Below are 60948 nucleotides of genomic sequence, written 5' to 3'. Positions count from 1 at the left end.
GCTGTCCTATTTTCGCATAAATACCCAACGAGGCGCCTCCAAGGAAGGTACAGGTTTCGGCTGTAGTCTGTACGTTAAGTCGGCAGCAAAAGTGTAAAGGACGCGAGCGCTTGGCAGCGAATTTATTCCAGCAGTTTCTAGCAGCGGACGGAGCATGCGCATTTAGTTCCACCTGCAGGCATTTCAGGCGATTGGCGTGTGGTGCAGAGTCGAAATAATTTTCTCCTCCTCACGACCGCGTCTGATAAACTTTTTTCTTTGTCTGCTGTGCATTGCGGTGGCGCTGCAGCGCACAAAACGGTACGGGCGAGGACGTGAACAGCGTCGTCGTTTGCGCTGTCACTCTACCACGAAGACCACTAAGCCAACAGCATTCATTTTTCTACACAGGAACACTTCGCTTACTTTTTTTTTTGCAATTAGATTTTCTCCTTATCATGGCGCATTATTGCTGACGCACAGTTCCAAAGAGAAAAGATGGAAATAGCCGACTCCCGTCTCCTGATCAAGGCCAGCCGGGCACTACTCACCCCCCCCCCCCCGCCATTCACGTTGGCGCTGTGCCTCGGAGGAAATCCCGCCTTTCCCGGCTACCTTCTGTACGCTACTACTTGGCAGCTCACTCGGGACAGACGTCAACGTTTACGCGAGAGAAGAGGTTTGAAGCAGCGCGCGCTAAAGGCGGGTTAGTCCGTCAGTTTCAAAGTGCTCACCCGTGTGAAGCTATACCCCGTGCCTTGTATATAGCGACTGCAGTGCCGTGATCTTACGAGCAGTCTTTGTAGAGACACACTAGCAAGGAACATGAAGACGTCGGTGGTGTTTGTTGTGGCGATCGTGGTTCTCGGTAAGTGCCACGCTACCCTTTAGATGCGTGTGATAGCACGCCATTCCAATCCGCTTCTTTCTTCCGCCCAACGGCTCACTGATGTAGTTTCTGGCCGCAGTCAACTGCTTTCCACGCGAATTTTGATGTGTAGTTTGACGCTAGAATCACTGTTTGCTCTAAAGGTGTTAAAGTTTGCGACTGAATTAGCCGAATATTGGTATTTAGTCTGTCGTCACGTTGACCCTTAGTTTGCAGAGATTTCAAGCTTATTCACAGGTAAATCCACGTGTAAATTAGGCTGGCTCATAAGGCATTCAAAGTGAAGTTTGTTAAGTTTTTGTTGCTTTCAGGGGTTTAAAACTAGGCGTAAAACCGAGGAATAGAGAATATTTTGCCTACCTGAAGTGCTCACTGAGTCACTGCTTAAATTCTCTGCGTCTTATTAAATGAGTGATGATCGTCCTGACTCGTCCTCTTTTTCGTGTAATGATTGTAACTATTGAAGGGTGCTGCATGAATGTGAACAACTCGCCCTTTCTCTATGCAGGGCCATATTTTTGTTGTAATAATTTGGCTGATTAATTCAAAGGGCTTTCAATAATTTCTGTCTCCTGGGCTGCCACTTAGCTTAGAGTTATGAGTTTGAAAGACAAGCTACATTAAAGAACTATTAAAGTGTTCTCTTTCGTATAAATCTTAAACATTATCACTCCAGCCGGAGTAAACTTGTGTCACTGTTGCCCAAGCCTCTACATGTCTTCTAAAAATGGACGAGGAGTTTTTAAAAACAAGAAGTTCAAGAGTAAAAAAAAGTGATTTTGCAATGACGAGAAGAGAAGAGAGGTATATCCCAGTTGGTGGACACACGCCTCTGATGTGAAAAGTGAAGGGATCCTAAAAAAGCACACAATCCAAACTTCGCATGCAGTCTATTTTAATTGCAACGCTTATTAAAAAAGGTGATTGGCTTTGCAGCTTTTTCTTAGGTAAAGCAAAAATGAAAGAAAAAAAGCCAGAAGCATACTACGAATAATTATTTGTTTACTTCATTTTTTTTTCATCAAGCGACCTTCGCTGACCTCGCTAGTGCCATGATCACAACGGACCCGGCGTGCCACAGGATGCGGACAAAAGTGGTGAGTGGCAGCGAAGCAAGCCGCTGAGCTTTTAAGGTCGGCTCGTTTAACATGCTTTAAAGCTTTGTTCGCGTCACTTTGCTGGCGTTAAGAAAATTTTTCGCCCGATTTGTTAACTTCCTGCCTAATAAATTGTTTTCACTACCTGCACTGCTAGGAATCAATGGCCCAAAATATAAGCCATACATACTTCACAGGCGTAATAAGCAGGCGCAGTAACTTCACAAAAAGAAAGTTATAAACGTAAAGTGAAACAATAAGCAGTCAATAACGAAAGCCACCAGAGACCATGTTGAAACGAAACAATGGAGATATTGAGACTAACGCATCAGATGCGATAAGCGCGTGAGCCGTTAGCACCGTTGTTGCCGAAGGAAAAACGTTTCCCAGCCCGCTCGGTCTTCTTGATTGGATAATGAGTCTCCCCGAGTCCAACTATGACAGATGATCTTTTTGATATGATTTATGTGCACAAGCTCCTGAACGTCGGCTAATGACAGTAGAGAGGGAGTGGGTAGTGGTGAAGCCCTGTCTTGTGCATGCACAAGGAAGACATGTTGGGTGAAGTTTCGCCGCATATGATTTATTTGGAATTCCAGTCAGCGCTATAGCACGAGTGGGGCAATGTGCCAACATGGCTTGCAGGCTCAGAGAGGCGGACATTACCGTAACCGCCAATGTAGCAAGAAACTGAATGCGTAATTCCGACTCGACGATATTGCATTGACGGTAAAAAAAAAAAAGATTAGCAAGATAGCAGCCCTTATCATATCCCAGCAGACTATGGCTGCCAACTACTGAGCCATAATTTTCAGACAGCATTTCCGGCCCACGACGGTGAAGTACGAAGAAAACACCCGCGTAATGAGTCTCGGTGTACATTAAAAAGAAATGATAGGCTGTCTAAAGTGTTCTATAACCTCTCGTTACACAGAAAGTTCAAGCACAGAAGCAGTTTTGCCTCTTAAAATTACGCTAATAGCAGAAATGCAGAAAATATCAAACAAGCCACCAGCATGTGCAGTGTACAATGTTCTTTATAACGTTCGAAGTGTCGCACAAGGTTTCTTTCATTGCTCTCCCATAGGACAAGGTTCGCAGACACTGCGTCTACCTCTGCCATCTGCCGGAAGGCAACTTGAGGATGGGACTGGAAGAAGACGGCACGCCGTGTCGGGTAAGTATCATGCATGATCGTCGCCTCACTTGAAAGCCCGAACGCATTCTTGTTACGCTGTATGAAAGTCATGATGTTCTCAGTGCAGGAGAGGTATTTAGAGGGTTTAGGCGTAGTGTGGTTCTCGGCCGCTAATGCAAACCGCTTTCGCCTGCAGCTTTTAAAAATGAAGTAATTGTTATTCTTTTTTTTTCAGTCACTGTTGTACGAAGGCGTGTGCATTCGTGGCAAGTGCCGCATGCCCAGGCCCAAGAAAGGAATCTCTGCCAAAGGCGATGAAGGCGACATCAGCGAACGACCAGAATAGACCCCTGGCAATTACGACGAATAGAATATGAAGCGATTATCGGAGAAGCACGGAATATGTCGCTGCAACGTGACGTTTTTTACGAATACAAGCGCCGTAGAATTTTAATACTCTGGCTTGTGCTCGTGGTTTCTCGAGCAAAGGAGGTCTTGGCTGAAACGTGTACAGCTGCCCGAGTGGAGATTTCTTGATGCAATACAATGAGCGCAACTACCAGAGCGCATTTTTGTGCCAAAAAGCTTAATAAATGATTTTGTCAAAAATAGTTACTTTTTATGGAAGAAAGCTTGCAAGAATAGTGAGCTTAAGTGGAAAATACATGCAATCACCTAGTGGAATAGTTGAAAGTATAACCCATTTTAAAATTTGAGCTGTTTGTTCGGTTAGAGCCTCGTTTTGTTTTGCCAATGAAATGGGTTATGATGTTCTTGCCTGACAATATTCATTGAATAGTTTTATCAATCATAACTTTTATGTAATTCTTTTTTTTTATCGTGAGCGTGGGAATAACAAGTGACTTTTATTTTTACCTCCTGAAAATTGTGAATCGAACAATGTACGCGTCAAAGTCCCGGACATGGAACAGGAGCCAAGGCGGCAGCGTCGTCATTGGTACTTCAGGAAAATTTAGGCTGCAGCAGGAGATAATGTCGGAAGGTTGCGTGCAAGAGGAGGCGCGTTTTTCGTGCATCGTCTCGATTATAGCCTTTAGTGCGTAATTAAGCCCTCATGTTAGTCTAGAAGGTCTAGTCGGCTCTCGAGTAACCTCTTTGTACGCGTGTTGACGCACGCAATAAACATATATTCTGTGACAAGAAGACAATCGCCAGAGGAAGAAACGGCGTTCACCTTGACATATATGAACGCGACTGCAAAAGGAAGCTTCGATCAGTTCTCTCAAGGGGGGAAATCCTGGACCGTTGTGTTGCGTGCGGAGCTCCTAAGCTATTGACGTCATCTTCGGTGAAGCCCGCCTGGTTCGCGCCTTCTTGTCGTCCCAGTGCGTGCTCTTAGAGAGGGCTTTTCGCCGAAGTTCGTATCGATGACTTAGTTGTCTTTCGTGCTATTGTGTGAAATCCAGAACTATAGTTATGATAAGTCTAGGGGAAAAATGAAAATGATTGTTGCCCTTTGAATTTAGCGTTCTCTTTTTCCTGCTTTTGTATTTTTAATTAACTTTTTTAAACATTCGTATGCTGTCGTATCTTCGAAAGTAAAAAACGCTAGGCTGTCTGTGTCAGGTTCCGAACTGGAGAAGAGGTGTGTTCATAGAAAAAGCTCTTCATTGAACAACGCCTGTGACAATCTTGGGGCAATCAAGATTGTGAACAGTAGGGCAGCCAAGTCTAGAAATGCGGCTGTCGTTGCCTGCAGTGCTAGCTTGCGCAGGACCTGTTAACACACATTTACATTTGCGAAACTGACACTCTCACAAAAGCAAGAAAAAAGTCAGTTTCCTTGGAGAGAGGGTGAAAGTTCAGACGTCAGCAGAACAGCACACGCTGGGGTACGATTAAGCCTAATAACCATGTACCTACGAGTGGTGTTAAAGGTTTCCTTTCTTATGTAGTAATTTTGCCTGACGGCAAAATTCCGTCTGGCGTAATTATTCATTCCCGCACTCTAATGTAATGCTTGCTCAATATCGGCCCCTATAGCTCGCAACGCTTACGCCAATTTGACACCTAGACCAAGTTCTAAAGTGAGTGAAACGAACGTAAACAAATACAAAGCAGAGCTGCTCTGATCAACGTCTCCGTGGGCGCAGGCTTATTTGGATAAACACATTTTATTTACAGGAACAAGCAATAACTTTTCTTTTGGTGAATGGTATGGCCGGATGAATATTACAGATGTAATGCTTCAGACAGCGGATCCGTCGAGAAGTGCGTGAGAAATGCCCTCTGCCAACCTTCTTGCACACAATGGCACGCATGCTTTACGAATAGCAGCTGTGAAACATGGTACTAATGTAAAGGAGACTGAGGTGGCGCCTTGAAGGAGTCCTACGGCCATGGCGTGGCAGTTTCTGTGGCGTTCTGCGACAGCTCATGGAGAGACATTTCTCCGAAGATGTTGTCGTTTGGGTCCTCGAGTGGGAGAGGTCCTTCGGTGGTGTCGACGGCTGGGGGCTGGCGGCCCAGCATCCCATCTTCGCTGGCGAGGAAGCCGGAGAAGGAAGTGAACGCCCTGCGGGAAGACTGGGACTCGTGGAACTTGCCGTCTTCCAGGTACAAGTAGACGAGGTCGTTCTGTGCCAGGTACAGCACCGCCCCGCTCGAAGCCCAGCTGAAGCCGTTGTCGCTCGCGTAGGCCGTCACCACGGGCACGCGGTTTCGGCGCATGGAGATGCGGCAGGAATCCCGGCGGGATGCCATGAAGGTGAAGGAGAAGTAGTACAGGCCGGGCTGCGAGCAACTGCGGAATAGGCGAGGAGGGTGACAGGACATTTTAGCATTCATTTAGTGTACCCCGCTTCTATCGCTGACACTGCCTGCCCACACAATTTTTTTAGACATTATATAGACTGTCCATACACTTCTGCCTGTAAAGTCTATAGAATCTCTATAGACAAATCCTTTAGAACAGTCTATAGGGAATACAAATGCTATAGACAATCTATAGATTTATGGCCATACACTTTTAGTAGACTCTTGTCTATAGGCAGTCTACAGACTATGAATATACAAAAAGGAATATCAATAGGAAGGCAGCAGAGCTCATAAGGAGTCGATAGACTGTGTAGAGAACATTTTTATAAGGGTCATAGGCGTCTGTGGAGGCAGGTCAACAATCAATGCATCGTCACCCCGCAAGCTTAACCTGAAGTAAACGCGAGGTTATACAGAGTTATTTATAGTATTAATTGTTCTAAGTGTTATGTGCCTAGGTGCTGTCATTTCCGGGTCGTCTCCGGGCCCAGAAAACCTACTATACTAGCTAGCCTTTGAACAGAAGTGAATTGAAGACAAATCAAGAATAATCAGTGTAGGTATAATGAATGAGGTCGCTTAAGTTACGAAATCAATTTCGATACTATACGAAGCTTCCCACCGGGGACTACAGATGAAGAAAGGTAACTATGAAAGCCGTAGGTTTATGGCTGTTTTCAGCTGTTCCTAACTAAAGAAGGTCACAGCAGATGTCGCTATTCGCCTTCTATGTAAGCACAGGAGAAGGAAACCGAACTGCTTCATTCTCCTTCATGTCACTAAGTGATGGTGTGAGAATGTGCCTATGCTTCTTTCTCATTTAACGCAGAAATGGCTTTAACGGCTCCACTGCAGCATTTTTGTGTAGAGATTTGTGTCAGAAAAATACTGTGCAAGAATTTTTATCCGAATTGGGTGCCTAAGTGGAGTAGGGATGAGCACACCCTGCACGATCCCTGCATTCTCCGCTCGCCTCGCACTTAGAATGGAGCCATCGGCTACATCATAAGCGACTGTGGCAGCCACTGCAGCAGCTCAGCGAGGCAGGCAGGCTATCCCACTGACCGGAATGCACCGAGGTCCTTGGTGACGTCCGCTTGTACATTGGTGGGCACCTGGCTGAAGCGGATGTATTTGCCGTCGGGTTCTCCCTGAGTCATGGTGAAGCCCACTGAGGCGCTGGCTCCCTGCAGCACGAAGGGGACGACCAGCAGGAGAGACAGCAGCAGCCGGCAGGGCGAGGCATCGTGAAGCGAAGACATCTTAATTGGATACCTGCGAAAAAGAAGCATTGTAACGTTTAGAATTCAGGCCGTTTACACTGTTTTCTTTTTTTTTTTGCAGATGTGAAGTAGTTGTGCGCAAAAATTCAAGCCATATTTGTTTTGGAATGAATGATTGGATTTGAGAGCGGTGCGGGACCCGGAAATGTTGAGAAACTTAATGACAGAAATGTGTCAGACGATGTATAAAAATTCATGTGCCTGTTACGATATCTACTCTTTAACACTGCAGTAGCGCTACACATCGACATCGGGGATTTACGCCGGATGACTCCCCCGCTCTCATCGTGCTTCCTTTTGACAGGCGTGGCTCTCCACTTCCAACGTCTTTTTTTTTTCGATTTGGCGGCATTCCGAGGTCAGCCAGTTCGAGGAGGGACACGCGCAGCTATGGACGCCACCGATGCGAATGTCCATCCTAATCTTCACAGAATATCTATTCCAGACGTGACTTGTGCGAAGACAGTAGAGTAGGCTTATTTCCTCATAGTTACCACCGCAACGACAGGAACACAGTAACACCATGACCATATGAATACACGCGCACTCAGCCTTCGAAGCTTACGACAAAGGGAAAACAAAATGAACAGTTTCAAAGTTTCATGCCGTACACTTGTATAGCATCACATATTACTTGTCCTGGTCTCAGAGTATGCCCACGGCGCAGCATAAATCTTTGTGGTTTCGGACAGGGATGCTGAATCCGTACACGGGCTAGGATATGTGCGCGCTGTTACATTTGTTCTGAGATCATGTAAAGTTTAATATAAGAGAGAGGTGCGTCGATGTTTTAAGGCGGAAGCCTTTAATACCTCATCGTTGTAAGCAGTTGTTAGCGACAAAAAATGTCACGTTTTTCAATTGGTCGAAACGGTCATGACGTCACAGTGCGCGAATTTCAAACGGAGCCAATTGTACTTTGGCTAGCAACCATGCAACCAATTAAATGGATCGTATAGTGATGCTCCAATAAGTGGGACTGAGTTTAGTTAACTGCTTAATTACCCAATTAGCCTAATTAACTTTTCTAGTCAGGCCAGGTAAATAAACAAAACCGAGTAGGAAATTGGTCGAGTTCGGAAATCAAACCCCGATCTCCGGAGTCCGAGACGAGCATGCTAACCACTCCGCCATGCCAGCTCGATGGTTTGGAATGAACAAAAGCGCGTCTAGAGAATACCGTGTCTTCGTTCACTCCCATCGTCCTCCCTTCCCGTTACGGCGAGGTTTAGGTGTCCACCGAGATATGAGAGACAGATACATTCCCTTTCCTCACAAACCAATTTACCGACGAGCAAGGCGTAGAACCGAACGGGCGATGGCGTTCTGTGGACTCCCTGGCAGCGTTGCAACAAGCTGTCGCGTTTCACTCTTAGAGGCGAAGCGTAACATCTTAACAACGCATCAGTGACACAAGCACAACACCGCACTTAAGGCTTTAGCCTCACCGCACTTTAGGTCAACAAAGTGCCCCCCTGAATTTTTAGACTGTCATAAGATCTTGGAAGATATCTGGGTGCATGAGTGAAAGTCTTTAGCCAGTGGCATGCAGGAATAATGCAGTATTCTGAGTGGTGGTAACATGTGGGTTTACTTGAAACAGCCCACGAGCTACGAGAGGTGTCCCAGGGAAGGGCTGGGGATTAATTTTGACAACCTGAGGTTCTTTAACTAGCACTGAAATCGCACAGCACACGGGCGCTTTTGCAATAAGACTCCATCGAAATGCAGCCGCCACGGTAGGGAAAATATTCTGCGGAGAATAAATCAACCAGCATTTCTTACAGATTTATCAATTATCATCCGCGCTCTGGTAAAGTGAACGAACCACAGAATACGCGAGGGGTGGTCTAGCTATTTCACGCTGATTTCGGTGCCACGCAAGTCAACAAACTTTTTCTGGGCGGTATGTACCATATAAAATTTAAGAATGCGTTAAAGGAGGTAGAAAAAAAAAACTACACGTTAATGGACGCAAATCGGCAAACCATCGTCAGCACTGAACAAGGAGCTAAATTTTTTGGAGGTTTTTATGACCTCAAGGAATAGAAAGGAGATTATTATAAAATAAATAAAGACAAAATAAACAGAACCTCGATTTCGACTGTGCAGTCGCAAGGAGTTATTTACAAGAAGCGCTTTACAAATTAAAATCCAAAAGAAAATAGTTTTGTAGAAAACTTTCATTATTTCTAAAAGAGAGGAACAACACTGACCTTTTTGAGGAAACCGTGACTTGAACGGAGCTTGGTTTTTGCGAAGGAATGGGCCACACTCGAAGCGAAGGCACTCTGTTGCACTCATGTCGTGCGTTTTCTGCCTTTAAATACAAAATGTTGAGGAAATGGAAGAAAAAAATCTTGGGAATCTATCCCTATATGAAAGCGATATGAAGCTACGCGATAAATTTAAGTCTGATATTACTGACACTGCCTCGTGAGTCGCCCAAATTTTCGACGAAGTAGGAGAATAACTATGATACCTCTTTTTGCCGCTTTTAGGCCACTGATAAACGCTGTGAAACTATCACTACATGGGTACGATATGAAGCTACGCGATAAGTTGAAGTCCGCTATTGGTAACACTGCCTCTGAGTTGCCCTCATTTTAGACGAAGTAGCAGGATAACGGGGATATCTCTGTTTATCGCTTTTACGACTCATAAACGCGGTGAATCTATCCATATCTGAGAGCGACATCAAGCTACGCGATAAATTAGTCTGCAGTTACTGACAAAGCCTTTCAGTCGCGCGGATTCTAGATGAAGTAGAAGGATAACTTCGATATCTCTCTTTAACGCTTTTAGACAACTGATAAACATTTTCAGAGTGATTGCTTTCTGACGTGAAACGGAACTAGCATAGCATGTCAGAACATATTCGCAACCCAACTTATATCTGGAGGCAATCTCTTAACATGTCCGACTCGCATGAGGAATTTTGAACTAAGAGTCATATCAAGGCTAGACTGCTGGTGTTGCTGACAAGTTTTAATTCATCGAGCGCCGTTGCATGAGATTGGCTTCCTTTTGAGGTCACTCGATAAGCGACCCCGTTCGACAGTGGTGCAAAAGCTTCTCGCGACATCACGTCCAAGCAAAAGGCATGGCCGTGGATTCAATGCGTAAAGCGGCGAAAAACGGAAACGCGGAAAGCACAAAGAAACGCCAAGACAGAACCTTCATATGAAGGGAGCCAGCAGTCACCGCAAGCAAGGAAATTACAGCGGAATTGTCTTTTTATTTCTAAATTGGTGGTGTTGTTCAATGGGAAATTACTATTATAATAATTTTATGTATGAGAGATAACTGATGAGAAAGGAGAAGACAAAACATCTTCCTGCCAGAAGCGGGATCCGAACCCGCGACCTCCGTATGTTGCGTGCGATGTGCTACCAACTGAGCACTGAGCTATGGCGTTGGCTGTCCAATCTTCCACCTTCGGTGGTATTTGTGTTGGATGGAAGCTGTCCTTGAGAAAGTGGTAAGTTGGGCGTGTTGGTACATATCTGAAGAGATGGAAGCTCAAAAAAGACGGGGAGGGAGACGAGACGACAAGGAAGGGTGTCACACCTTTGGCAGTGTTTAACTCGAGTTAACTCGGGAACTAAAAAAGATAGGAGAAAACGAAAGGCTTCATCAGATAGAGGAGGAAGAAATGAATCCAGAAGCCACGTTTGATGCCTGTAGATTAATTAGTTAATGAAGTATAGGCAAAAATGTCGAAATTGCATCGAAATAGCGTGGACGTCGACATAGCCAAGGGAACGGTGTGACGTCACATCCACCGGAAGTCGTCACGGCGTAGTGAAAAGTGTCACAGAACGGTGGGAAAAACGTCGGATTTGTGTGAAATTAGATGGAAATATGTATAGTTAAGCGTAATGAACACTTAAGATTACCACTCGCCGCTTTTATCTCGGCCTGCTCCATTTTGTAAAAATGCACATCAATAAAAGAAAGAAAGAAAGAAAGAAAGAAAGAAAAAAAGGAAAGATAGAGAAGAAGAAAGAAAGAAAGAAGTAAAGAAATAAAGAAAGAGGGAAAGAAAGAAAGAAAGAAAGAAAGAAGGAAAGAAAGAAAGGAAGAAAGAAAGAAGGAAAGAAAGGAAGAAAGAAAGAAAGGAAGAAAGAAAGCAAGAAAGAAAGAAAGAAAGAAAGAAATCAAGAAAGAAAGACCCCGAAATATGCATAATTTGGGTATCGATATAGCCACGGGAACGGTGTGACGTCACATCCACCGAAAGTCGTCACGGCATACTGTCTTCGGCTTTCGCCTCTCAACACTTTAGTTGCCAAAGTGTCGTCGCAATTTTCTCATCCTGTTCGAGCCTTTGTGATCGTCAACGCATGCGCTGACCTATTTGCGCACGCGTTGACGATGACCACGGCTCGAACAGAATGTGTATAAGCGTGGAAACATTCACAATAAAAGTTGCTGGAAGTTAAGCGCTGTCCTTGTCGTCTCGTCTCTGACTCTGTCTTTATTGCGCTGCCTTATCTTCACACTGTCCTTGAGAGTGTTCAATAGTGTCACCTTCGTATAAAACGGCGGACATCGAACATACTGCATTACCGCGAGTATTACGCAGAATGTGATCGAACGGTGAGAGCAGCAGCTGTGCGAGATCTCTCTTAATGCTATCTATGGCATCCAGACTGCCAGAACCGAGGTCCTTGTTAAGAGGGGATGGTAGGGTGAATCGATGAAAAAAAACATATCAAATGGGTTACCAAAAAATTCTACACTATGCAATTAGCAAAAAAATGCAGCGCCAGTACGAAGGAGGGCTCCAAACTTTTTAAACATGACACCAAAGGCGCGCTTCCTGGAATCTGAACATGGCAGCTGCGAGAATTGGTTGACATGTTGTCTTCCTTCCTTTCTATTTTCGCACATATGTATTATTTGATGTGAAATATCGATAGATGTGTAAAATAAATTCAGTTTCTGCCTTTTTTATCGGTCTTAACTGCAAAATTTCCTAGTAGACGGGACTTCTATAGAGCATTGAAGCCTGGTCGGTTTTGCTTTGTTGTTCTGATCGTTTTACCAGCGTGTTATCGTTTTTGAAAGTTATTCGTGTTATTCGTACTTAAGACTACGGGGAAGAGGACGAGGGAAAGAAAGTTTCGTTGCAACCAATCGCCTGTGTGATTTTCCTTGACGTTCACCACGAAACCTTGGTAAATCCCCCGGTGTGGGTATGTGTCATGCCTACTGAGGTCAACAACAAAAACTTTGTGAAGAAAGATACTACCGAGGAGCTGGTACGGCGCAGTGGTATATTTCGGAAAATATGCGACAGTGCCACATGTGGCAGTTTAAACGTATATGGAGCTAGAATATCAAGATTTCTATTCCTCTATACAGAGTTATCGTTCGTGGCATCCTAGTGTTTCAAGCTTTGTCGAAGCCAGGCCTTCTCAGCTAGTGCGGCCATGGCAGGACGCAGTACACCAGAAAGTCATTCAACCAGCTGGTGTGGTGCTGCTGTCCCAAAACAACATTTGTTGGGGCTGACAGACTGAAGATTGCCAATTGTGATACTGTGGCTTACTGCAATGATGAAAATAAAGTCACAAATGCTGTTTTTGATAAGAATGGGAATCATACCAAACGTACAGTACGAAATCGCCCTCAAACGGCTTGATAGAGCAGGTTCAGACGGAAGAGCTCGGCGCTCCTCTTAAAAAGAGGACCCTGAAGCAAGCCTCACTGAAACATTGCCGCACTTGTGATGCCGGTGATGAGAAGCCGCAGTGTAAACCGCTCTTTGACAAAGCAACAATTCTGTTCAGGCATAGGGACCAACTTGTGCGGGAACTCATGGAAGCGTTTCATATGCGTATCAGCGGAGATACATGCGTCAGCCAGACTTCCGTCCGCTTCTCTGATAGGGAGTTCCGCTTTTTGGCAACATCACTGGGGTACACAGAGGGTGACATGTGATGTTCTTGATGTCAGATTGGTATGGTTCGTTTCTTTTTTTCCTGTTTATATGTGCATGTGTTTCGGAATAAAGCTTCAGTTGTGAGTTAGCGCTCGTCCTTGTCGTGTCTTTGCTTTGTCCTCGTTTTTTCTGCGCAATTTTTTTCAGTACGCTGAAGCAAGGCTTTGGAAAACACGCCAAGAATACAAGAAATAGCTTTTGCTATCTTGGCACCTTTGGCATCATTGTAGTAAATCTGGAAACATAAGTGTGTTTTTTCTGAAAATTACATTTTCGAGAAGTTTTCTATTTTCATGTGTCTAGGTTAATTACTGTTTTCTGGCTGACCAATTGTGGGCAACAAAATTGAGGTTACAGCTTGGCATTTCCCACAGTTGAATTGAGTGATGTTTGTGCTTAACGTCCAAGGAAAAGTGGGCTATCAGGGACACCGCAGGTGAGGACTGCGGATTAATTTCGACCACCTGGGGCTTATTAACATGCACTAACATCGCATAATACAGCCGGCCAAATCTTTTGCTGGCGTGTGCGGCGGCCGCTTTTTCTGCGTTCCTGCGTTTTGTGAGGAAGCAAACTTGGGAAAAGCTCAATTTTAAGCAGGGGTTTTGTGAGCCTCTGCTTAAGTTTGAAATATTAGCAAGTTTGCGCCGTCATAAGCTCCAGGAGCACGGAAAAGGTGCCCGTCGCGCACGCCAGCTTAAGGCCAGCTGTACATGGGAGCCTTGTGTTTCGTCTCCATGAAAACGCTGCCGGCATTTCCTGGATGAAATCCGTGTCCACGGGCTCAGCAGTCGAGTGTCTAACCACTGTGCCACTACGAGCGGAGGGATTTTCTACACCCGAACTATGTATTCAGAAAAAAACAGCGAAATGTATTTCTTCATGCCCTTGTTAGGTTCTCTTCAAATATCTTAGAATAAGCTTTGAATTCCTCAAGTGTTTCTGAATACGTAGTTCGTATAAATTGGCTACGAAGAATATTAATTCTGGTACTTTGATAGGATGGTCTGATCTTATTTGTAAGTTTGACTTTTCATTGGTTTTAAGAGCACGAATGAAAGAACATTGCCTTTAAGATTGCAATAAATTCACCGGGTAGTACACAGTTCCAACAACACAAGGAAAACAACCATCCATTCATAGATTCATAGTCAATTCATGCATGTCACACTGAACAAGGACGATAACAACATTATCATTTTCCCTTCCCTAAAAATGCTAATTCTTTTGAACTGATCGATAAAGAGGGGCTACTGACGCATGCGTCTTTAGACCAGGCGATGTGCGCTGCTTCGATTATTTCGCGTGTTAATTGGTCACTGTGTTTACTTGAAATTCGTGTGCTAGTGAAGTCAGGGTGGCAAGTTTTGTTTTCACAGTCTCTACAATGAATCCCGAGATGCCCTTTTACTGTGTTATGCACGTTATTATTGTGCTCCTTCAGGCGTTCATTGAGGCATCTCCCCGTCTGACCCACATACAGCTTGCCGCATGACAAGGGAATGGCATACACTACACCTTCTTCACATGACACGAATCGATTTTCATGCTTGATGTCGCAATCTCTGGGAACGAAATCAGTATTAACCATTTTGCACATCTTCCCAAGCTTATCTGGAGCCGAAAATATAACCTTAACTCGTGCTCTATTCGCTATCTTTTTTAGTCTTTGGGAGAAATGATGAATGTAAGGTACAACAGTAATTTTTTTCTTTTTCCTTCCGCGTCTCTGAATATACCTGCTTCCCTTTTCCATTTTTGCTCAAGCTACTGAGAATAGATTCGGACACTGATACTAGTAGCTGCTTGGGATAACCAGCCTTAACGAGCCGATCGGTTTGGCGAAGGAAACTATCTTGCATGGAGTGCATGCAGGATTTGTTAAGCGCGTTGTGATAGCATGACTTCACCACGGCACGTTTCACCAGCTTAGAATGAGATGGCGTAAAAGAGAGCAATGGCTTTCTGCTTCGTGGCTGGTAAGACCAACACATGTGATGGTGCATTAATCTGAGTTTGAGGTCTAAAAATTGGATGACATTGTTTTCTGGCACTTCAGTAGTTAGTATGAGGGGATGAAGGCACTCAACAAAGTTAGCTTTGATCTGCGTAAAGACTGCGTCAAATTCTTCCACATTAGAGTCTATAAGAAAGAGAAAGTCATCTACATATCGAAAACATTGTACAACCTTTGACCCTTTCAATTTTTCTTGAAGCATTCTACCCTTTTGTGCTAAAAACAAGTCAATAAGCACGGGAGCTATGCATGACCCGATGCAAACTCCTCGTTTTTGCAGGTAAAACTCACCATCCCAGGAAATGAAGGTAGAAGTTAAATACACCTGAAGTAGTTCTAAAAAGCCTTCGGCGGATATGCCGTTCTTGTTTTGGAAGTCAATTACTCCTTGCTGGTCAATACATTCTTCTAAGCACGCGAAGAGCTCGTCATGTGGTAGTGAATAACATAGGTCCTTGACGTCAAAAGAGCAGGCCATCAGTCCCTTGTTCTTGTTAGTTTCTAAAAACTGGATTACATCCTGCGAATTTTTTACCTGGAAAGGATCGTCCAACCTGAGTGAATTAAATTCGCTGGACGATCCTTTCCAGGTAAAAAATTCGCAGGATGTAATCCAGTTTGTAGAAACCAACAAGAACAAGGGACTGATGGCCTGCTCTTTTGACGTCAAGGACCTATATTATTCACTACCACATGACGAGCTCTTCGCGTGCTTAGAAGAATGTATTGACCAGCAAGGAGTAATTGAATTCGAAAACAAGAACGGCATATCCGCCGAAGGCTTTTTAGAACTACTTCAGGTGTATTTAACTTCTACCTTCATTTCCTGGGATGGTGAGTTTTACCTGCAAAAACGAGGAGTTTGCATCGGGTCATGCATAGCTCCCGTGCTTATTTACTTGTTGTTAGCACAAAAGGGTAGAATGCTTCAAAAAAATTGAAAGGGTCAAAGGTTGTACAATGTTTTCGATATGTAGATGACTTTCTCGTTCTTATAGACTCTAATGTGGAAGAATTTGACGCAGTCTTTACGCAGATCAAAGCTAACTTTGTTGAGTGCCTTCATCCCCTCATACTAACTACTGAAGTGCCAGAAAACAATGTCATCCAATTTTTAGACCTCAAACTCAGATTAATGCACCATCACATGTGTTGGTCTTACCAGCCACGAAGCAGAAAGCCATTGCTCTCTTTTACGTCATCTCATTCTAAGCTGGTGAAACGTGCCGTGGTGAAGTCATGCTATCACAACGCGCTTAACAAATCCTGCATGCACTCCATGCAAGATAGTTTCCTTCGCCAAACCGATCGGCTCGTTAAGGCTGGTTATCCCAAGCAGCTACTAGTATCAGTGTCCGAATCTATTCTCAGTAGCTTGAGCAAAAATGGAAAAGGGAAGCAGGTAGATTCAGAGACGCGGAAGGAAAAAGAAAAAATTACTGTTGTACCTTACATTCATCATTTCTCCCAAAGACTATAGCGAATAGAGCACGAGTTAAGGTTATATTTTCGGCTCCAGATAAGCTTGGGAAGATGTGCAAAATGGTTAATACTGATTTCGTTCCCAGAGATTGCGACATCAAGCATGAAAATCGATTCGTGTCATGTGAAGAAGGTGTAGTGTATGCCATTCCCTTGTCATGCGGCAAGCTGTATGTGGGTCAGACGGGGAGATGCCTCAATGAACGCCTGAAGGAGCACAATAATAACGTGCATAACACAGTAAAAGGGCATCTCGGGATTCATTGTAGAGACTGTGAAAACAAAACTCGCCACCCTGACTTCACTAGCACACGAATTTTAAGTAAACACAGTGACCAATTAACACGCGAAATAATCGAAGCAGCGCACATCGCCTGGTCTAAAGACGCATGCGTCAGTAGCCCCTCTTTATCGATCAGTTCAAAAGAATTGGGATTTTTAGTGAAGGGAAAATGATAATGTTGTTATCGTCCTTGTTCAGTGTGACATGCATTAATTGACTATGAATCTATGAATGGATGGTTGTTTTCCTTGTGTTGTTGGAACTGTGTATATATGCCTCATTCCAAACAATAAACACTAGTTGAAAGTCAGCGCTCGTGTGTGTCGTGTCTCCCTTCTTGTCCGTGTCTTAGTGCGCGCTGTTCCGGTGAAAATGAGTTACCAACTTGCCCAAGCATCTGTTCTAACGCATTAGGCTTGTTACGTTAACATGTACTTTAATCACTCTTTTGTATTGCCGTGCGCACATTAAGGCTTTTTCTATTTTCGTTTCATGCCCAACATTATTGCACAATAAGTTCCTGGTGCATTCTTTCCTTAATCTAAGTCGTAGTAATGATACGTGTTTAATCAAGTTGATTTAGCCCTCGGTCCCACAGGATGCCGCATGTACTGTGCGGAGAAGGGAGAAGAGTAGAGATACGCTATTAGTCGAAGTGTCTTCCGAAAATGAACCTGCCAGGCACCGGAAAAAATGCAGCAAAAATGATAGTCATCAGAAATCTGAGGAAAGAAGCCGTAAAAGCAGAGAAGGGTGAGGTATAGCGGGCACGATGAGATCAAAAGAGCGAAGACCACCAAGTAGGCGTTGTTCCAAAGGCTGGAAGGAGTGAGATGAGGGCCTTGTCTGGACAAAGGAGCTTGGCTGGGCATCTGGTCACGGTTATCGTGATTCACGGCTTCCATATCGGCGACACTGCTGGCGCTGCGGCCGTCAGCAATATGTATTTCTTTTCTGCCACAAAAGCGTGCAGTATTATTCGCGTGGCATTGACCTTATCGCGACTCTTGGCTTCTTCGATGATAGAGGGCCGGAAATTGGTTGCGTTCGATATAGAGAGACAAAAAAAAAAGAGAGGGAAAAACAAAATCTGAAAGCGGTCAGCGACGTTCGATGCACGCAGATTCAAAACAGAAACCAAGACAGAAAAGTTTGAGGCATGCTTAATTTGTTTATTTTATTATTGCCAGCTACAGAATACACGTGGGAACAGCGACGACGTGAACGAAATGACCCTGTTTGGCGTGTGCTTTGTGTCCAAGGTTTGCTCGGTGTTATTTTTGTGTCTCCTTGAGTCCGCCATCTGTCACGTAGCATCTTCGGTGGATGTGGTGGGTACGCTCACCACGCTACGGAGCTCCAGGGTGCTCGTCACGTGGGAACTACCATCGTGACTCAAGTCAGTGAGCCCCGCGCCACCGCGCATGCGCCTTATGTGGTGATGGTCCAATCGCGCTTTGGTTGCAAGCGTTGGTTCTCGTCACTCCCAACGAGTGCTCAATTGGTCTTTGTTGACGGCCATAGTAGTGACAATCCTGACGTATCAAGGGTATGCGACAACGCTGCAAATACCTTTGCAGCTAAAACTAAAATGCTTGATGGCGGTGCTGTAAAAATGCTAGCCTTCATCACGCACTCTCGCCGCTACGTTAAAAAGCATGCATGGTACTTTTTCGATAGTTATGGCTCATCAGGAACACTGTTTTATCGTTTCCACTGTAAGCAGGAAAGAGCTAATTATGTCCTCGATTATGCAAACTTAGCTTTAAGAACACATTTTGCATTGCTACAAAACTGAGAGTAATGCTTTGCTATGTCAGCGCTCGTTAGTGATCCCAAGTTCAAAAATTCATCCAGAGCTCTTCATACAATACCATGCTACAACATTCCATGCTAGACCAGCTCGGGACGAATTCGATGTTTGTTGACCGGCCTCTAGCGTTTTGAGCAGTCTGCGACAGGGACGCATAAACAGCGGTTCAACTGCTTCCGTTGTCATAGCGAAAAAAGAAAAATGCAAATTAAACTTATTGCCATGGCTTTATGTAACTGCCATGGATATAAGTTTAAGCTTAATATTGCAAGGGATCTGACTTGTGGGAACACCCTGTACTAACTTTCTTTTTTTCATCGGGTGTCCTTCTTGGAAAAATCCCCGGCAAAAAAGACTGCCTTGTGTTTTTCTCCTTTTTTTTTGCCTTTTTGTATTTACGTCCGAGTTAGGCACTCTGAGGCGATCGATCTTTAGTGGAACTTTAGAGCATATGATTTGATGCTTACGGTCTGTGCACGCGGAGAACTGCTCTAGACTGATTCGCATTAAACCGACACGAATTCGGAGATGATAGAGCTTTCTGAAGCAGAAAAAAAATTGCACTCATCTGTTAGTGGCAAGGGACACATTCCCTAAACGGGGGCTGTTTTTGTTAACAGCGGCGCCGACTATGAGGCTTATGTTCCACACAGACGCACAAAATAAGCAACCTAGAAATTACGAGGCCGCATCCTGTCGAACAGGACGGCTTGTATGCTCACTGCATCCTTTTAGTCTGCCACTAAGAGCCGCTGCTACCCACGCGACAAATTGCCTGTTTTACGCCTTCATCATTACCGCAAAAATCGCGTTATAGCTATCTCATGGGTGGTTCGAACAATACTAATTTCTCGTTCGATCAACACTCTATAGGCGGAGGATACGCCACCTGTTTTCCTGCCACGCAAGAGCGACGAAAAAGAAAAGAAGGAAGAGAGAAGAAAAGAGAAAAGCGCTGCACCGCTGTAACCGTGCGGGGATAAGCGTTTATTGGAATTTCGTTAAGGGGAGGTCGCGAGCGCCAACTTTCCTCGTTGATGCGCTTACCTATAGTGGCACGCGCATGACAGGTTGCGACAAATTATGCGTTCGATGGTGACACTCGTTTTTTGCTGCCCTGTTACTTCCTGGAATAGTAAACTCCTCGCGAGCTCAGTGCATCTGGTGAACGCTTTGCACGCAGTGGTCGATTATTTATCGATTTTCCATACTGACTTTTTTTCTGTGGAAGGTATGAGCCTACGGCCAGTGCCCCGTTCTTCGCACGACACTCACGACATGGTTCGTGCTGTGACGTAACACCGGAGATGGCTAAAAAAGGGAAACACTTTGCTCTACATAGCTTCTCTCGCTCCATTGTAAGTTAGTAGCCATGCATGTTTTATAGCGTTAGTTTAGTGTGCATAGAGGATAATGCAATGAAGAAGAAAACCCCAGAGGAGCCAAGAAAGAAAGAAGGATGCCATTTTCAACTTGTTTTCATTTATTGTGCCAGGAGCGACCAAAAAATACACATAAACAGTGCCTTTTTGCTCCAGTCGCCCAGTTGCATGAGCTCCAGAGCGCATTAGCTTATTAGGTGCCCGCCCGGCATCAGCGAGCCTCTTAAGAGGCATTTCAGTCCCCTGTGTGGAGAAACAGGACGGTGTGCAGGGAGTGAACACAAAAAGAAACAACAGCCCTTCTCCTGCCTTCCTCAAACAAAGATAAGATCGGAGAGAGCCGCTAAAGGGAAGCTCGCAACAAAGAAGTGGGGAAGAAGTGAAGAGGGCGAGCGTAGTTTGAGGGAGAGGAGGAAGCAAAGGCAGAGTCATTAAAGAGTGTACAACTAGGAGTTTCCCTGGTATGGATTAGTATCCTTCTACCTGATAACGACTCTCAGCCGCCTTTGCGTCATGAGATAAGGGAAGAGTTTCTTCGGCACGGTAACCTGCCCTGGCAACTAGTGCTGTTATTGTCGCAACAGGAGGGCTCCTTGGCGCATCGATTTTTTTTTATTCTTTGCCAATTACTAGCCTGTCACCTCCGCTCTCTTGTTTGCCTTTCTTACGCCATTTCCACAGCCTATATAGCGATTTCTTTATTGCCGCAGATGTGGCTAACGGAGCGTCCTCTACAATATCACTCTGTGGGTAATGCGAGTAAATACGGCACCGGGTAGACCCTGCCCTACAGTTCCTGCGTGGTGTATGCTTTGTTCGAGTAGTTGTTGTGCAGGGCAGAGCAGTGTTGACGCTGTGGACAGCAACATAAACAGTCTGAGTCCTTCTAACATGATACGCCAGACAGCCATAAAGATGCTGTTGGTTTGGTTTTATGGGGTTTAACTTCCTAAGCGACTCAGGCTTTGAGGGACGCCGTATTGGAGCGCTCCGGATATTTTCGACCACCTGGGGTTCTTCAACGTGCACTGACATCGCACGGCACACGGGCCTCTAGAATTTCGCCTCCATCGAAATGCAACAGCCGCGGCCGGGATGGAACCCGCGTCTTTCGGGTCAGCAGCCGAGCTCAATGAGCCACCGCGGAGGCCTACCTGTTGAGTACTTAGTTTAGTAAAGAGAATAAATGTGTCACTTCAAAAGTACATGACGTTCCCAGTGAGGCTTTTATGCTATCACTTAGTAACAGCGCACAAAACAAAATCCGCACAATAGGAAGAGAGAACGCCGGGCAAGTATTGGTCCTGCGTCCTTCGTGATTCTTTATTTTGAGCGTTGTCATTATTTATTTTTATAACTGACTTTCAACTCGTTCCCTGTGCATTCGGCCGACAACTGCGACTCGCGCAAGTGTAGGGGCATTGAGAAGCACTTGTGAAAAAAACATTTGTCAGATTTCTACACGGCAATGACAGATGCTTGTCGGCAGTAAAGAATTAGAGAAAGATATTATGTGCTCAGTGCACGCAATATGTACTTACGTTTATTCAGAAAACAATCTGTGAACTGCTTTAAACAACCAGTCTCGCCTTAAATACTTGTTCGATTATTGTGAATTTCAGCGACACCTTGGGTTACGTTAAATGCCGATGTTAGTTGGAATGCTTAACCCTGGGTAGGGATGCCTTTTGTTGAGTGCTTGAATAGACAAATGAAATACGTGGCGTCAGTCACTCCTGGGCCCGGATTACGGAACTGTCAAATCAAAAACTCGTCAAAAACTCGTCAAAAACTCGTCAAAAAGCCCCGCCGTAGCCGCGCTCCTATTGGTCGGCCGTGGCCGGCGGCCATGTTGCTTTCTTGCGTCATGGGTGGCTGGCGTTTACGTCACGGACAAGACAGAAGTGGTGACGCTGCACGTCTAATTGTGCAGGCGCATTTTGACGTTTTTTTTTGACAGCTTCGAGGCGGTCAAAATTGGACCATTGAGTTTTTGACAGAAAATGGCGGCGGCAGCGGCGGCGTATGTGGCTGTAAGGCGGCTGCGGCGGCTGCGTCGACGCGAGCAACGGCGAAGGAGGGCGCACGAAGACGCGTTTGACTTGCCGGACGAGCTGTTCCGACGCCTTTTTCGACTGGAGAAGCAGACTGCGCTGTGGCTGTGCGACGAACTCGCCGATGAATTGGGAGGTGTGCGCGCGAGTGCGCTGTCGGTGCAGCGGCGGGTGCTGTGTGCACAGCGGTTATTTGCGACCGGCGGCTTTCATGCAAGCTTCGGCAGCCGACGACACCTCTGTGCCACAGCTACATACAAATAAAACATGCTTATGCTGGCAAAGAACTTTATTTTCCCCTGCAAATCGCACTTCATGGTCGTCTTCCGTTTACCGGTCGAGGAAAAAGAAACAGACGACCACACATCACATACAACGCTTCACGCTTTGACACTTTTGTCATCGATCGTAAAAGCCGAACAACACAGACCTTAACAAGTTGGCTTCGTCGATTTTTCCGCACTTAGATCAACCGCACAGTACCTTGATTTTCGACGCCGCGTAAGGAAACAGTATCAAGGCGTGGAACAGCTGTTTCCGTGCAAAGCGGCTTGTTGACGTTTTACCGCCGTCTGCGCACCCCTGCGGCAGCAAAAGTTACCCAACAGGAAATTTAACAGCCTAACTTCTCGCACCTCTTGTTTTTCTTAATATTTTTTATCTTTAAACATATTTTTTGGCAAAATAAAATAATTATTATTTTTATCGCTGAGCTCTTTTAGCAAAAATTTAGCAGACGGTCCCTCGTCGTGCAGACAATTGCTTCCGGGGCGCCGCTCTGCTGCAATTGGCTAATTCCCCGTTACGTCAATTTTGCGTCAAGCGTCGACGTCACATCGTTTCGTCATTGTGACGTCACTGTCAATAACTTTTGACAGATTTTTGACAAAGTTCCGTAATACGGGCCCTGGTCCTGCGTCACACACGGTCGCTTATCCATCTATCCATCCACATAAGGCGGACGTTCGGCCTCACAGACGCAGCTGTGGAGACGAAATTGGGGTGGGTGGACGAGGACGAGAACTTCTGGCAATGTCACGGGTGTCGTCAGTGCGTTCGGACCACCCAATATTATAATTCTGGCCAGTCAGCGTGGCGTGATCTTACGACGTAACTTGTGACGTCACATATACTGAGGAATTAGCGCGGCAAATTGTCATTAGATCATGAGTTACAACGCCAACATAATCGTTACATAAGCGGGAAACGGAGCCTTAACAGCTATCCTTGTAAACCGTTTTTTTCGCGTGCCATTATTGAGGGCATAATTGCTGAAAGGTGTTTGAGCTGCTCCAATAAATCCATGGCGCATCCTACATCGCGCGTATGTGCCATTTCTGAAGAGGCCAACAACCACTACAACGAAACACACTGTAGTGATGGGCTACAGATTAATTTCGACTTTCTTGGGTTCTATAGCCAGCACTGAAATTCCAGCACTCTGACTGTATTTTCTGCATTATGCCGCCATCGAAATGAAGCTGGTGCAGATGGCACCCAATCACCGACTGGCGCTGAGCAGCTGAGCACCACAAAATCGAAGAAGTAGGCTATGGCGAAGCGCCTAGTTTTCTAGTGGTTGTTATGCGTCATCTTATTACAAGGAAATGACGGATCACATGAAAGCGAGAAGTAGAGAAAGATACCGTTTTTTTTTTATCCTCAGAAATGGTGGTTGCTTGCTTTTAGGCAGGTTTAGTGAGTGGCCAGGCATTCTAACATAATTTAAAACACTTAGCTTCTCCTTAAATGGAACTCGCCGCGTACAATGGTGTTGCCGGGAGCAGACTGAGTGAAGAGTGCGAAGCCTCGTCTCACTCACTATAGTGCGAGCAGGCTATCCGCATTTCTACATTAGGCTTAAATACGGGCATAAAATACCAGATGGTTTCCAGGAAAGTAGAGAACGTGTAAGGTTTATGACTTTTCTGCAAGCTGTTCAAAAAACGGAGCCGGTGCGGTGCAGTTGGCGAGCTCCGTGTTACAGGTATCTCGAGGTCCATCGTACCTGGTTTTATGTGCGGACGGTACGGCTTACTTCTGAGCTTAAAATTTTTCCGAACGCTTGCTAAGGCAAACGAATGCTCCATAAGCGGCACCAAAGAGGGCTAATTGCGGCGGCTCTTGATTCGCTGCATTGGTTCTGTCAGATGATGGCAGGTTTATTATGAAAACTCATTGACTGAACCTGTTCCCACACAGGTTAGCAACTGCTCTGTTACCGTCCGTCCACTGCAGCTATAGGCCGTGCTCGGCAGTCGACCGAAAAGCAGACTCCACCATGGCAAGTGAACTTAGTGCTAGACCTTCATTACAACAGCGCGGGAAAGCAGTCCGACGTTTCTCTAAATAGAATATCGATGTCTGGGGGGGCTTACTTTTTTGTTCTAAAAGAGGCGTCTTTCCTGCCAAAACCCTGTTTCTGCAACAGGAATGCCCCGAGGCTTGGGTTTCCATGCCTATGTAGCCCAGATTTCAGGTCACCCAGTTTAGAAAGGCACCCATACGCCCCCGCGACAGAACCATTGATCTCAACAAATTCTGAAAGTGTCGCAATACGTCAATACATCGAACCGAGGCGAACTGATTTGGCTCTCTTCGTCGGGTGATTCCAGGTTTGAGTCAGCACAAAAGAGCCGAATTTTTTGCCCCACATACCCCGCGCCGGCCTAAGCAAAAAAGATATGTTAATTTCCGACTAAGCAAAGGAAGGTGTGAACACAAGAATATGTACCTTAATTGCGAAATTAAGCAAAAGGACATTGATTTCGCTGTTTGCTTCCATCGAGCAAAAGCGCTTGAATGCAAATGTAATTAATGCCACAGTTACTTTATGCAGGGCTGTCTGGGGTAAGGGATACGGAATACGATTACAGCGCAAACTCGATATGTTTGCGGAGCGGAGCAGGCAGAATGCAGAGCAGGAGAGTGCAGAGGACCGCTAATGAAGTCGAATTTGAACATTGCGTTTGCGTCGTTTCACAGTTCCTTACTGGTCTCGCAGTCGCTGCTTAGGAATTAAACAGTCGCCGCATAGGGATCGCCATCGAAAAGCCTTGAATGCAATAGCAGTTTATTCTTAAACTCAGCAGTTCTTGAACACTGGAAATAAGCGGCTATGCAGTGTGACTTACTTTGGCTCCAAAGCCAGTGGGACCTTGTGAGGCTCGCCAAGTCGCCGTAAAGTTGAGTCTAACTTACTTTTTCGAAAGCGAGAGTCACAATTATGAAGCGAGCGAAATGGGATGACCGGCGAGAGCTTTTTTCTGTCCCTGTTTTGCCCTTTTTTTGCTGCTCAAAGTCAGATTGAAACGAAATCTCAACCCCCCCCCCCCCCAAAAAAAAAAGCATAAAAATAAAATAAAAATAAAAGCGAGCATAATCAAGCAAGGCTGTTTGTTTGGTCAGCGAAGACAAAGGGTTTGGATGGAGAGTTCCGGGCATTGTGCCTTGACATCGCCCTCTTCCAAGCATACACTTTTGCTCGGTATAATTCTTGGCAGCCACATTTCAGATTCTTTTTTTTTTTTTTGTCCAAGTACTCCGGCTGTGGAGGCGCCTGGTTTCAGCAGTAAATGCGATTTCCATTTGAAAACCCCGAGAGCCGTGCAGTGGAGAGCTCATGTGTGAATGCCTTTGCAATCTCGTTTCCTCTGCATTTCTCTGTCGACGCCTTCCTGCTTTCTTCACCCTATTCCGTGCGCAAGTGGTGTTGGTTTTCTAAGCCACTCCCTGCGGCTAGTTCCGGTATTTCATTTTATATATATATTTTGTTTTCTGTCCCATCTAAGTTCTGTACTTTTATATACATAGCTTTGTTTATCGTGCTTTACTTTTTTTTTCTTTTTGATGTCATGCTAGCATCGACCGAAAGCTTCTCAGATATCATTGATACCCGCGACCTTCAAGTTTCCTCAGAAAATTTTCTCCCTTTTCCTCCCGTTCTCAGTCGTTCGTATAGTGCTTGTATTTTATTCGCCCGGGGATCCAGGGTCTGAAAGCAAGTTTTCTAGCTTCTGTCTTGCGGTCTCACGACAGGTTTTTTTTTGTGGCTCCTGTTGTCTGAATATTTTAGTTGTCTTTTGGAAATATAGCACTGAGAGCTCGTTTCTAGCAGGGATTTTTAGCCAGGATTCCAAAGGTCGAGTGCTTTGCGGCCGAGTCTCACTCACCTTTAGAGCGAGGAACTAATAAATGCTAGACTGGTGCAGCACGTTTCCGAGACCTTTCGCTTTCAAAAGGTCGCCAGTCTTAAGGTTCTGGTTGCAATACAGTAACATGGCTAAGTTCGCGTTTATTTAAAATAAATGAATTATGTCGAACTTTTTAAAGGAGTGCTAACAGAATGCTAAGGAGAGAGCTAAGGGGAGCTCACGAACGGGCCAGGCTTTTAAATTATATCATAAAAGCGGTAGTTTAAAATATTGTCAGAATGCTATTAAACAAAAATGCGTTTGATTGGACAAAGAAAATACGCGGCAAGAAATATTATACCCAAGATTTTAACTGCAGAGGAACAAGTCCCGAAAGACTTCGCATCTGGTTATAAAATGCAGCAAAACATATTTTCTAACAGTATACACTTGATCCAAACACGCTCTCTGTTGAAAGCAGCACTCGCTGAAAACCAAGCATTAAAAAAAACAATAAAATATGCCAACTTGTCACTTGAAGATGCTCGCGATTCGTTGCTCGCAAGGGAAGGCTTTACGGAACCTTGCTCTTTCCGCGCTGCTGTCTCATTATGCCACAGGTAACAACTCCACTGTGCGCTCGTCTAAAGGTCGGATATAAGTCGGCCTAATGAAGCAGTCAAAGAGCGAAAAATTTCTCGTTTTGTGCAACCCCTCTCCCGTGCCGAGTTAGGAGCTGCTCTGAAATCCTGTACGTGTCATGAAGCTTACCAGCACACAGGGCATCCGCTTCCACCATAAAAGCGAACTGTGCAGCTGCTCTTGCAATTATACAAGAAGGCAACGCAACGCGTAGCTCGCTCAATAAGTTATCTATGACAATTATCACGTGGATGAACTAAATAATATTCTGGCGCTACTAAAATTGCGCCATTTGCAAAAGAAATATCCTTGTGGTAAGTAGTGTTTTTTTCAAAATCGTTGTCTCCCCGAACATAGGGGAGCTTTGTTCTTGACTGACATAGTTGGGAAAATGAGCTGCCAAGTTTGGTTGGTTTGGTTTATGGGGTTTAACGTCCCAAAGCGACTAAGGCTATGAGAGACGCCGTAGTGAAGGGCTCCGGAAATTTCGACCACCTGGGGTTCATTAACGTGCACTGACATCGCACAGTACACGGGCCTCTTGAATTTCTCCTCCAAAGAAATTCTAGCCGCCGCGGCCGGGATCGAACCCGCGTCTTTTGGGTCAGCAGCCGAGCACCATAACCGCTGAGCCACCGCGGCGGCCTGCCAAGTTTGAGAGAGATGACCCTGATAAATCTTTGCGTTGTTACATTAGCCTTTCGTTGATAAAACGGCCCATTTGGGTGCCGATGTGCAACTTGCTGCTAGGTAGCGGCACGGCAGCTTGATCTCGTCGAGGGGTCGTTATAGTGTTATAGAGTATACGCCTTCCGCGTACGTGACTAAGGGTTTTTTTGCTGCGTGGTACAATCTAGTACAACAGGGTCATCTCTCAGAAACCTGACAGCTCCTTGTAGGAACTTTGGCGGGGAAGAGCAGTGCTTCAGAGTGTTAGAAGAGACAAAAGTTATGAAAAAAAGCACGATAAGCTGACATGCAAAGTAGTGGAAGCCGCAAGACTTTGAAGGTTGAAGGCGGCCGCGCCATCGCGCCCCTTGTTTCTATTTGGGACAAATAAAAACAGATCTTTATCTTTTATGTGGTCATCTTGGTTTCTCCGGCAAATTTTATTTGACCTTATTTTCCTTATATTAGCCTGCCCACCTTCCTATATACCTATTTAGTGCCCGCACCTTTGTCAGTGGTCTTGATTTTACCGATCTCGTCTTGTATATTGTAGCTATCGTAATTGTTGTTTAACTTTTCAGAAAATTTTAAATTGCACACGCACATTGCTTTGCCCTTTTGTGTGTACTATCATCCTCAACGCATCTTCAAACTTTCGTTTCACGCTCGTATTCCAACTAAATATTTTATGCACTCACTATGTTAGAACTTTTTGCTGTGAACTCTACGATAATATTGCTCCCGTTCATTCTTGCAGAAAAAGATAGGCCGAGAAAATAAAAACCCCGTTGACTGCTGGATTTTTTGTACAAGGCTCCTGCTACGTTGATGACCACCACTTCACGACTTCTTGTTCATTTTTATTAATGATAAGTGGTCTTGGCTTGCTTGTATGGGCATGCGATTCTAGCAAAATCATTTGTTCTATTTCTTGTTTTTGCTTGTCCGCTTTGCTTATACCCCCCTTTTCGCCATGTTCTAGATCTTACCCTAGTAAAATATTATATACGAAGAACGCCTGAGGAAACTAGACGACAACAGTTGGACGACTAAGGGGATTAAATACTTATACAAAAAGAGTGTTCACTCTAAGTGGCAGAAAAGGACTAGGAAACTAACCAATAAGTATGCAGGAAACGAGGGGGCTGAAATAAATTCATTAAATGAAAGTTGAAACGCACGGAACCTAAAAACTGATTTAATTTAATAAAAAAAGCAGAGTGCAGAACTATCTAGAAACTGTAAAAGGCAGATCAGGAACGAATCGTTCTATGACAGTTCAAGAGGCGCTGCCCTACTGTAGGAAGCTGGATAAGGTTGCCTTAGAACGCAAAGCTAGAAAAGAAATTTAACCAAGAGGGTGACACATATGCAGTCAGTAGAAAATCTGGAGAAAAAATTGAAGATCTTATTCCAGAAGGTGGCGGCATCCATCCGGATGTCGATACAGTCACAGTCACTCTCCCTGAGGCCGTGGGTCTTAGAGATAAAAGTTTTGTGAATGAATCGACGGCAGAAGTTAGCAAAAAGAGATGGGAAAATTGCTGGCTCAAAAGCAGGGTGGTGACGTAATTACAAGTCCAGGATTAACAATTGTATTTAAAGAAAATGGCGAATATATAGACGGATTTATTACACAGATAACACGCTTAAATAAATATAAAGGAAAAGAAAGCCGATCATGGTGGCAACTGCCATCACCCCGTTTCAAATAAGCCCGAAGACATCATCGTCGCCATCAAATGGGACGCTCCTATCTTCCATCCATTCATGTGATGCAGTGGTTCGGCGACTCTTCGAAATAAAGTTTACAACTCAGCGCTTGTGTGTCGTCGTGTCTCTCCGCGTTTCGTCCTCGTGTTGCTACGCGGTGCTGAAAAAAAAAAAAAAACCCAAGCAATATACTGGTAATATCTCGGCACTTTTGAAAGGGAGCGCTCTAGGCTCCCATACTCGAAGCTAGTCCGTGTGAGATGAGGCAAAAACTGTGTTCTGAGTTTTCGCATTCTTTGGCACCTAAAAGCAAGAAAGATTAGTTCTTGCTCCGCTGTTCAAATAGGAGTGTCTACGATCTTTTTTCTTTGGGGGAGGGGGGGGGGGGGGAGTAGAAAGAAAAAAAAAAGCTTTCCGCTCGTTTCCTTCCGGCAAACTGCGACATCTTACATGAAAGAGGGTCTCGACTGAAAAAGTTGGCCGCAACAAACTACTATCGGTGAAAAAAAGGAAAGTACCATAAAAAGGCCCTCCTAGCGCCCCACAGACAAAAAAAAAACAGAAAAGAAGCCAAGAGAAAGTAAACATTTTACGAAGTGGGCATTTTTATTATAGTTCTGCTTTAACATGACTACGGTGTGGAAGTTCGACATATTGCTTTCTACCACTGGCTATTTTGAAAAGTGCGAACAGGATGCGTTACCAGATGGTGCACTAAAAGGAAGGGTGGGGGGGGGGGGGGGGGGGGAAGGTTGCTTGTTTTCTTATTCTATGTTGTAATGCTTAAAAGTCACTGCTAACACAAGAGAAAAATGACATAAGCGTGTCCCCTCTCCCCTTTCTTCCTGAGATTGGATAACAAAAAAAAAAGATATTGGAGTTAAAAAAAATAAAAAAAAATTGCCCGGCTCTGGTTAGCAACAGGAGTTTGGAACTGGGCGCCCCACTCAGTGGAGATGCTGATACCAGGCCAGGAATTCCGGTGCAGGGACGGCTGAAATATTAGGGGGCAAAAACGCGTGTTCTGATTACCGTGCATTGACAGCTGAAAGGAGGCACTCAGGTGCGTAAAGACGTTGCAAGCAATTAATTATTAATTTACCACGCTGAGAAGCAATTTTTAATCGTTTGAGACTGAGCGCGCTTCGTTTAGGACATACAGGACACAAGCAAAAAATTCGTTCCTATTGAAGCATTTGTTTTGTGAACTTCGTTTCGTTGACGCTCAATAACTTTTTATAATACGTATAACCTTCTGTTATTACGTTCTGTTTTCAACCCTCTTTTTTTTCAACCCTGTAAATTTTCAACCCTTGTAGCCGCGTTCTGATAATGAAGAGAACCATGCAACGTTTTTGACACCATATTGGCTACAGCATGGTACGAACGCGAAGCGCATTGCACAATACGAGAACACAGCCGGCTGGTACTTTGTGCCGCAGTCATTAATGCTGTCATGACGTAATGGTAAGCATGACGTCATGACTAAACAGGAGGTTAATAAGCAACTTTCCTATGATACTAAATAAAGCAACTTGACTTTTTTTCTTGACGGAGACATCAATAGGGCTTTGAAAGTTTACAGAAAGAATTTTTCATTGTATGTGTTAAAGGCAGTATAAAATGCCGGCTTTTTTCAAACAATCCATGTCCAGCAAAAAAAGTAAGAAAAAAAAACAGTTTCATGGGGGTCTAACGTCCCAAAGCAACTCAGGCTATGAGGAATGTGTAGTGAAGGGCTCCGGAAATTTCGACCACCTGGGTTCGTTAACGTGCACTGACATCCCACAGTACACGGGCCTCTAGAATTTCGCCTCCATCGAAATTCAGCCGCCATGGCCGAGATCGAACCCACGTCTCTCGGGTCAGCAGCTGAGCGCCGTAACCACTGAGCCACTGTGGCGGCTCAAGGAAAAAATTGTTTTCATTTTTTTTTAAGTCTTTTGTTTCTTCGGAGTCCTCCTATTACTGCCAGGGCATAGGAAACACGATGTCAGAATATTTATTCTGTGAGGCTGATGTCATACATTTAAAAAAAAAATCGTATTTCGCTACTCATGACGACCTAGTAGACTGCAGCCATATATCAGTAGATAAGAGGGGGTGATATAACTATGATGTGGGCAATGAGACATGGGCTCCGAGATCACGCCTCAATGCAGGGTTCGATAAATCTTCTTGAGCCATGTCGCGTTGCCCAAACATGGAGGCCATGTTCAAGCCTTGCAATCGCTACCACACGAATAAGCTGTGTGGACCTCGTTCCAATATTCAATAACTAATATATTCGATTCGTTTCGAATAATTTGAACACTCACTACTTGATTCGGTCGAGGAATCAAATAAGAGAATATTCGAGCCCCTATTCAAAATTTTTGATTATTCGCAAACCCCTAAACACTATTCGATGGTAGGTTTATACGCTGAAAACCTGCCGTGGTGTGCAGAGTTTTGAACTGAGACACCAGAAGAATTCGGTTTTATTTAGCCTTTAATGATCATATTATTAGAGTTACTTGACAGCATCCAATGGACAAAGAAACACGAAATTAGCCCATAAGAAATGTTCACTTTCATTCCGATGGATGAAACCATTCTCTCTTCCTGTGGGTATACATACATCTTTATTTTCTCTTTCACCGCTTCCTTCCCGGTGCAATTTAAGCCGACCGACATTTGAAGTTGTAGAGGTTGAAAGGCTGTGCTTATTTTAAAAGCCTTTGTGTTCTTCGTTTAATCTACACGAGACTCGCAGTAACGAGCTGAAAATAGATTAAAATTTTTGGGCTGCTCTCATCTGCTTCCACAAGAGAAGTAAGCTTAACTGAGCACTCACTCGGTCTCTCTCTCTACGTCTCTACGAGTGGAAGTTGGAGTGGTTCTCTCGAAATAATGCCAGTCTCCGTGGGGATTGTGCAGCGGGAACTTATCCCACATTCGTCTCCCCCCTTACGTTTGTACTGGGGGAAAATATCTTTGAGAGTAGACATTAGATAAAAAAAGATAGCAAATTTTATAAGCCAGCATGGGAAAAAAGCAAACTTCTGCGCGAGATCTGAGAGACAAATTACTTTTCTCGTTCGAATTCCACGTACCACCACCTTTATTTTGCTCAGTTTACTGTTTTCCACAAAATATGGCTGCGCGCTTTCAAGCCCAGGTGGGCATAATGTATTCATTAAGCGAGAGGCGCGAGAGAGAGGTCGCTGCATTCGTTTCCGGCTAAAATATTGTAAAACAACAGAAAGAAACTTTGTAGAATTGCTGAATTGTTTTCTTGAGTTGTTCGTTCGAATAAAATGTTTACCACTGCAGCATTGAAAAAAGAAAACCGAACGATGTGCAAATCTTTCTTCCAGACTGAAAACAAAAGTGAAATACAGAGCTGCAGCCGCTCAGTAATGTTGACCATCACTATTTGTATATGGCGCTTTACTTGCTGCTGTGTCGAGGCGATGTAGTTAAAGAAAGCACCCGAAGTTTTTGATATCAAACTATGCCTATTGCGGAAATATATCAGTTTTTTAAAATGACTCAAATTTCTGCGACGTTCAGGCCATATAGATGCCGGTCAGAGGTAAGATGCACTTCGTTTTCGGTGCTTGGGGAAATACATTCGTATAATTGTGTAGCGCCCGTTCTTCGTTATCACGGCGTTGAAACAACAGCACGTATCAAACAGGGGGACCGGAAAGGAGCACAGTATGGCCTTCTCTATGAAACAGCTTATTACAGTTTATAGCGTGACGTCATTTAGTGGTGAAAGGTGCAAATGTCACCCCGCATTTTAGAAAAGTGTCATCAGAATAAAGGGGACGCCTTCCTATAGTCCCTTGAACATACGCACAAGACATCTGTAGATAAAATAAAGTTAGTTGCCGCAAAGCTTTGCATACGCGCATTCTGGAAGTTTCCCGCTAGGCCGGCCAGGTGTAAAACACGGAAAACGCCTGTAAATCTGCGAGAGTAAAAATTTTTGCTACGGTGTTTGTTTCTTTTTTTTTATGGGGGGGGGGGGGGGGGGCTGAGACAGATCGTAGAAAATGTGTCCTTGCCGGCGAATGTAGGCCATTTTCGACGCAACGGATAGGTTTGAATGGCAAGAGAACCGCTCTTAGTAGCGTTTTTCCGTTTTTCTTCTGCGAAAGAAGTGCGCCCGGTCGGAAGACGCCTGTGCACTTCCGGTGAAAAGTTTAGAGGTGAAAGCAGAACAAAAAATAATCTCTTCATCAGTCTATTCTGAAAAATTAGTTCTGCTTGCTCACGCAAGCCAGTTCATTAAAAAGACAAAAAACATGAGCGGACATATTTGCTTCATGCGCTGAAACGAATGACGGCTCACCCAGTAGCGAGGCAACGAAGTAGTGTATTTTTTTTTTTCATGCCTCTGCATCCCTTAAATTTTGTCCGGGACTATGGCTTTGAAGAAAAAGGGTAGTTAGTTAGTTAGTTATAATGATTTTAATGGCGCAAAAGCAACTGAGGCTATGATGAAGAAAAAGGTAAGTTTCCGGTCACGTATTCCGCTGTGCTGGAAAGGACGGGGCTAGAGAAGATGTGCACATAAGGTAAATGGGCCACGTAAGACACTAAGCGCAAATCCCGGCGCTACTGGAATGGTTATTAAGTTCTTCCCACTGAAGCGACGAACTCGCTGCAGACTTGGCCGTCGCTCAAGTAGTTACGAGTAATGACGGAGTGTAAAAGGCAAGACAGGGGTCCTTCATGGGCATCTATTTTCTGAATTGGGTCAGCGAAGAGACGCTACAGCAGCCTCTTAACTGTCAACCAGGTCACCTTTGAAAGCAAGACGCATAGCGCTGTGACCAGGCCGACAGTTTTGATCCATTGATGTCAAGGACGGCGCCTGTCGGATTCGGCGGGGAGGTCTGTGCACAAGAAAAAAGAAAGAAAAAAGAGGGAAAACAAAGGCAAAAACAGTAAGCATAATGAACTTAGGGAGACAGTGAGCGAGATGATCTGTTATCATATTCACCTAATTTAGCGCGAAACGACCGGGCAACAGGAAAAAAGAAAATACGGGCCAATCAAACATCTGACGCGAAAGTTCTGTGAAAGGAGTTGCATTGACCCTCGATGCTGAGTTTTAGGTTGTTACTCTAATCAGTTCTTTTACTATAACCGGAGGCTTCACACACGCGACAGAATTTTTCTCGGCCTTGATGGTGGGCGGAGGTCGGTCGAGGGTGGCGGTGAGTGGGTGGACAGCCTCTTAACTAGTGGGGCGGCGTAGGGAGGTGGCTGGTGGGCGGGACATGTGGAGGGATAATGGCTTTCCCACTATGTCTCTGAGTTCAATTTCATCGTCGCTTTTTTTCATCTACTGCGCTGCATGGGCTTCTACACACTACCCATTAATACACCTATATGGGAGTGAAGAAGGGGGTATGCTGTACTGTAGCGCACACCCTTTCATAAGAGGGAGTGTGCTAGAGGACAGATTAATCCCTTCTTCACTCCTTTCCGTCTAGAGTGTAGAGAGTGGGGACCGTTGATGGTGGATGGTGCTTCCTATTTATGGAAGGTACAATTGCACCGCATATACCGCTTATCCTGACGAAATGTAAGCAAGTTTTTAGAAAAGATGTAGTGTTCTAGGCGCGTGAAACCAACTGAGCGATTTGAGAGAGAGAGAGAGAGAGAGGGAGAGAAACGTTCAATGCGTATATCGGGTGAATGGGCCCTCATTCCAGGAGCCCATTGGCTTTTGCCGCCGCTCTTGCCCGCTTAAGAATAGCGTAGCCTATAGTCTGCATCATTTTTCTCATCCTGCGAAGGCAATAAGTAAAAAAGAAAACCTTAAAAAAAACATCACCTGCGGGAGAGCAGTTGACGGTGCTTATCACACGACCACAGAAAACGCAAATCCGCGTTGTGGGCATAGCTTCATCCATAACTTCATCCATAAACGTTGGGTGTGGTCTTACAAGTTATAAAAGAGAAATGCTTGAATTATCCTGCCGACTTTTTAATATTGCTGTCCTTCCTGGTGCCCCTACGAGCGCACTTAATCTTCATCGCCCTCTCTCAAGCTACTCCGAAGCCACACACAGGAGTCCTTGAGAAAGCGCGTGAGTAGAGAATGACATTTCCATTTCTAAAGTCTTGACCTTGCCCCGGAAAGAAAGCCTTGATGGGGCTGCCGTTCAACACCTTCGTATTTTCGTATCTTTTTTTTTATTTTCTTCAGATTTCGCACCCTCCTGCAAGCGTGCTCGTTTGGTGCGATTTTTTTTTTTGTTTCGGGGCAACATTTCGGTTGCCTCCTCGAGGTTTGTTTTTTATTTTATATATCCGCTGTTTGTTTTCTCGCTGTCGTCGGCGCGTATACCTTCTGTTTACTGTTTGGCTTGGTCCCACATTCCGTCTTTCCTTCAGTTCTCGTGGCCCATCTTTTCACCCAAGGAAGAAGTCCTTTTCTGGTTTACCTTTTCTTGACGCGTGCGTGTGCTTCCCAGAATTTCTATGTTCAGTTCTGCAGTGCTGTGCGGGTTACGGGGAGATCGTATTATGCGGATTGGTCCCTTGGGGCACGAGTTGGTGCTGGATTTTTTTAAATTCTTTTTTATATCAAATAAAAGAAAAAAATGGTGATGACTGCATGCTCTAAGGTGTTGCAGCCGAAGCTGTTGGTTATGGTTCGGTGTGAGTTGAAATCCAGCTTGTACTGCGAAAAGTTGGTTCTTGTTTTTAAACTCCGACAGAAGACTCGGTAGTGGAGGCCGTTAGTTCGCAATGATGTTCGTTTGAATTTCCCGAAAATTTCGAGGTAAGAGCATTTTATGCTTCAAATCTAGCAAAATACTGAGTTTGCTTCTGGGCTTACGGCCACGCTCGGTTGCATAGTACGCAATCTAAATATGTTGAAGGACCGAAGAACTTCAGTCCTCGAACGTACATAAGGTTAGGACTTCAAGGGATATGGGTGCCTTGCCCCCTATCCTACAAATCTTAGAAGCAAACGCCACAGACCGCATTTTTTCGAAAAATGGTTAAGCATACGGGCACAGCAGAGACGCGCTATGTAGTACAATCCCTATGTACTATCAGCAAGGAATGAAACGCGAACAAGAAAACTTAAGGTGGCTACACAAAAACACCAACACATTAGCTCCTAGAGAGAAACTACAAGCAAGATTGGTTAACATTTCTCAAGAAGACTACTAGCGCCTTCGAAGCTTACCCTGGCAAAGCGCTTCTTATTTTGCTGTCCTTGGCTCAGTTGTCTTGTTCTCGTTTTATTTCTTGATGATAGTACCTCTTCTGCCTGCTTAGGGCAGAATCATAGATATTGTACAGAATAAAACTATACTTGTTATTTGCCAAGGACCAAAACATCTAGGTTTTACCGTTAGCTGAACACGGCGCTGTGAAATATTAATGCGAGAGCATTAGAAGCCTCATCACAGAAATTACCCGGCGTTGCGGTCTGTCTTAAATGTCGCGCATTCGTCGAGGGTGTTATGACGTCATTGGATCACGTGGTGTGCCCCAATGTACGCCTACCGCCCCTCCCACCGCACCACTCTCCACGTGCATTCCCGCAAACGGAAACCATCACGGAAAAAAAACCGGCGTTAAGGTCTGTCAGAAATTTCGCTGATTAATCGCGCCGGCGTTGTGGTGTGTCTTAAAATCTCCTGGTTGGTCGAGACGTTTATCGCATCATCATATCACGTGACGTGCCGCCTGCCACTTTCTCTCCAACCCCCCCCCCCCCCCCCACCCCCTCCTACCTCGCCTCTCTCTACATGCGTCGCTGCAAACAGAATCTTCATCATGGAAAAGAAATCCGGTGTCGTGGTCTTTCACAAATTCACTGAATCTAAAGCTATCGCGTTCCCCACCCATAATGAAATTAAGAGTTCCATTGCTTGTTTTTTTTTCGCTCTTTCGTGTTGTGCTATAAGCAACGAGGGATTTGCTTTGTGTTTCTCGTATTCTTCTCTTGGGCCGTGATATTGCTGCTGTACTGCACTACAGGGGACTATTCCCTCCGTCAGGTATTCTGCGAGTCCGTTGCCACTGCACAAGTTTCCTTTTGGGAACCAACGAACTAAACTCTACTTGAATTTAAAATCAACATGGCCAACTTTTTGGCACGAAGACAGTTTTATTAAAACCAGCTCTGTCGTCATGCTGAACTGCTAACTACTGCACACACGCTTACGAGGAACGCAACCACTGTCCTGGCTGCTGCACGCGATTCCGAAAGCCTGCTTTTTTTTAAATTTTCTTTTTTACTCTCAAAGCTGTAAACATTGTTTACAGGAGCAACGCAGAAACTAGGAAGGGTGGCTGCATAGCGAATAAACTTGGCATTCCAGCCTTGCAGAATGAACGGTGTTCAGCCTAATTAAACTTGGGAGTAAGCTGCACGGGTCCCGGCTATGAAGTTGGGATTACGACACCCTAAGACCCAGTGGCGTGTCGTTGTCATCTAACAAGCGAACTTTCGACCGAAAGCCAAGCGCTCGGTGAAACATTCACATAGAAAGTTTTACGATCCCGTTCAGAATGTAAAATGAGTGTTTAAATGAGCTAGACGGTAAAGGAGCCCAGCGCTTTTAAACAGCGTCCCGTCAGCTGCAGACGCTCCTTCACGTTAGCACAAACACCCAGTCCCGCTTCATTGTACTGTAGATGGGGGACTGATGCAACGGTTGCTATGGCTTTTGTTTTCAGCTCTGCACTTGAAGTTTCGTCTCTTGCGCTGAAGTGCTGACACTCGTGTGCTGTCTAACTGCAAATACACGTGTCGTGTGTTTACGCTTAGCTAAAAGCTGGAGAAAGCTTGGCGCGTTGTAACAAAGTCATTACGGCGCCTATGAAGCCTGTGAATTTCACTAACATGCACATCACTTGTGAAAGGCCCCTTAACTTTATGTTACTTTTCATTGTTTTCCTTTATTGTTTGGTTAAAGCTGATGCAATGGGAAATGATTCTAAAAGAAGGCTTGCCCCAGAAGCTATAGTCATACACCCTTTCTAAAGCCAATGTGGCGAACTGAGCTCCAAAGTTGAGCTAGGTCTTCCTTGGACTCTTCCGTCAATTAGTTAGTCGTTTATATCATAGAAATCAATTTGTGGTTTAATTTTCTATTTTCTTCTGCTCTCCACCTACCATATTCTTTTGTGAGAATAATGAGAGTCATTTTTTATTCTAGGCCAATTACCAAAATGGGCAAGTGCCTTTTCTTTCCGAAGGAAGTGGCTGCAGTTTTTTGCACAATGTGTGACTCCGTGTTTCAGGTCACTTCGAACATAAAGTCACGTCACCTTGAAGCTGTCCCTTGCAAAATTATGCGTCGGGCAATTCTTTTAGAAGAGTGAAGGGGTGTCCAAAATTCAGCATACATTTCTTTCTCTGCTCGCAAACTGCTGTAAGCCCGGCCGCGGGGGCTCAGTAGTTAAGGCGCTCGGCTGCTGATCTGAAAGACGCCGTTTCGATCCCGGCAGCGGCGGCTGAATTTCGATGGAGGCGATATTCTAGAGGCCCGTGTACTGTGCGATATCAGTGCACGTTAGAGAACCACAGGTGGTCGAAATTTCCGGAGGCCTTCACTACGGCGTCTCTCATAGCTTGAGTCGCTTTGGGACGTTAAACCCCAATAAACCATTAAAGCAATCAAACTTCTATGATTAGTGTTTTAATAGTTCATAGCCTGCCCGCATGTGTCCAGTGCAGGCCCTATCAATGCTGCTTGCAGAGTGCACGTAAGAAAGTACTCTCATCTTTGTGTGACTATCAGTGCATTAGCATTGGAAAGGCCTATGTAAGCGGAAAAGGCAACGGCCGTCTTTCAGTAGCCAGCGACAGAACCGAACTTAATGTACTACCTCTGATATAACGAGCCTTAGTGTAACAAATATTTGTGTGTTAACCAGAAATACAACGAGATTTCTAGTGCTACCTCAAATATAATGAACCTAAGTATGCCACCTCGGGTATAACGAACTTTCGTGTCTGGACATTGGATGTACCGAACTTAGTGTGTTGACCGCCGATATAAAGAACTTAACACAACCACCTCGGATATAACGAACGTTTGGCTGCTAACGCATTCAAACGATCCACCGAGGATCACCTAAGAGTTTTGTTTTTCATGTCATGACTACCAGACTGTTTCTAGAAACTACATTTAGCAGTAAATACATTGAAGTTGTTTGGTAAAGTCTTAAAAAAGCAATTGAACACTTAAAAAGAGTCTTAACCGGAACGCCACACAATTCAACTACTTTGTCAAATGACAACAATATCTGAACTGGCACTACTCCACAACACTTGTTTCCAAGCGTTGTCAGATCATTTCTTATCTCCCAGCGCTATACTAGAGGCTCTGCTGGTAGCATGTACAATATCATTCACATACGAACTGCCAGGCTTGTCTAAATGAAGAGCAATGTTTGAGAATAATCTGTCAAATTTTGAGTAACTGTTTATATAAAGTGTTAATTTTTGCAATGCTTTAGTGGACTAATCCCTTGGTGAAAATAGGTCCTTTGACCATGTCTAGTCCATTAATCAAATGCAAATGCTCTCTCGGACGAGAAACTAATGTTACTGCCACTGACCGGGTTGCGCACTCCTTAAATAGCTGGGCTCTGCACGTGGTTAATGCTAGCCGCGGCCAAGACACAACCGACACACTCGCTCCTTCGTAACCATTCTACCTTGATAGAGAGAGCAACGTCCGCACATACGTGCTACGTAGACTTACATGCGGGTGTTCGTGTCCACAGCCGAGTACAGGGTCATGTACGCAGTCGTTCAACCGGAGTAAACTACTCCTCAGTGCTTCTCGTCGCAGCGCTCATCCTACAGACTAACTGACAAACATTAATTCATCCTGTCGTTTCTCCTTAGAAGTGATTGTGTTACGGCTGAAGCCCCCGTAGTGTTGCACAAGTGCGGCTTGACGCGCTTGCCTTAATTGGCAAGCCCGCGCAGGACAGGGGGAATGACCTAGTGCATTCGCGAATTGAGCATTAAGCCTCCCAAGCTTTCGTGTCCGAAGCTTCCAGCTATGCGCCCCTAAATAAGATGGCAGCGCGACTTCGTAATATATTAGGCTTTGCCCGCTTTGTATGGAGCCTTAGCATGTCAGCGTGCTGGTGTCTAAGTGGTGACGACGCTGCATTGATGTCGTAAACGCGTGCTCGTGCTTTGTAAGTATTTTCTTGTTAAGAGAGAAAAAAAAGCAGGTCCTGTGTCTGTAAACAGTAATCCGCTGCGGGTGAACTAGTAGAGTTAAGAAAAATGAAATTAAAAGAAATACTCTCACGGGATTCTTACATAAGGGAGTAATTACTCATTGTCATCCACCCAAGCGCTACCTTACGGCTACAAAGAAAAGCTTTACAGCTTTCTCATAAACTTCGCGGTTAAAGAAAAATTCGTCCTGCTCGGGGGTTTTTACATCAGACATGAGTGTCCAACGTTCAAGAAATGAACGATAGTTTGCTCGTCCGGAAGCAAAATGCGCTTGCTAGTACGAAAGCTTTCGTCTCATAGAACGGTGCAAAAAAAATTTCTTTGGCCTGCGCATTTTCGGCTAACCGTTGGAGAAACCGTTTTTAATACGCACCAAATGTTACTGATATTAGTGCCTTTAGCAAATGATGGTCTTGCGGAGCCTAAGAGCATTTCATACTTAAACAAGGTCCAAATGCTTGCAGGCAACCGAAAGTGACACTATTGTGTAAGAAAAGCTCCGTTTAGAAAAACAGCGTTTTCAAGAATTCTATGATGTGCAAGTTATCTGAAGTAAAAATTTGTAACTCTCTACGCGCTGATAAATATGCCGTCTGTGGTTGTGTTTGAACTTCGGTGTAGTTCTACTTCCATCTGGAATTTCATTCGTCGCGCGAGGATCCGTTTCTTTTTTTTTTCTCTAATTTATCTGCTTACTTTATCAGCGCACTGAAAGACTTAATGAAATATGCTTACTTATCGCACTGAATACCCTGCCCTATTTTACGACATAGAAATGCAATTATCCTAATTCTTACGAATCAGTCATCCGTATGGCACGGTGTACTTTCGGCCAGTGTACAAAAGCTTCGCGAAATGACGTCGAAAAAACTCGAAAAACAACAAAAACTAAACGCAGGCTCCGATCTTCCTACAAACAAGCTTCGGCAAGCACAAGGCATCGACGACAAAGCTGAACTGCGTCCTTGCAGCCATTAGCACGCGCCCGCCGCGTACCTCATACATCATAACGCAATGCGATAACGCTCCTCGGAAGGATGACCTCGATTGTCGCACGCTGTTGCCGAGGCCAACGCCACAGCTAAGGTCGACACCCCGAGCAGCGAAGTGCTGGCGCTGCTAACAAGGGGGCCCCTTGTTCGGCCCCTTTGTTAGAGTGCTGCTAGCAATGCCGGGCTCGCGAGATCTATTAGCGCCCTTGGGAAATGCTTCGTAGCCGCAGAAATGCATCTGTGACCTTCACGCTGGCGATTATTCTGTTTTTTTTTTTTTCGCTTATGCTGCTTTAGTTCGGCGAACTGCATCCCGCAGTAACTCAGGCCAGGTGTGAAGAGGAAGGACCAAGAAGACGTGTCATAAATGATGCACGTCTGTCGGCGTTTAAGTCGATCGGATCATGAGTTGCGTGGTTAGTTAGACCAACTGCACATGCTTATTCACCGCCTTTCTTGCCTTACTTTATTCGCTGATTACTGCGGTCTAGTTGGCAGCTTCAAGTCCCTTACTACTTTTTTTTTTTTGAGCGTTGGGAGGCGCTGCTGACCAAGGATAACCTGGAGGACCATCGAACAGGTGCCCAGACAGCTGAAGCCAGTGGAGCCCTGGAATGAATACCCCACCCCAAAGCTCGAACAACTCCCCTTCTTTTTAATAAATTTTTGCTCCTCCTTACTGCATTTTCCATAAAATTTGATAAGTAATCATGGCCGTGAAAATTAAGAGCCCCGTTGTCCCCACGCGCACCCAGTTAACTATCGTGCAAACGCGGTAGCCATAATTGTCCCCAGAGGGTTCTGCCTCACAACAGTACGCTAGGAGTTTCGAATGAAATAAACGACTCCAGGCTCTGCTGTGTTTTTCTAATTCATTACCTTGAGATGCCAAGGAACATATCATACAGAATACATTTGGTATACTACTTTATTAACGTAGCGATATCATGAATAACAAAGCATAAACAGGGTCAAAAATGCAAAAGAATGGTCACACTGTGCTGGCTTACATATTCTGCATTTGGATTAAATGTGCAAATTGACCATCGAATTTGTTCTTGATAAATAGAGCTGCGTGTTCCTTTTGTAACTGTTAAAATGTTATGTGATTTTCGTGGTTAGACTCTTGCATGTGCGCATGCGTGCGCGTCTCGTGCCTGCAAGCTCACGAGAAAAGATGAATAATTTAGGTAACTACTGTCTGTTCATTCATTGCTCTTGTTTACCTCTACGGTGCGCAATAGAATCGTCCCATCGTACCCTAATGCAGGCGCGCACGCTGCCCCAATTCAGAGCTTCTCCTTACAATCACTGAATCACTGTTATTAGCGCGAGAATAGCACTAGGCTCGTGGCCGTGATCAGCGGGAGCAGGCATCCGGTACACCTATTCAACGCTTCAGCTTCTCGCTTCCTCATCGTTGATGTACCACCGGAAGCAGCGTGTTTACGTCTCCACCACCATTTCAGGACTGAATTTGTCAGCGCGTCGGGAAATTGCGCATCCAGTTTCCCTGTGGCATGCAGCGCTAAGTGCGGTTGTTTACCAGTCACTCGGGAGCGGCCAGCAACATTTACGTTGCACTGCGTTGTTCTCCGGCTAGGCTGCTTGTCGGTAATTAGGCGAGGACGAAAACATGCTGGAAATATGAGAACTGCAAAGCGGGAAAATTGTGGGAGAATTTCCATTGCTTGCGCATCGCACTGTTTATTCCTTGGATTGAGAACAAAGGGTATTTAGTGCTAGAAAGGGTAGAGAATATAATGATTTTGAAAGTGTGAGATCTATGCAATTTGATCCAGTGTTATGAGATGAAACCTAAACCTTGGTATAAACTATAAACACACACAAAATATTAATGTTAATCGCAAGATATCTGCATCAACATTGCGGAAAAGCGACAGCGTGCTAAAACAAGGGGAATAACTTGTGCTCTTCCTCGAACACTTTATTGTGCAGGAACAGAATGACCTCTCAAAGTACCGTAAGCGATTATTTCCTCCAGTTTTGTTCCACTCATTAGAAAATATTGTAGTTAAAGCGTTTAAGGAGCGGTGATCATCGCGTATTTATTTTCGCAAGCGCGTTCTACTGCTCCGACCCGAAGTAAGGAACTGACATGCTGTTGACAAACATCAACAAAAATTAATTCCGACCTCGCTGTTACCGGTTTCATCTGGTTGCAGCCGCAGTTTCTACTAGCTTCAGGGAGGAACTACGACTAAGGGATTAGTTGGAAAATTTTCAAAATCGTTTTTAAGCTGCCTGCAATACCAACATTGTTGCTCCTTGCGTGCTTAAGATTTTTCAGCAACTTTGAGAAATCATGCAGGAAGCAGGATTATAAGGCCTGCATTCAGTGCTCCTAACAAGCTATCAATTCTTTTCCTCGGGATCAATGCAGAATTATAGAAGAACCCGTCTGGCGCTAAGAAACATGCCCGCTCTGCGTTGTATGCAGCAACAATATGCAGCAACAGCGACGCGTAATTTAGGCGTGCGCAGTGTACCAAATAAATATTTTTGAGCGAAAGCTCTACTCTTCGCACTGCAACCCCCAAGGTCAAGTTTGGTACATGTTGACCTTGAGCCGGCGGAGCGGAGGTGTGGCAAGTGACGTAATACCACGTGACTCGCTGTGGAGAGGCACCGCAGCTGCGCTCACTCGGAGCCTCGCCGTTGCTGTACCACGTGACTAGCGAGTGTATAACAGCTGTTTCCCTCGAGCTCGGTGGTGGTGGAAAACGTTTATTTGCTCTATTTTACAATCTTTTTTTTTGCGGCTTCAGATGGAGTCTTCCATCTTACCATCAGGGTCGGTTCCCCTAGTCCAGGGCTCCGCTGAGGGTAGCTGCCCTGCGTGCACGCCTTACTAGTCCTTGTTGGACTTTCAGGATGTCGCTGGATAGCATCCTCTCCCACTGTTCCGCACTCGGGTTTTCTATAATGGGTAGCTTGTCTATTTTCTGGCATGCCCATGTGGTATGGTATAATGTTGGTTTGTCTCCACACCACGGGCACTCGCTCTTGTACTGTGTGGGGTAGATTTTACTTAGGATGTTTAGGCACGGGAATGTACCCGTTTGTAACTGTCGCCATGCTACGGCCTCTTCTCTATTGAGTTGTTTGTGTGGGGGCGGGTATTTTCGTCTGATCCGTCTGTAGTAGTTAAGAATGTCTGTATAGCTTTGGGCTACCGGCTCGGGTTTCTCAGCGGTGTCAGGAATGTTGGATGCTCGGTTTGTTGCGTACCCTCGAGCTATCCTATCCGCCTCCTGATTTCCCGTAATGTCGGTATGTCCCGGCACCCAAACTATCGTGTGTTTGGCCTGGTTGTTTTCGGTTTTGCCTCCTGAGCGGAGAATGCGGAGCGCGCTGTGGCTGATTCTGCCGTTTAGGTAGTTGCGGCATGCAGCTTGTGAGTCGGTGAGTATTGTTAACGACCTGTTGGATCGGTAGCCCTCCGCTGCTCGGTCGCTCAGCCTCGCCATGGATGAGGCACGCGCCGAACAGACTCTTCGCCGGACAGACCTCTGTCGCCAAACCATGCGTAACCATGCTTAACAGAGCTTTCGCTCGTATCGCTAGGTTTAACAAGCTCTAAACCGCTACTAGTTTTTTTAGCTCAGTTACGCCTACTGAGCAAACAAAACTATAACTACAACTCGACTCGGTGGCAACACTGCAGCGCCGTCGTAAGCTGGTGTGAAATTTAACTAGCTCATGAACATTTCTGTTAGAGATATGCTTTTGGTAGTAGAGTTTTTCGAAAAACAAAGTATCAGCAATGAAGGCAGATACAACACAATTTCGGTTCATAACCTTCGCGGAATGTTTCACAAGAGTCAGATCTGCTAGAATGAAGATGTCTCAAGCTTCGAGCTCAAAACACTATACGGCACCTCCTACCTAAGCCTACTGCAGCACGCGAATAGGGGGGAGGGGGAGAAGCCTGCTCGACTTGAAAGAAATGAGATCCAAAGGCAGGGAATATATCTCGTTCTTAATACCACATGTGTCCTCTTATGGAAATGAGAACTTCGCTGCAGTCGCGAGTTCAGGGTTTTCCTTTGCCCAAATTTGCGAGCTCGCACGTGTGTAAAGCGCACCCTTTCGAAATTTCGACATGGCATCATGAAATAACTCTCGATCGGGGTTGCGAAAAAGTGCAAGAATTGCGGAGTATTCGTTGTTAATGGGACGCTGAGAGGGGCCACGCCACCCTAATTGTTTTCCCAGTAAGAATAGATTCCGAGGCTCTTTCTGAGCTCGTTGATGTTTGTCCGGAGCAAAACAAGTATTCATTGCTCACAAACTATATTTAAATTTTTATCCCCACTCGATCGGAACTCCTACCACCCAAAGAGAAAGGACTCCATGATCACCGTCTTGGTGCGAATGGAGGCGTCGCCTAGCCTCTGGAATCGGCGTCTGGTGGCGACATCAATATTTAATGGCTCGGTCGTTTCTAGCTAACAAACGTCCTAGAATTAAAGGAGCGTCTTTGTCGTTAGAATGCGGTAGTCTAGCAGTACAGGCCACGTTCAATTTTCCCGAATGTCCTATTGAGAGCGGAGGAAACGTATACGCAGCTTACAGCTGAATCTAAAGATAAAAAGGGATGCGTAGACATCAATTGGGGACTCTCGTAACACTTGAACGGCTGATTCAACAGCAGGCTTGACTGTGCGCAGCTAAAGTTAAGTGGAAGAGATTCAGGTTTCATTGCAGCTGCTACGGGCGCTGCAATAGAGTAATTTTGCTTGGTGCATTACAATTTTAAACTGGGTTATTTGTGTATTACGTAAGTCAGGGAACTGAAAGAAAGCTACGTTTCAAGCCTACATTTGTGAGAAGGAAAAAAATTAAAATGGTGCGCTAAGAGTCGTATTTTGTGAGAAATCCTCTCTCTAATTTACTAAATTGTCGCTTTAATGTTGACCCAGCCTGCCTTTGATACTGAAGCTGGCACGGATATGGTGTGCTACCCATCAGCAGTGGGGTAACAGTTTGCAGCAACCTGCAGTAGTGGGTACAAACGACTCGATACCGAAAAGAGTAGTTTTGAAATACCACCCTGCTATGAAATATGACTCGTTTTCTAAATGTTCTTAAAGAGCAACTGATGAGATTTTAGCATTCAACAAGTTTAAATGAGTCGCATGTGTGAAGTCTTTATGTAAAAGTTTGTCTTTTTGGTCAGCATTTGAAATGGTGACAAAGAGCGGTAACGAAGTTAGGTGGGTGCATATAAGCGAGATCCTACCAGTCTGTTTGCCATTGTATCTTCGAGCATTGTCGTTGTACAATAGCCAGCTATGGCAGTGTTTGGATCAACGTTGAAATACATGAAGTCGCGGATGCCACCAAGGTGGACCATGGTGCTTCCATGGTGCTCATCGTAGCAAGTGGCATAGGTGGGCTGCATAATCACGCACATCGCTACGACGTAAATGTGAGCTGTATATAACGATTCTTGGCGTGTCACTGCTTTTGACATTGAAATAACACTATATTAAAGCTTTGGATACAGAACATTAAGCATGCCAGCAAATACCACGAAGTAGTACAACAAGGGGGTTCTAAGCAAGCAGATTGCGAGGAGAAACATGCTCGTCATGCTCAAAGCACGCAAGATGTCCAGCCCGCAGCCAACGCTAGCGCCCAGTTTCCAACATTGATCAAGATAAACCGGCGAGATGAACGGCGTGATGACTGACGCGGGTGCGAAGGTGCCAGTGAAGGCAAAGCAACGGTAGACAGCCTTAAAAAGACAACTTGGGGATAAAAACCTACGTTGATCAATACCGGTACTCGGCATAAACTCATTAGAACTCGGCATGATGGATCTACTGCTCCAGGAATTAAAGTTTAGGCGAATCACCGATATTAGTGCAAAAAAATATGTAACTGCCTCATTGTGAGGCACCAAAACGAGCAGTTAACCGAGTTAAGGCAAGCCACACGTGCTGCATGCACGGCGTGGCAAAGTATAGAGCTGCGAGCTATTCTCGTGAGCTCATCTGTCTACGCGAGGGCCTGCTTTCAATGAAAGCTGTACGGTTCGCAAACACTGCGGTTAAATTGGTCATAGCACCCACGATCGTGAAGCCTTGGGCTGCCGTCAAACGGTGCGTTTTTCACACTCTTCAGAGACAGGTGCAAACCATACCTTGATACAGTCCATGTTCTTACCCCACTGCTCGTTGTCGGCAGCGTTGACCAGGGTCTCGTCAAATATCTTGTACAGGCCGGGCACGAAGGTTACGCTGCTGTTCTTCATGCCTCCGTCCCCGTTCTCACCTTCGCGGTCATGCACCCACATCGTTTGGGTAACCGGCTCAACATAGCCGATATAAGTGTCCGGTCGGAGCAGGACGTGCTCCAGCTGGGTCATCTTCTGGTTGATGCGCTCCATGGAGAGCCTCTTGTTCTCGGAGACTGCCGTGTGCTGGTCGCCGCTTCTCCCAGTAGCAGAAAGCCCGCCGGCCCCATCTTCTGAGTCGACGTCTGACATGTCGCTGCCACGGTGTGAATCCTGGCCGTCTATCACACAGACTTGACAAGGGCTGTTCGAGCAAGGTGCTCGCTAAACCTGCCGTGAACTTAGCTTCTGCGCAGCTTTATTCGGCCGCTTTGCGCAGATATATGCGACTGCCGCTGTAAAGGAGTGATGGTGTCGTCAGGATCAGGTGGCGGCCGCCCGACTTGTGCATATCATTGACTGGGAGTTGAAAGTCCTGTGAACGGTTCCGCCCACCACGGTGCATACTTCTGATCAAAACGCTGATGCAGACGACGCGTTCTGCACTGGTTTTGATAAGACAGCGCGGCAGGCGAAGCATGCCGTGGGTTTTTTATAAGGCTCTGGTGCAGGTGACTTCCCCGTCCAAATTCTTTAAACAGGAAGTGTTCCGGGGCTGAACCGCAGTGTTGCCAGAACAAGAAACGTTCGACAAATCTATGTATATCTTTTTGGCGGAACTTTAGAACATGCTGTGCTCTGAAAGCCAGCCCCATGTTCAGGGTGACAGACAGAAATACACTTATTAGCGATAACTGCTAACGAGATCTTCAGAAATTGATTGGTGCAGTCAGAAGCAAGCCGCAATCATTTTACCAAAAACACAACAAAGGGCAGAGATATTCTAAAGTGCACAACGATTGCTGGACGCATACAGAGCAGAACTGGTAAAGCAAAATTTATAACTGCTTTATTGACTCATTACCTGACTGACTCATTACCTGAGTCCCATCTCCTAGTAGAGCACCAAAGAAGAAATTTAAAGGTCGTGGGTTCGGATGCCCCCGAGGGCGTGGTTGTTTTTTCTTCTACTTTACTATTAACTGTCTTTAAGCGATCGGAGTGTGTAGCGTTCCGTCCAGACGGAACATTTGCTGCTGCTGCAGTTCCGTCCAGACGGAATATTTACTGCAGCTAGAGTTCCGTCCGTACAATAGACAGTTTTAGCTTCACGTACGTAGAAGCTTGACGTAAGTAGAGCGCTTACGGGTCACCAGTGCGCATGCGCAGAACGTGAAGTGTCTGCGTGGGTCGCACGGACGTACGTGAGATTCGGATCTTTGCGTTGCGGCCTTCACGTTGCTTGCTTGCGTGCGTGGCGTTGGCAAGATGGCGGCGCCCTGCCCGCCCGCTTCACAACGATAACAGCTTCGTCGCTATTCCCTCGACGTGGTATCGTGCTGTAAACTGCTGTATTTGCCTTCAGTTGGTCTATCCTTGCTCTCGCATGAAGTTTTAGGTGAGAACTAGCTTTTGTTTTCCAGATAGAAATCCGTTTCAGCAGCTCCTAAGCCTGACGGAGAAGCGTTTGTGGTCGTCATAGCAATGAGTGTGCCGACGGTCTCGCGAGACCACGCGAAGCTCAAAACATCGCGGGATATCGCGAGACCCTCGGCACGGTCAGCGGGAAAAGCAAAAAGGTGCACGTTTTGGCTCCGTACGCGCACGTCGTCAACATGAGTGGGACACCAGCGCGCCTTCGCTTCTCGAAAAGCGATCATTTAATTATGCTGCGGGACGTGAAGGAATGTAACCCCTTTGAAGATAACATGCAACATACAGTTCGATGGACTGAAAGTGTTCAGTCAGAAGAAAGGGGGAAAGTATTTACCGTCCGCACTGTGGCTTGGCCTGGCTCCGCTCCAAGCAGCTCGACTAAACAAAATTAGTTTTCTTTATCTGTACTAGATGGCGCGACACAACATGCTAGTGCATTTTTTAGGTTCTATGGCAGATATACACAGTTTGCCTCCCGTACGTGTAGCTAAAACTGTACGAAGCGACACGAGCGTACGCTCACGTTTACGTGCGTGAAGGTTCTACGTACGTAAAACTAGAACTGTCTAATATCCGTATTGTCCCTACTATACAAAATGGGCGATTTCTGCCCACATAAAGCATTTATTTGCCTCTGGAATAACCAGTTGACAAAGCTGCATTCAAATGTTCTCTCTATGCATTTATACGGCACCAAAATATCTGTCCGCGTATTGCGTTTAGTTACGACCTCGAAGGTATAACTTCCGTGCATGCATGGAGGATCGGGAAAATGACACTGTTAGAAGCAGAGTGCAGGAACTCTTCGCGAAGTGATGTGAAGTCCTGTCGCTATTTGCGCTGCACGATGACGTAGCGCGAAAAAGACTAAGACGTACACAAACGGTCAACAAGCATTATGCAAACGCACCAACAAACTCAAGCCAAAGCTCGTTCTGTTGCCATTTCTCACTGACTGCTTGGAAAATAAAATGATGCAGCAAAATATCCTGTCCCACATTAGGCGGAATAGGATTGCCACTTTTTTAAATGGACATGCAAAAGTCTGCAAGCAAACTGGTTTCCCAATCCTTAACGCCAGCTTTAATTTCGTCTTGACATAACTCTTGTGGCAGATAATGCTGGACAGAACTGTATGGTGTCAGATACAGTTCCGTCTGGACGGAACCCCATCGCTACATGCAGTTCCGTCTGGACGGAACTTTAGCGCAAATTGTCGTTTCGTCTAGACGGAACTCTACCGCAAATTGTAGTTCCGTCTGGACGGAACTCTAGCCACAGCCTTAAGCAATATATTGACCACAGCTTTATTCTCCCGTTGATCAACAGAACAAATTAAAAACATTCCCCTAAGCACTTTGGATTCAGTGACTGTTGGCTTCCTTCGTATGCATGTCAAACCATCCCCTCATTATACCTTCCCATGTCTGCTAAATAGCTGTGAGAAGGCGTTTACGTCACAATTTAAATTCTAGCCCTAGTCTACTTGGCATGCTTTACCTAGATGCTTCATATATTTCAAATCTTGAACTCTCAAGAACCAATTCCAGCTTCCCTCCAACAATATTCTCTTGAATCTCAATGCACAGTGCACCAGCACATGCAAGTCGGAAACTTTCAGAACATCTTTGGAAAAATTATTCCGAATATATGGTTTGCTCTCCATTCGTATAGTGGAGTCCTTACGGCTTTCTTAAAGCGTTTTTTAAAGTTGAGGAAAAGGGTTCACCTTAACTGAACTGACGTGTGTGTGTGTGTGTCTGTGTGCGTGTGTGTGTGCGTGTGCGTGTGCGAGTGTGTGTGTGTGTGTGTGTGTGTGTGTGTGTGTGTGTGTGTGTGTGTGTGTGTGTGTGTGTGTGTGTGTGTGTGTGTGTGTGTGTGTGTCATTGTTCACGACATTCGTACCAAAACTGTGATGCAACCATTAGTCGTACAGCGAACAGGTTGGTGCCATACGCGTATCGACACCACTCGGAACTCTGTACGACGCCGTATCTTTCTTAAACTTGGAGAAAAAAACTGTAACGCATGTACTACAAACATTACTCGTAAACAATGCACTCAGGGACACTAATGATCTCGCATTCTCACATGTAAGGAGTCTTAAGTGTCTCTGGCGAATTTTAAAACATTTATTTTGTAATTTTGTTCTGATGTTCATTTGTTATTTACTGCATATGATGTGTTTTGTTTGTTCATTACATCTGTTTTTTTTGCGCAAATTTTAATGACATTTTTGGCAGAGGTTTTTACGCTATTGGACCCAACATGGCAGCTGCTGGATATGACGATCACGTCGTTTATTTTTCAGCATTGCTCCGCCGTTGCTGCCTGTTTGCAACACTTACCACATAAACAGCCGAGTCTGTCGTTGAAAATTTGGTTTCGCGCACCGGTTGAGGCTTTACACGTTGGAAGACTACACTTTAGAGAGGTTGATTACTGGACGCTGCCCTTGAACGAACAGAGCTCGGTCCTGTTGGCACTGATTGTTTGAAGGCGGCAAGTTGTTGCGTTAACCTCATTAAAAAAAAAGATTTCATTGAAAGACCTCCTAAAATGCTCGTGGGATGCGTGCACTTCGTAGCTCGTCGACTGAAATAGAAAGAATAATTGTGTGGCCAACTATGTTCGAGAGAAAGGGAAGAGGAATGCAAATCAAGCGACCGAGGTTTAGGGTCACCGGCAGCAGCATACAGGCCACAGGATCACGAATGCTCGTGGCACTGCCTTGATTACGCGGAAAAGTATCTGGGTCAACGGTAAACCTGCAAATTACCTGCTGGCGTAAAAAAAGAAGAAGAGGAAGCCACGAATGAGCTCAATAGGATCTAAACAAAGCGAAGCATACCCCTCAGAGTGCACAGAAAACGAGAAGGTTAATCTACGGTCGGAATGCGACCTACTGACGAAGTGAAGGATTTTCTTTCTTTTTTTTTCCTGGCAAACGCACACTCTGCTGCTTTTGCATGGACGTTTAGATGATTCAAATGAGATAAACACCTAATCTAAGGGTTGCTGTGGAATTTTTGGATTCTGTAAACACAACTGCAAAAAGCGCGGACGCGTTGTTTTATATTAACTGTGAACATTGTCTTCCTAACAGAGAAATTGGCGACCCAGGCCAGATTCTAACCTCTCCCTTAGCGCGAGTTGGCCGACATAAGCAAAAAAAAAGAAGTGAGAGTAGAGCATGTTATGATTATACTGAAGTGCGACTCGCTGTGAACATGCCTCAGGTATTGGTGAAGCCCGACGCTGTCAGTAAATACAAATGAAGTGGATCCCTGTGAATTCCGGCTCTCTTGTTGCGTAGAAGGTGTGCAGGACAGAGTTTATAGAAACATTTCCTAACCAGCACTACTGAGCTGTGAGAAACGCCCATTGCCTCATGGGTGACTGTGCACAGAACGAAAAATGTAGTTTACGCTCACTGAAACATTTGGCGGTGTGCACTTAGCGGATCGTCCCGTTTTTTTCTCTTAGTTTGTACGGAGCAAATATCCCGCCTGTTTGGAGCGGATCTCTAGTAACTAAACAATACCCATGTCCACAGTGGTGATTCCAGCCTTACGCATTGAGCGTCAACACAATACAAATCAGGTTAGGTTTCCTAAAACACATCATGATCACCTCGGGCCGAGAAAGTAGGCCACCACTGCTGCTGTGTACTTGTACTTATAAGGGGCCGTAGTAGCAAAGCACAGGAGAAAGAGTCAATTGAGAGAAATAACAAAAACGCACTGGAGAGGATCTAAAGAAAGGAGAGAACTAAATTACCCGGAACTGAAGGACGGTCCCTGAAGAGGTTGTATTCGAGTGCCAGGTAAACCACCGCGAGAAGCAATCAAGCGATTCATTGCATGCCCTGTGTCGGGGACCAGGCGGCTACATTGTGTTTCCACCCGAAGTCTAACTTTGTTTAGTCCTTTGTTTCGATCTGTTTGCGCGAGGTTAAACCAGGGTTATCTTGGAGTTGTAATGGAGGGTGCATTCGTAGACTGGTGTGGCGCAGAGGGAGAATAAACGCGATCCGTTTGTCTTCCTGTAGGTCAACAACGCACAGGTAATGCAGGAAAAAGAAAACGAGTTGTCTGTTATACAAAGTCCCTGGACGAAGAAGAAAGATAAGCTGAGGAAAGGTGTACGAAGACAAATGCGAGTGAAGAAGTTGGAATTAGAGAAAAAGAATGAAAACCTAAAGAAAGCGCTTTTTTTTTCACATTACTAAACTACCTAGGCCATCGTATTAAAACAAAGAAAAATTTGCCATAAGCAGCTCTAGTAGCCAGTCAGCCTAATGTCTTGTTTGGTACTCAGGGAAACCTTGTTCATGCTTTATGACTTCAGATGATGCAAAGCTTAACAACGGCCAAAACTGACGTTATGAAGTACCCGCAAGCCGCACACCCCAACACCAGTCTGCCGGCCACCTCTCGTCAATGTGGACTCGCCTGTCTGTATTTATACAAGCCGTGTCCCGCCGCCACGGGCCTGCGCGCTTGTATTTTTCATGTGCTGAATGCGCAAGAGTAAAGCTGTTCTCCCGATGTGCGGTCGCGAAGCTCCTTCGCGAAGCACCTTCGGGGTAGAACCGCTTGAAGGAAACGTCGTTCATTGGTGCACGAATCAACTTTGTATAGTAGTTTCGTGATGCGGCAGAGAAAGCTGTCTATCCCCCTTTGATCAGTTAGAAAATATTAAATACTAAAAAAGGAGAGAATTCGGCCCTGTTTCTTTGCACACGAGGTGCGGATGTTGAGGTGTCTGCTGTTTCTCGCCGGTCAGTGTGTGACGTCGAGGTTGAGGACACTACTTATGCAGTTTATGCTTTGCACATTCTCTCATTTTCTGTAGTGTTCTACGGTGGAGGCATTTGAGAACATGAACACGCTGGATTGCACCGGCGATGCTTGCGTCTCTCCAGAACGTTATTCATATATTCTGTGCTCTAGTCGGCATTCAGTCGTCATCCACGCCCAATGCAAGACTAAGGCCCCTCCCATATCTGTTCAGTTGACCCGGTCCTGCTCCAGATGTGGCCACTTTATACCCGAAAACTTCCTATTAGCTCCTCCGCCAACCTAACTTTCTGCCGCCTGCTGCCGCGCTTGCCTTCACTTGAAATCCAGTACGTAACCCTTAACGATCATCGGTTACCTTGCCTTCGCATCACATGCCCTGCCCACGTCCCCTTCGCCTCCTTGATTTCAACTAGGGTGTCATTAACTCCCATTTGTTTCCTTATCACTCTGCTTTCTCCCTGCCTCATGACGTTACACATATTGTTTCCTTTTCACAGCTCGCTCCGGTGTCGTCAAGTTAACCAGAACCCTCTTTAATAGTCTCCTCGAGTACCGGTAAAGTACAGCTGTTACATTCTTTCCTCATTAGAGATAATAGTAAACTTCCATACATGATCTGAAAATACTTGCCAAATGCGCTGCACCCCATTCTTGATCTTGATATATCAGATACGTGGTTCGTGTCGGTAGTCACTACCTTGCCCGAGTACAAAGGTGTTTCCTTACTATCCAGCGCTTCGCTGCGTATCGTAAAGTGCTGTTCCCTTTCGAGGCTACTGAACGCTACTTTAGTTTTCTACGTGTTAACTTTTAGACCAACCGTTCTGCTCTGTCTGTCTATGTCATTGATCGTGTTTTTCAGTTAGTCCCCTGAGGTACTTAGCAAGGCACAGTCAGCAGTGAATCGCAGGTTATGAATGTATTTGCGTTTATTTTCATCCCCAGCTGTTCGCAATCGAAGTCTATGAGCATCTCCTGTAAACGCGTGCGAAAAGCGTAGGAGTATGCAGTATTTTCACTTTAGTACGTTCAGACTATCCAAGAGAGCGAGAAAACGAGGGTAGCGTTTTAGAGCCAGGAATAAGACCATTATGTTTACTTTAGTCCCTCCAGAGTAGCACAGTGTCGCGTTATGCCGAACGTGTAGCCTGTGGCGAGAATTCTCTCGCAAGAATCCCAGGAACACAAATTCTTAAACTTTGCATAGGATACCACCAATAACCAATTATGATAACTAAACACCTATGTCGGTCGACGCCGGGTCTGCTGATGTGCAAAGTTTTGAAAATTCTGGCGTGCAGACTTTCGCATATTCTCTACCGGTTTCTCGTTAGCCTAGGCTCACTTCGCAATTTGTCCCTACGGTTAAATGCAGCCAGCCTTCTGAATCTAATCTCATTTGTAGTGTATGCGCGGCAAGTCATACCAACTAAATGCGATATTAATATGATAGCACATTAAAATACAATTGAACTTCATGAAGGAGCGGCCAATCACTTCGTTATAGCCATAGCATAGTTATAGCCTGTGTTGACCGAGCTTTCGTTATATTCATTATTTTGTTATAAAACATTTCGTTATAACGAGGTACGACTGCATTACAGGGCGCTAAGTCACAAAATGTGGTGTTTTGTCTCGTGGCACGTTCTGCCCCGCATGGCCCGGAAAATCTCATTCGAGCGAGCTCTAAGTGGCACAGGAATCCGTCTCGACTTTCTTCAATGGTGAAAAGAGTTAGCGGCGGCGATCAGCTAGCTGTGAGCCCGCCCCACGTCTGTTGTTGTCGTGACCTCCTTTTGGGCGTACGACATCGCTAGAGGTGGTACAAAATGCTGGCGCTGGCAACCTCTAATGTGATAAAAATTTAAAGACTGCAGCAGCGTAACTAAACCTAACCAAATACCGTTCCTGTCGTTCCTGCCTGGGTGCAAATAAAGGACTTATCAATATACTGCTGCCTGATACAGCTCGTACCAGTCTCCTTCCCAACGCCACACTTGGCAGAACGTCGACGTCTTGCGCAATCTGGTGAAACCAACGCTGAGAAAGTAGTTCATCTGAGACATCTGCCCGCTGAACAAAGAGAGAGGGGTCGATGGGCCGACCCTATTGCTCAGCTGCAGAGGACGGCGGCTTCAATAGTTGGCCCACTTTGCTCTCTGCCCGAGGCTGGTTACGATCCGACAACGCCGAGAAAACAGCTTTTCCGGGCTTCGAAGCTGCCAACACTGAACAAACAGCCGGAAGCAGATAGAACCGGCATCACGGCAGGATAAGGAAGAGGACCAGGGCTTTTGTCAGAGGCCTCGGTGACCAAAAAATACAAAGAAAGGAAAAATAACAAATGTGTTCGTAGGGAGCTGCGCGTAAAAGACAATGCCCCTATGAGGTAAGAGAAGAAATGATGGCGCAATGGCTGAACGACGTGCGAGGGATAAGAGTGCCTGAAGTTTTGCCGGGTAGTAACAGGAGGACAGATGTGAGAGCAAACTCTATCGCGCTCTCCGCCTTTGCTTTTTTCTTCCATGAAAAAAAAAATATATAGCCATGATACCATATCGTCTCGCTTTTATAGTGTGCCACTTGGCCTACGCAAACTTTCACTATAATAGCACAGTAAAGACGACAAAATAGTGATGGATTAAAATCCTCAGGCACAATACACTTTTGGCATTTTGCGCAATTTCTTTCTAACCCTAACACTGAGTGTGAAGCTCAGCAAAGAGAGGAGGGTAGAGAATTCCAGACACATTTTATTGTGCACGACCCGCTGAATCTGGCGGGTGTCTCAAACGTTCTCGCTTTTGATACCATCACCGAGACTCGATAGAAGAGGACGGCCCACTGAGACGAGGGTCTCTTCTCCGGTTCCACAAACGCGCTTAATTTTCCTAGGAAGCTGTCTTTATTCTGGTGCCAAGGAAGAAGAGCTGTGCTCAAGGAACAGAAAAAAAAGCGACATAAAAAGCGTGTGTGTCGCGCCTTGCAAATCTGCATGCTTGTCGCGTCTCTCCTGCTTTGTCGCTGGAGCTTTCCTTGGCTCGCAGACACTTCCCTACTGCCGCTTCTTTCTTGACGCTCACTCAGCTGAAACGAGAGGTGGGGAGGGGAAGTCATTGCGGAAGCACGGAAGCAGAAAATCACATTTCCATTTGCAAAACTGTGACCTTGGCCCTGTATAAGGCAGGCGGCCCACTCTACTTTCCATCATGATTTTTTTTTTGGTTATCTCGTGGTGAAAGAAAAGAAAGATGTTTGGATTCACGCTGTTTCCTGAGGCATTCCCGACGGGGCTAGCAAAGTTGTGTTTTTTTCCCCTAACGTAACGTGCGTCCTCTGAACCGCGTTTTGCATTGTAATATTTTGTTCTTGCTGTGCTTTTTATCTTGCTCGTTTAGAAAGCGAGCGCGCGCACGCACGCACGCACGCGCACGCACGCACACACGCACACACACGCACCGCGCACGTACACACACACTCACACACGCACACACGCACGCTCACGCACACACACACACACACACACACACACACGCACGCACACACACACACACACACACACACACACACACACACACACACACACACACACACACACACACACACACACACACACACTATCATTCTCAAGGTTAAGCTACACGGAACACGAATGCCCGCGAATGCAGAAGACTGAACCCCAATGGAACATGCAGCCCTTCGATTGTGACCAGCGCCGCCCATGTGATCAGCGCCGGTGATGTGACCCTTGCGCTGTGACGTCACCGGGGTCATGCAGCCGTTCGAGCTTGTTGCTACTAGTAGGATCATATGACTACCTCACGGTTCTCATTGACTGATGCTGATGAAATATGAAGAAGGAAGAAGGTCAGGAGTCATGGAAAACAGGGATCAGGAAGGCGCAACGGACGTGATGATGAAGTTCCGTACTTCAGGCCGCGAAAGCATACATCTGCGCTGGCAAAACGCATTAATCAGAAGGCATAATCACAGAGTAAATTCTTTCTATGTAGTAATTATATCTTGTGGGAAGGAGGGAGGCGAGGTCTAAATGGGAGGCAAAATCGGTAGCTGTCGACGTATGAACTTTTCGTGAGAGTCCATTGTAGAACGTCACAACAATATGGAAAACGCATGACTTTGAGCACCTTACATTCTGTTTGAAAAAAAAGTGGTACTGTTTCAAGCGCTGCTATTTTTTGGTTTATTTATTTTTCGTTTATTTTTAAATCTAAGGGGCCCGTTAACAGTCAGAGGCGTACTACAGTGGTGCACACAACTATTATTGGGGAAAATAATGCGAGTCCAGCCTGAAACCCTTTTTTAGTAACACTCCGCGCACATGTAGATATACATCCCGATTTTTCTTTTGGTATTCAAGCCACCAGTTATTGAATGCGGCACATAAGCGCATTGTTGTGCAGTTTTCGTTTACTTCTGTCACTATATATATATATATATATATATATATATATATATATATATATATATATATATATATATATATATATATATATATATATATATAGTTGCAGGAGGTCTTGTCGTTCAATGGGCCAGGAAGACTTGTAGAAGAAGGGGTCACAACCTTGCAATTTTCTTAATTTAATACCGACAGTTTCGGACGGAGGAGCGTCCTTCCTCAGGGTATACACAAGAGATATATATATATAGGAGGACCGTCCTTCCTCAGGGTATACACAAGATATATATATATATATATATATATATATATAGTTGCAGCAGGTCTTGTCGTTCAATGGGCCAGGAAGACTAGAAGAAGGGCTCACAACTGTGCAATTATCTTCATTTAATACCGACAGTTTCGAACGGAGGACCGTCCTTCCTCAGGGTATACACAGGGTATACCCTGAGGAAGGACGGTCCTCCGTTCGAAACTGTCGGTATTAAACGAAGATATTGCACAGTTGTGACCCCTTCTTCTATATATATATATATATATATATATATATATATATATATATATATATATATATATATATATGGATAACTTTCGCCCATCTCATTCTGCCGCGCCAAATCAACGTCGTTGTTCTGTCTTTCGAGCTATGAGGGCTCTGTTCAAAGGCTGACGAACGCAGCAACTGACAAAAGAATGCCAGAGGACGCGAAAGGAGCTGTGCGGACGCGAATAGCACTATAAAAATACTGCCGTTTTTTTTTGCGTTAGAATGAAGGTCTGAAATGTGTTGTCGATCATGTTAGCAGAAGTAAGTTAAAAACACATAATGAAAAAATAAAAGAGCTCAACGTTTCTTTTTTTTCTATTATTGAACAACTGGTAATATAGGAATGATACCGCAAGGCTGTGTAACGACTACTTGGCAGGAAAAGCAAAAAAAAAAGAATAAAACGAAAATGGTGGGTGGAAGCGACGGACCGCCTGGCGCACTATGATTTCGTCGACGTGGATGCCGTTACGAGAAGCGAGCTTTTCGTGTCAACATTTCCGAAGAGCTCCTTTCTTCCCCATTTCACGTAGCCGCGACAGCCATCCAATGTGGAGCTGTCACATTGTGCTACATTGATGAGCAGAACCAAAATCGGCCCTTAAAGAAGCAGCAGAACGTAGAGGAAGAAGCACGTCGAATGAAACGAATTCCATACCACGAAGGCCAGTCCCATTGAGGCGGCGCCAACGTCGTGGCATCCAACGCTCAAGAGTGCGCCCCAGCCCAAGGCCCCGTACGTGTTTTTTACGCTTTTATCGTGTAATAAAGAGCCTAGGTCTAGTGAAGGCCGGAATCAGTGCGGAAGACGACACAACAAACCAATGGTCGCGCGCTATGCTTCAGTGGTTACGGGTGGGGAGCAATGTTCAGAGCCGGGAAAAGGATGCCGTGTTAGGAGCATTGTGGGCGTATGAAGGAGCAGCTGCTGAGAGAACCAGTGGGTTTGGGTAGCGTGATCAACTGTCACATTTGCGATGAAAAATGTGCTCTTTATAGACATATTGCTTTCAGACTAGTGATTGCAAGGACGTCAGGCAGCGGTCAAAAGATCTGGTTGAGCTCGTACTTTGCAAGACCACAAAAATAGACACATAAAGAGAAAAAATTATGCAGAATGCACTACAACTGGGAGCTTGTGAATGGCGCTTTTGAAAACCGAATCGACAACGAATAGTAGTTTCGTCACCGAATCGAATAATAATAGAATACTTTCAAGGGAGATTTTAGCTGGGAATTCACGAATGCCAGGGCCGCTGTGCCAGCTTCTGTAAGAGAGATATACAGTCTTAGAAAAAGAGGAAGAAAAGAGCAGAAAAAGGGAACTCGGGCAGGATAAGTACACAAGGCACATGTATACATATAGGAAAAGAAAAGGGACCAGAAGAACTGAAAGAAAGAGAGATTAAACAATTGTAGAAATATTTTAGGCGCGCACATAAAAGGGTGCACGTTCAGAGACCGAATCAGTTTTAATTCCATGGCATTAAAAGCCTTACCAGGAAAAAAAAAATGCGCCATCGATTACGTAATTCCCAGGAGCGGAAGCGCCAACTCTCAGTGTCCATGTATCTTCACTGCGTCCGTGTTCCCACCTTAGGGGAACATACACCTACGGGGAAACATCTGACAGCCAGAAATGTGTCATGCAGCGATGTCTGGTTCTGTGCAAACAGACGCCCCACCACAATCATGAAAGAATGGCACCATACTCGATGTAAAGGCATCAAAGCGCCTAGTGCTAGCGCATTGCCAGCACAAAATGTAATTAAGTATTCCTGTGAATTTTTTTCAAGCCTGTGGATATCAAGTACTGCTGAAGAAGCCGCGTGGCCACCAGCG

General features: G+C 45.2%; 2 protein-coding genes across 2 annotated transcripts; one reads left to right on the top strand and one right to left on the bottom strand.

Moving 5' to 3' along the window:
• The first annotated feature begins 729 nt into the window (after positions 1 to 729).
• Positions 730 to 3482, top strand: LOC149364416 (uncharacterized). The gene is made up of 4 exons (XM_089570110.1): positions 730 to 847; positions 1895 to 1965; positions 3053 to 3142; positions 3339 to 3482. The coding sequence occupies exons 1-4, from the start codon at positions 805 to 807 to the stop codon at positions 3447 to 3449; spliced, it is 315 nt and encodes a 104-aa protein (XP_089426236.1). The 5' UTR covers positions 730 to 804; the 3' UTR covers positions 3450 to 3482.
• A 1973-nt stretch (positions 3483 to 5455) lies between these two features.
• On the bottom strand, positions 5456 to 48047 carry LOC149364415 (uncharacterized). Its single transcript, XM_089568689.1, has 4 exons — positions 47703 to 48047; positions 34100 to 34191; positions 6947 to 7156; positions 5456 to 5867 (listed from the first exon to the last, which is right to left on the bottom strand). The coding sequence occupies exons 1-4, from the start codon at positions 48045 to 48047 to the stop codon at positions 5456 to 5458; spliced, it is 1059 nt and encodes a 352-aa protein (XP_089424815.1).
• Positions 48048 to 60948: the final 12901 nt, after the last annotated feature.

Source organism: Amblyomma mixtum, chromosome 2 (assembly GCF_055824585.1).
Source record: "Amblyomma mixtum isolate Tamu chromosome 2, ASM5582458v1, whole genome shotgun sequence".
NCBI lineage: Eukaryota > Metazoa > Arthropoda > Arachnida > Ixodida > Ixodidae > Amblyomma > Amblyomma mixtum.
Note: the sequence above shows the minus strand (reverse complement) of the source record. Positions and strands in the feature narration are given on the sequence as shown.

Bases quoted from the DNA above. Each gene is read 5' to 3' on its own strand.
- LOC149364416 (XM_089570110.1), top strand. From the start codon at position 805: ATGAAGACGTCGGTGGTGTTTGTTGTGGCGATCGTGGTTCTCG. The intron at 848-1,894 runs GTAAGTGCCACG...TTTTTCATCAAG, and splicing joins TGTGGCGATCGTGGTTCTCG to CGACCTTCGCTGACCTCGCT. The intron at 3,143-3,338 runs GTAAGTATCATG...TTTTTTTTTCAG, and splicing joins AAGACGGCACGCCGTGTCGG to TCACTGTTGTACGAAGGCGT.
- LOC149364415 (XM_089568689.1), bottom strand. From the start codon at position 48,047: ATGTCAGACGTCGACTCAGAAGATGGGGCCGGCGGGCTTTCTGCTACT. The intron at 34,192-47,702 runs GTATGGTTTGCA...TCTTGTGCACAG, and splicing joins AGAACATGGACTGTATCAAG to ACCTCCCCGCCGAATCCGAC. The intron at 5,868-6,946 runs GTCAGTGGGATA...CCTATTCCGCAG, and splicing joins AAGGACCTCGGTGCATTCCG to TTGCTCGCAGCCCGGCCTGT.